This window comes from Palaemon carinicauda, chromosome 41, assembly GCF_036898095.1.
Source record: "Palaemon carinicauda isolate YSFRI2023 chromosome 41, ASM3689809v2, whole genome shotgun sequence".
NCBI classification, from domain to species: domain Eukaryota; kingdom Metazoa; phylum Arthropoda; class Malacostraca; order Decapoda; family Palaemonidae; genus Palaemon; species Palaemon carinicauda.
In genome coordinates this window covers 53,221,655-53,293,743 of record NC_090765.1, presented here as the reverse complement: position 1 = coordinate 53,293,743, position 72,089 = coordinate 53,221,655, and positions in this window count along the sequence as shown.

Sequence of the window (72,089 nt, the reverse complement as noted above, 5' to 3'; positions counted from 1 at the left end):
ATTTTGAAATTTTCAGAGTTTATATATGATAGATTTATTTGATTGTTATTATTCTTAACCTTTTCTTGTAGAATATATCCTTATTTCCCTTCCTCAGTTAGCTATTTTCCCTGTTGGAGCCCTTGGGCTTATAGCATCCTGCTTTTTTAATTAGGGTTGTAGCTTAGCTAGTAGCTTAGCATGGAACAATGCTTTACCAAAATCCTCCCATTCCTGGGAAAAGTCGTGGTGATAGGAGATGCAGGAGTTGAACACTCCTACCTCCTTGCTAGGTCCATAGGAGATCAAACTCAAGCAATGCCCGTCAGCACATTAGCAACTATAGTACCTTCGTCACTCTCCAACTCCAGGACATTTAGACGCTTACTGTAGACGAGTCCAACCCTCCGTTTTCCAACTGAGGACCAATCTGCGAAGACTATCCTAGTGCATGTACACTCACCTCTTACATGGGACAAGAGGTTCATATTGAGAAAGCTTCTTTCCTCAGAAATATTTCAAGTATACTGTATTGGTTGTACTTCTCTTACAGGCAACTGCCCTCGTACGTCTCTTACAGGCAACTATTCTCGTATCTCTCTTACAGGCAACTGCCCTTGTGCCTCTTACAGGTAACTACCCTCGTACCTCCCTTACAGGCAACTACCTTTGTACCTCTTACAGGCAACTACCCTCGCAACTCTCTTATACCAGGGAGACTCCTACGGCAATTTGGTGCTGCCAACGCTTAGAAGAACACCAAGGAAATAAACTTGAGTACTGAGAACATACCCTTCAGGAAGTCAATCTCATTACATTCCTGCTTCATAGAGGTTTTGGATTGGAAGTTTTCCCTTCCTAGAAACATGCTCTGGTTTGTAGGTAGTAGGTTGGCCAGGGCACCAGCCGCCTGTTGAGATACTACCGCTAGAGAGTTATGGGGTCCTTTGACTGGCCAGACAGTACTACATTGGATCCTTCTCTCTGGTTACGGTTCTTTCCCTTTGCCTACACAGACACCGAATAGTCTGGCCTATTCTTTACAAATCCTCCTCTGTCCTCATACGCCTGACAACACTGAGATTACCAAACAATTCTTCTCGCACTGTAATTGTGCAATGGCTTTACTTTTCTCTTGGTAAGGGTAGAAGAGACTCTTTAGCCATGGTAAGCAGCTCTTCTAGGAGAAGGACACTCAAAATCAAACCATTATTCTCTAGTCTTGGGTAGTGCCATAGCCTCTGTACCATGGTCTTGCACTGTCTTGGGTTAGAGCTCTCTTGTTTGAGGGTACACTCGGGCACGCTGTTCTGTCTGGTTTTTCTTCCTCTTGTTTTGATAGAATGTTTATTGTTTGTATAGGAAATATTTATGTTAGTGTTGTTACAGTTCTTAAAATACTTTATAAATCCTTGTTTCCTTTCCTCACTGCTATTTTCCCTGTTGGGGCCCCTGGGCTTACAGCATCCTGCTTTTCCAACTGGGGTTGTAGCTTAGCCTATAGTAATGGTAATGGTAATGTAGTATATGTTCACACAAGTTATCACTGCTCAATCTCTCATGAGACCAACCTTTCACCCTTTTGCAGGTTTATGGGCACTGCCCTTATACATCTCCTCCAAACCCTTATCTCTTTTCCTCTTTGGCGCAATCCAGAGACGACAATGAGACAAAGGAACATGGTTGATCTTATGATCAACGGTATGTACAAACGTTTGATATTGACAGACTAACTGATCTCACTACATGATCACCACGGATACGATCATTATGCACTTGATCTTCATGATTCCGGCTTTCCATATTGTCACTTGGTCTTTCTGTTTCTGGTCATCATTTCTGCTTTACCACCAAGACTAGTCACTATTGGGTTAGTCGTCTACTATTGGTGCCATAGAAGGGGTACTTTTCCTCTCAGAGCCTCTATCCAACTGATAGTAGACTGTGTAGTGTTCTTACGAAGAGAAAAATGCCTTGCAGTTTTAGTGGTAAAAGGCAACTGGTCAGCTTTGAGCCAAGTCTTTAACTGGAAGGAATTGACCTTTCATTTTCTTGGGAATTGTTGATGTTGATTAAAAGTTTTGAACAATCTTGTACACTAACAGAACTGAAAACTCCCTCTTGGACTGAAATGAAGGTTCTCAGGTCTTTGAAAATGGCCCTCCAACAAACTAAATTGATCTTCAAATAGGGACCTGTCCCTCAAAAACTATTTTTCTTCTTGCTTTGGTTTCAACATAACTGGTAAGGGAGCTGCACGAGCTGTCATATCTTGTCAGCCACAAAGAGGGTTAGAAGAAGGTACTGCTTTCCTTTATCCCGTAATTTGTAGCAAAAACGCTGGACTGCCATAAATAAGTTCCAATCTCATCATTTGGATTAGTAACTGACAATCTAGATGCATTGGCTCTATGCCCTGTGAGAGCACTAAAATGCTACCTCAAGAGAACTCCACCTTTCAGACCACAACTGCAGAACCTTTTCATCAATGCTGGAAGGCTAAAAAAGAAAGTAATCAGAAACACCATCTCATTCCGGCTTAGGGAAACAATAAATACGAGTGCTGGACTAAAGGACGAATGCCATGGAAAAACCGACACAGGCACCCTCATCAAGTCAGAAGAGTTGGTGCAATGTTATCCTTTTGGAAGAACCTGAGCCAGTTCCTGTTGCCATGAGTTTGGAAACATCAGATCACTATCTTCATAAATGCACCCACAAGTCACTCGACATTTTCTTCTTAAGATCTGTGGTAGTTGCTCAGTAGGTGGTGTAGCATAGGCCTACCTAGTTCTCTCAAAGGACAAGCAGTATTTCTTCTAAGAGAGATTAGTTCACAAACATTCAACTGGGCTCCACAAGTCACCAGAAGAATTAGAAGACCCAGGCTTGCGTGGCTGAGGACTATGAAGCGTGAAGTAGGAGATGATGAATGGAGAAGAATTTATTTAAAAACTCAAGGTAGAGATGACTGGTGAAATCTATCTATCTATCTATCTATCTATATATATATATATATATATATATATATATATATATATATATATATATATATATATATATATATATAATTTGTCATCAAAATATATAGTCTACTCTCTCTCTCTCTCTCTCTCTCTCTCTCTCTCTCTCTCTCTCTCTCTCTCTCTCTCTCTCTCTCTCTCTCAAATGGATAATCACATACATGTATGGTGCTATGTGTAAGACTATGAAATTAATTAAATCCATGTGTACATACTATTCTTATATATATGAGGGATATATATATATATATATATATATATATATATATATATATATATATATATATATATATATATATATATATATATATATATATAATTGTTTTTTTTCTGTATTTTATCTGAAATTGAAACTTTCCCTACAATGTTGACTGCATTAGCATCCAATTCCAAAACTTTGCCTCGAGTTGTGTTTTCTGCTTCTAATTATTGAAAATTATTGTCACTAGGCACGCATAAACATCAATACATAACTAATGATATAATTCTGTATTTTATTAGATTCATATAAACTTCTATCAATGACATGGTTCCATTTAAGTAAAATACAATTGTGTCATTGTAGTAAATACGGACACGTTCTGTGTATATTTAATCTTGTTATAATGTTTTTCTAAAATGAATATAGCATTAAATTCAAATATATTTTTTATTATAAATAAAAATTACTCATAAATGTGCATAGAATTGAAATAGTATGAATTGAGCAACTGTTAAATGTAGTGACCAGTTCCCCAACAAGACCGTCAACATTGAACATCCTTACTTCACGTCATCCTTGTCACTTCCAGAAGTTCCAGAATCCAGACTTCCAGTTCCAGATGAGGGCCATTTTACCAATGCGTAATTCCAGGTTTGTTTTTAAGCTTTAATTATGTAATACTGTATTGCTATGAATGTTGGTCTAAGGTAGCCAGTAGCCAAATATATGGAGGCCATCTCATATCATCGTAGTTTTAAGACATTTATAGTAGCCGGCGTCATTTATATTCGAAAATAGTAGCTTTTGTGTATCGAAGATGGCAGTCTAAGGTGTTATACATGTTTAAGGATAACCTACTGCTAGTAGGCCATCATAGCAGTACCCTATACGGTGCTATTGTAGTCCTATAATCCACATTATGGGGTGTACGTATTTGTTTTGGACAGGCGTACATTTTCCTATTGTTAAGTCGATTTTCTGGTTTTATTGGTATTAAATACGTTATTATGAAGCAAGTTTTACAATTTACGAAATATGGTATTTATGTGGTCTTAGAGTAAGTTAAGACCAAGCTAATGATATGACAGTCCTAGGAGCGTCTTTGGTGGTTGCCATAGCCCTTCAGCTAGGTAAGGTGATATTACTGTACTTAAGGTCGGGGAAACCTTTCTCAGTAAAACCCAACTTTTCCCCCCATAGAAAAACACCCTTTCCATTCGAAAATGACACATTTTTGTCACAAGTAAATGAATAATGTATTATACATATAAAACTATATCTGCCGATAATGGGGAACCCCCAGTAGGAACTCGGGGTTTTGGGTGGGGAAAACATACGGGGGAAACATTATATACCGTAATGGTAAAACCCACACCTTTTCTTCCTTATACATTATGTTCATGGACATATAATAAATCCATGGAAGGTTGCACAAATTATCTATCATATAATAACGGTATATTTTTCATTTATTTCTTGACGTCCTACGAGTCGGTTGTATTCTCTCCCGTCCGTTTGTATGTACATACCAGTTATAGATCTGCGCGTAAACCCTGCCCTCCTTTATTTTTACCAATGGGATCACTTGTTTCCTTATAACCCCTCCCCATTTTTCCCCACGTCCTATTATGTAATACCCACATGTAACATGTACATATTACGTTTTGTTTAAGAATTACTTATTTTCTTATAAACACTCCACATTTTTACCCACGTCATTCAAGTATTTTTGTTGATCTGACCCTTCTAATAGCGTATGTACCCTTTCATTTATGCAGTACCCTCATGGGTATATTGCGTTTTATCCTAACCATTCTTCTAATACCGTATGTTTATGCTATACCCACATGTAGATATTTTTTACCCTAATTATTCAAGTACACTACGAGTCTTGACCCCTCTAATAGCGTTATTATTTATTCGTTGATATAATACCCACTTTTATATATCAAATTGTTTCCATACCCCTTTCAACTGTTTTCTTCCTTATTACAGCATTTCAATTTATTACCGTTAAATCACATTTATTATTCTCTTCATTTTATTTTTCCTTCATACCAGTTGTTATTACCTTATCACACCCAGTTTTTGCATAAATGCTTCCTCTGAATAAGTTTCCATGCAAGTTCATTCAAGTTTACTTTGTAGACTCCGTTCTGTTTCCGTTAACCAATCATGTGCCCATATGAATGGAAAATTTCCACAGGGGTGTAATATTTCCCCTCCCCCTCTAATTATCTCTTCAAGCTCTCACATCAGTCCCTTCCCAAGCCTCTTTCCCTCTAAAACCTTTGTCCTTGTTAATCCTTTGCTTGTATTCAACTCATTCGTGGTTATTATGGAACTCTATACAAACGGGTAATGGTTGTAGTTATCCGTACCTAGAAGCTGCTGGGAAGTTTACCGCCACCTCCAATATAGCAACAGTTGCTTGAAGACCCCGGCCTTCGACGCCCCGATCTTAAAGTAATTATTTTTACTTAAAGTTTAATACCTGGTTAGTGATTGCAGTTCATTATTAGAATAATATTAATGTTAGCATGTGCAGCTCAACATTACCAGTTGCCAGTACATACGAAGCTCAACGTTTTTTATTTTTTGATGAGTAAAGTGAGCCCACGGCGGTACAAAAACCATCAGATTTAGGGTATAGTATTGCTAATGTTAGCGTGCGCAGCTCAACATTATCACTAGCCATTACCTAAAGAGCTTGATGTTTTTATTTTTCGGCTAGGGAAGCGAGCCCACATCGGACCAAGAACCATTTTATTTAGGGTGAAACATTTTTAACAGAAAATATATGTTTTCCTGTAGTAAATAATGTGAGTTCACCTAATTTAGCTTTATTTCAATCACAAGCAAACAGAAAAACCAGGTTGACTAACGTCTGTGTGGAATGAAGTCAGCCAAACTGGTTGTTCAGTTTGTTTGCGATTGAAATACAGTAAAGGTCAAATTCGGTTAAATCACGTTATGTATTTCAGGAAAACATATATTTTCTGTTTGAAATGATTCCCCGACAGCAAGTATAACTTTACCAGTAAGGATACGGTTCCTTAGGCTAGGTTAGGTGGGGAGATTTTAGTTTACATTTTTCAGTTTATTTATAGGACAATGCAATATTAGGGCTTCGCAAATACACTTTTGAATACCACATACTACTGGTGGAAACCTCTATTAATGAAGCTAAGGATTTAATAATAAAATTCCCTTTTTGCTCCTTTTGTCATTTTAGCTCGCCACAGGAGGCTATCCTTCCACCTGGTACCTCAGAAAATCAATGATGGTGCTTCACTCGTAAGTTAGTAATTCAAATCGTAAAGGGCCCAAGGATTTATTTTCCAAACATCTGTATTTGTTTTGCATGAAAAAATAATTATTGCCCACAGTTTTCCTGTTTTATTGTGTTCTCATGTTATTACCTTCTGTAAAAGTATCTTATTCTGATTACCATCACCCAGTAGTAATGGGGGAACCCCAGGTACGATAATGAAAACTAACAAATTACAGGAGATTAACAGCAGAAACCAACAAAACAAGCAATCTAACAGTAGAAATGGGTTTTCATGTAAAAATAAGATAGAAACAACCCTTAGCAGAAGCTGTAGTTAGTTACATTCTCTCTCAGGTTTGTTTTCTTCCGAGCCGTTTCCTTTCGAACGCAAACCTCTGTAAGTAACAGTACAGTACTGTACAGTATCTACGAGTATGTATGTTAATGAACTAACACCAATTATTCACATACTGGTCTTTGCTCTGTTGTGGCTAACTTTGCTTACAATTGAACATTAGGCCTACATCACTATCACTACTCCTCTGTTCTGGCAAGCATTACATAGTGCTATACTGTATGCGCATTCTCTAAGTGGAAGAGTATTTTTCCGTATCCTTTGTTTTCACTGGGCCTTAATCTATATTGACTTACAGTCTCAGTAAGATCAAGGATTCACACTTTAAGTAAAAAATCCACCAAAATCTAATAGCCAATTGTAATACATTAAGAGAAATTAGTATTTCCATTGGAGCACCAAAATCAGTGGGTGGAGTTACTGTGTATTCGGGTAAAAATTATCACAGTGCGCAAAGAGGTTGAGTTTAATAGAATAGGAACGAACATACAAAATAACAGGAGGTACGCTGTCACTGTGAGGATAAAGAAATGACTTAGAAAAGTTCTGTACTCATTGTAAGTTAACAAATTTTTTTATTCTTATGCATTTGCACTAATAATGTATTGATAAGATATTTTTTTTTCAAGTGATTTACCCGAGAAAAATATAAATTACAACAAAAGTGCTGGGTGGGATTCTATGGTAATATTACTGAAACCTGTTTTTGATGTATTTAGTCTAATACAGGAATGGAAAATTGAAGCAAATTCCATTTGTTCCGTAACTGGAATACAAACCACGCTATTTAAAGTGGGTATTACTTTTGGCGTAGCTGAAAGGACGAGCCATTAAAATTTTAACAAGGGTTTACTACGCCATCGCTAGTTAGCGGGGGGTTGGGAGGGTAGTTAGCTACCCTCCCCCCTCACACACCTGTGTGGTAAGCTCACTTTTACTTTGGCTCGGGTGGTGATCGGACGTGTCTGCTTTCACCCTCGCCTCTTTGACAGCCATTAATGCTTTTTGTCTTTTTGCTTACTTTTTCTTATACTTATATATAAACATTCTTTATGTTTATGTATATATTTGTGTATAGAAATGTAGTAAGTTTTCGTTTCGGTGTTTGTGCTGCGTGTGTAGTGTACGACAACGTCTTCGGCTTAGTGCTAGGCCACCCCGGTTCCACGGTGTGGGGTACGGCCTCTCCCTCTTGGTCCATCGGTTTTTCCTTCGGCTTTTCTGTTAACTCGGCCGCCTTGGGGAATCGTCATCACTGGACTTTCTTCATTCATCTACTATCTTCGCTGTTTCTCCTTTCCTACGGGGAACTTGGTTTCTCAGCGGAGGGAATGTGGGAGTTTAATTTGCCTATTTCTCTCTCTCTACTCGAGGTCGTTCACCCCTTACTACTACTACTACGTACTATTACGGAAGCTCCTTTCCCGTTGCGGGTTGGGTTGTTATTCCATTTATTTGTCTCAATTATTTTTAATGAAATCTAAATGTATTTTTAACTTTTCAGCTTCTCTGTGGAGAACACTTCCCTTCGGCAGTCAGTGGTTCTTACTATTTGTGATCATTCTTAGATGAATTACATAATTAAAATTCTGTTATAATTCTGTTTTTGTTACAGTTCTCCGCCCTCCCCCTTCTCCCATGAATGTCATTGGGGGAGGAGGGCGCATACTTAATTTTTAATTCTTATGTTTTTCTTTTCCCTCGGGGTTACTCTTCGGAGTTCCTCCCGGGGGAATTTCTGTTAAATAATTACTTAACTTTATTTTCCCAGTTAACTATGCAGTTTTTTCTTCGTTTGACTAAAGTGTGCCAACGAGGCAGAGCTGTCCTGTTTGTGCCTGGGGAGTCTGCTGTTGCTGCCGTCTCTCTAGGACATCGTCATGGGCGTTATCCCTTCTCTTAGAAGTCCTCCCGTGACAACTGTCAGCTCTTCAGTTCATCTTAGAATGCTAAGGAGGTTCGCCTCCAGGGTAGGTAACTTCCCTTCCGAGGGAGGGTCCCTTCCTATGTGTGAGAGCTTCCCTCTGCAGAGGGGGAACTTCTCATTCCTTAATATTCCTGGGTGGGTTTTCCTGGTCCTCAGCCGGTTATGCTCTTGGTGCTGAGCGACCGCACTTGTAACCATGCTCAAGGAGCTGTGCGGTTGCAAGGCTGGGCGCATGAAAATTTCAGGTGGCTATGCTCTTGGGGCTGAGCGGTCGCACCTGCAGCTTTGCTTAAGGGGCTGAGCAGCTGCAGGATCAGTCTGGTGATCTCTCTCGTTCGCGAGGGAGGCCACTCCGAAGGACTCCTCTTCGGAGGATTCTCCTTATAGGTCAGCTTGCTGATCCAACGGCCCTAAGGGGCGCCATCACCAGTGTCTTCAAGTCTCTTCTACGAAGTGTTCACCTCTCTTGTTCGCAAGAGAGACCACTCATGTAGACCCCTCTTCGGAGGATTGTCCTTGATTAGACCACCCATCTCCTAGACCTGCTGACCTGCCGTCTCCGTTCCTGGCTGCTGACTCTGTGGGTGCCCTTGCACCCCGTTATCCAACGGGCACAGGTCCCTTCGGGACAAAAGGGGCTTTCTCACATTGTGAGTAAGTCCCTTAAGCGCCAGGTATCCCCTGCGCGCCAATGTTCTCCTGCGCGCTCGCCTGCTGTTCCTGAGACTACCATCCAGAGACATCCTGTTCCAGGGACTGCGCACCAACGTTCACCTGCGCATCAGCGCACATCGTTGAGGAGTTTCCTGAGATAGCCCACAGGCGCTCACCAGTGATTCAACCTGCGATTGTCTTCTAGTCTCTTCTACGAAGGGCACCTCTCCCGTTCTTGGAAAAGGTCTCTCATAGAGACCCTTCCCCGGAGTATCAAGCAGATCTTCCAGTGTTGAGCCAGCTGACCTACCAATCTTCCAGCTCTACCTTGCACTGCAACGAAGGACTTCGGCTCTGGACTCTGAAGCAGGATGACCGCCCCTTTTTAAGGACACATCCCAGTTCCTGATCGTCCTTTCAGCTGACCCTGTACCGATGGTCTTCCGCGCGCGCCAACAAACTCCTACGCGATGCAGCACGCTCTAACATTCTGGTCCACACGGGCTCTTCATTCTGATCCTGCACATCAATATGATTCCTGCGCACTCTATGAAGGCTTGCGTTTTCAGCAGTCTCCCGCGCGCGAGCCCAGAGTATTCCCTCACGCCTGCATCAGCACTTCAACAGTCTCTCGCGTGCGACCCCCGGGTATTCCCCATCGCGCGAGCGCCAGCACGCTCCCTAGCGCAATCACCAATACCCTCCTTAGCGCAATCACCAATACCCTCCTTAGCGCAATCACCAATACCCTCCCTAGCGCAATCACCAATACCCTCCCTAGCTCAATCACCAATACCCTCCCTAGCTCAATCACCAATACCCTCCCCCGCGCGAGGCTGCCGGATATCGCGCAGTAAGGACGCCGTCGCCACATCCCCCCCCAAGCACAGAACAGCGCGCTTGCCGGTGGGGGGGAAGGTTCCAGAAAGGCCCAGGGACATGCCTTCCTTATCTTTTTACAGGTGATTTCCCCTCCAGAGGGAGTGTCTGATAGCTCAGCCGGCAGTCTGGTTTGGGACTCTAATCAGAGTGGTAGCACAGGCTTTTAAGCCGTTCTCTCTGAGTTGAGCCACAAATCCTTGGCTATATCCACTTCCCCGATGAGGAAAAGAGGAGTTTCGGACGAGGTAACTTCTATGAGGTTTAGCTGTCTCCTCGTAAGTCTTCGAGGCAGGCACTCTCCCCCCTCAGACTTTTCTCCCTCATCTTCGGACAAAGTTTTCCCGCCCTCAGAAGAGTCACGGGAGGTGAGACGTTCCCCATCACACCATTAAGGGAAACCCCACCTCGCGCTGTAAAGTCTTCTGGAATAAGGGTGGAGAAGAGCCTGCCTCTGTCGTGGTTGGAGTCCTGCATCCCTCCCGGGAGGGAATCAAAGGACTCCAAGACAGTAACGGGAGTCCCCTAGCACCAAAATCTACAGGCTCAGACATTCTTTCACTATGAGAACGAACCTGTTTGAGCCTAAGGACGTGAAGCAGGTGGCTGAAAGGTGTAGGAAGTCACCAAGACTCCCTCCTATATGGGGCTTTGACATTCAAGCCCTATAAACCTCCAGCACCTCAGCAACCACGTCCCACCAAAACAACGGCAGCTAAGACAGTGCGGTCTAAGCCCTTTCCGGTCAAGGACAAGAAAGGCAATTAGTCCCTCAGGGGAGGGAAGAATCCTAGAAGGAGCAGCCGAGGCCACAAACACTAGGATTGTCAGTTCCCCTGCATGTCCGCCAGTGGCGGGATACCTACAAGGTTGCGCAGACAGGTTGCGGCACCTCTGGGCCGTTTCCTGGACGATTTCCGTAATCAGTCAGGGATATCGCGTCCTGTTCATAACACCTCTACCTCCCCTGAGGACGAATCCGGTGTCATTTAATACCCTTATCATGGGATCAGCAAGGAGGCGAACTCTGTGGGCAGAGGTCCAGATTAAAGCATACTTCGGTCAGCATGGAGACCGCAGACACAGTCAGTCTGGCAGTAAACCGCAAGACGACTTGTGTATTCTGGACCTGAAGACCGTGTACTTCCAGATCCCAGTCCATCCGTCTTCAAGGAAGTACTTAGGATTCAGCATAGACTACAAGGAGTACCAGTTCAAGGTGCCGTGTTTCGGTCTCTCCACAGCACCACAGGGTTTCACCGGACTGTTCACCCTAATTTCATCATGGGCACTCGGGATCGGCTTCCGTCTCCTCCATTATCTGGATGACTGCCTGATCCTAGTAGACTCGGAGTCATTCCCTCTTTGACACCGAGACAAACTTCTACGACTTTGCCAGGATCTAAGGATCATGGTAAGTCTCGAGAAGTCCGCTCTGCTGCCCAAGCAATGACTGGTTCACCTAGGCATGATTATAGACACCAATCTCCATAACACCTTTCCATCAGACGACAGGATAGCAAGGCTGAGAAGAGTCGCAAGCCCTTTCCTCAGACGAGAAGAGCTTCCAACCCAATTGTGGTTACGTCTCCTCGGTCACCTTTCACCCTTGGCTCGTCTAGTTCTCTACGGTCGCCTCAGGTTGAGGTCTCTCCAGGGGCGACTCAGGTCCTGGTGGAATCAAGGCTGCGATTCCCCTGACACTATGATCCCTGTGGATCCTGCGGAACGGACGAATCGCCAGTGGTGGGTGACAAGCGAGAACCTACAAAGGAAAATGGATCTTCTCGTTCCTTCCTCCGGTTTGGATGCTGTTTTCGGACACCTCAAAGGAAGGGGGGGGGGGGGGGGGCACGTTCTGTACCACAGGACCTCAGGCCTGTGGTCAGAATCGGAAAAGTGCCTCCATATAAATCTGCTAGAGATGAAGGCCGCCTTCCTGGCCCTTCAACAGTTCCAAAAAGGACCTGGCGGATCACTCTGTGGTGTGATGAGCTACTTCACCACAGTAGTGGCTTACATAAACAAGCAAGGAGGTACCTTTTCAAGCAGCTATCTCATCTCTCAGTAGAGATACTGAGATGACCGAAGTCCACTCGATTCCTCTATCGGCTCGCTTCATCCCAGACAAAGGGAATGTACTCGCCGACGGTCGAAGCAGAGCTTTTCAGATAATGAGTACTGGGTGGTACTCGGATCATCCAGTAGCCAACAAAGTCCTGACTTAGTGGGGTTACCCGACTTTGGATCGGTTCGCTACAGCGCTGACCTTCAAGCTCCCGCTGTATTGCCCCCCTCCCCCCCCCCCAGTCCCAGATCCCAAGGCACTCTGGCAAGATGCCTCTCAACAACGGTGGGACAGCACCGACGTGTAAGTTTTTCCTTCGTTCTGTCTGATGAGGAGGATGCTCAACAAGACCAGAATATCGGTCAATCTCTCGATGACCCTTTTGTGGCTCATCACGTGGAATGGTTTCCGGACCTTCCGCAATTCCTAACGGAACTTCCGAGAGAACTCCCTCTACGGCACAATCTACTCAAACAGCCACATGCCAACATCTTTCACAAGGCCGTAGCTTTGCTTCGACTTCAAGCCTGGAGACTATCCAGCATCTCCTCGCTAAGAGAGGATTGTCGCAACGAGTTGCGAACGGGATGTCTGGACACTTGCGTAGATCATCCGCAGGGGTCTACCAGGCAAAGTGGCGATTTCCAGTGGTTGGAGTCGTTAGGGGTATCTCTCCACTCGATACCACTATTCCAGCAATAGTGGAGTTCTTCGTATATTTGCGGGAAGAATGCGCCTTGTAGTCTCGGCAATGAAAGGCTATCGCTCAGCCTTAAGTCTAGCCTTCAGGCTCAAAGGAGTGGATATTTCTCCCTCGCTGGAACTTTCCCTACTCAGACGAAGATATGATCTTACCTGCCCTCAGTCGGAAGTGAGACCTCCTCCATGGAATATGGTTCGAGTTCTCAGGCCTCTTAAGAGACCTCCCTACGAACCATTTCGCCAGGCTTCAGATCGCCACCTAACTTGGAAGGCGGTGTTCCTACTAGCATTGGCCTCGGCCAAGCGAGTCAGTGAACTTCATGGTCTCTCGTTGACGTCGCCCATGCAAGGGGATGAGGGGAGGTAACGTTCATATTCATCTCTTGAGTTTGTGGCTAAGACAGAATCCGGGAGTGCCGGATCTTCGATTCGACTCTTTCCGGATTTCGAGTCTTCGTTCTGTAACAGATGACCCAGACCTTCCCCTACTGTGTCCAGTAAGGAGTCGGAGGTTATATCTCAAAGAACGGCTGCATTTGTCCCCAAGTGCAAGCTTTGTTTGTGAGCACTAGGAGAACAAAGAGCAGGGTCACCAAGAATACCATTTCGGCATGGATTCGTAGGGCGATCCATCTGTCTCTGAATCCTGACCCTCCTCCGTCATGTAGCCTTAGAGCGCATGATGTCAGGGGCGTAGCTACGCCCCTTGCCTTCAAGAAGAACTTCTCAGTGACACAGGTTCTACAAGCAGGAGTGTGAAAGCGTCAGACGACCTTCACACCCCACTACCTGCAAGACGTGACCCACAGGATGCTCGATACGTTCTCTCTCGGCTCTGTGGTGGCTGCACAACAGCTGGTTTAAACCTCAGGCTCCTTATTGGACAAGTAGCAGAGGGTTGAGGGCATTGTTACCCGGTTTTAGTCTGCATGAAAGAAAAGTTATGTCTGGCCCATATTCTTTTCTTCATCCTCCCCTCTCTTGGGGAAAGCAGCATCGTGGGTTCTCTGCACAGCTGACCTCAAACCACTGTGGCTAAACCATGCTTCCTTGTGTTCCCAGTATTAAGTTAATACTGTCACGTCCCCATACCCTGACGAGGTGGTATTGGGAAAGTCCTAGCCTAAAGTTTTCCATCTAAAGAACTTCAGGTCAACTTCCTAGGATGAGTCACACATAATTCTTCACACACAGCTTATGTAGGCTGCAGCCCTTGCATAGCGAGGTGCAGGGACTCTTTATTGTTGAGTGCTGACACACTCAGATAATGAGTCCCTGGGCAAAGCCAAAAGCCAGTATGGCTGGGACTTATTCCACCCTTCCTAAGGGTTAAGTCACCCACTTTAAATAGCGTTGTTTGTATTCCAGTTACGGAACAAATGACAAATTTGGAGATAATTTGTATTTTTCCTAACTATACAAACCTTAGCTATTTAATCAAACTTGCCCGCCAGCCCTGTCCCCCATGAAGTCCTACCTCTAAGCAAAGTGAGCTTACCACACAGGTGTGTAAGGGGGGAGGGTAGCTAACTACCCTCCCTACCCCCCGCTAACTAGGGGTGGGGTAGTAAACCCTCGTTAGAATTTTAATGGCTCGTCCTTTCAGCTACGCCGAAAGTAATACCCACTTTATATAGCTAAGGTTTGTAAAGTTAGGAAAAATACAAATTATCTCCGAATTTGTCATGTCCGAACAGATGCTGGAGTGCGAAGCTGCAACTTGCCCCTTTGTTAAGTTTGGATAATTGATAGTTAAGGCCAATAAATTAATCCATGGGGCTAATGTATATACTGAAACATGTTCTGCTTGCCAGAACATTTAGGAGCAATGAGATAATGTGTAATTGCAAACAATGTGACCAATGGCAGAGCAAAAACAAATCATTAGCTCCTTTAAGTAAGGAGGTATTTGTAATATGAGGAATACTGCTACGAAAACAAGGGCCAGTGTTTTGACAGTGATTCATTACTATTACTCAGTTACGTAACTTTTTTTTCCGAAGATGACTAGATTATCACAAAAAGACCAAAGTTTTAAAAACTTGAATATCATACAATTAGACTGATACACGGTATATTTTAAGGTATTTCAAACGTAGTTGGTGGCGATACTTTGCGCTAAATCCTAGCTTTTCACTTTATGCACTCCACAAGTCCATAAATACACATCTACTGTACACTCATTTGTATAAGTTTTGTAATGGTAATAATTGAAAAATTTATGACCCTTCTCAGAAATGAAAAAAAATATTTTACAATGAAAATAGAAATAAAAATAATTGATAAATGATATTCTTGAAGGGCAAGTATATGCCCTACCAGTTTATGAAACTACTCTGACGCAGGCCTTTGTAGCAGGCGTGTAGAAGAGTCAAATGACCTTCACTGCCCACTTCCTGCAAGACGTGACCCACAGGAACTTGGAGACATTCCCTATGGATCCTGTGGTGGCTACACAATAAATGGTTTAAAACCTTGGGCTCTTTGATGGGCAAGTAGCAGATGAGGGAGGGCAGAGTTTAACCATGGTTAAGTCTGGGTTGAATGATAAAGAATGACTCGCTCTTTCTTTCTTTCATCTTCCAACCTGTGGGGTAACAGCACGTACGGTACTCTGCAAAGCTTACCTCAGCTGTCTGCAGGTAGAACCATTTCCCTCGTGTAACCTGGTATAGAAATAATTGTTACATCCCCAATAACTCTTCCGAGGGAGGATTGGGTAAGCTTACCTCAGCTGTCTGCAGGTAGAACCATTTCCCTCGTGTAACCTGGTATAGAAATAATTGTTACATCCCCAATAACTCTTCCGAGGGAGGATTGGGTAAAGTCTATGGTACTCTCAAAAGTTTCCTATGACTCGGGGAATTCATACCTAGACCAGTCACATTACTAGTATGACAGACACACAGCTTCTGGAGGCTGCTAGTCATGCGGAGAACGTTATTTTAGCGAGGTGTAAGGGTTCCTACCAGTTATGATTTAATGTAGTACAGTACGGAGAAACCCTGGGTCAATGCCAAAAGCCAGTTGGTACGAACTTCCATCCTCCTAAGAGGCAAGTCATCCCTATAAATAGCAAGAGTTTGTATAGAGTGACGGAACAAATTACAAATTGGAAGTAATTTATATTTTCCATGATACAAACCCAGAGATATTTATACTGATTGGCCTGCTAGCACCTGTCCCCCGAGAAGTACTGCCTGCAAGCAAAGTGGGTGCTCAGCCCAGGTGTGTGAGTGAACGACGTAGCCGGCTAGCCCCCATCCTTCCTGCTAACTAGTGGTTGGGTGGGTTATCCCTCGCTAAAGGTCTTATGGCTCGTCTTTCAGCTTCGCCAAAAGTATATCCCTATAAATAGCTCTAGGTTTTTATCGACAGGAAAAATGACAAATTACCTCAAATATGTCATACAATATTTACTTTTTTCTCTTAACCCTAAATGTTGGTTTTTGACCTGTGATTCAGAAAGCTATGCATTGCAGAATGTTGGAGCAAATTATCACTTCCCAATTTATATTACAACCATATTTGATGGCTTACAAGACGCATTGGCGTATAAGGCGCACCCTCATTTCAGTAGGTCAAATTCAGAAAAAAAAAAAATTCTTAGTGTATTTACATGACATCTCGATAGCAGGAAATAATGATGATAATAATAATAGTAGTACTGTTGTAGTAATAATAGTAATGATGATGATGATGATAATAAAATCCATTTGACAGGACCCACAAGCATTAAGCATACACAAGTCATCTCAATAGCAGGAAATAAGCAAGCTGTTAGTATAGGCATGCAAAGCAATCACAATAATAACAAAACATTGGATACAACAATAAAGCCAGCTGTAAATAAAGCCAGAAGTAAGGTAAAGTACAGTAGAATCCTTTTTATAAAAGCATTCCACCACTACAATTAAACATACTAGTAAACACAAGGAACGGACAACAATCATGGTTGCCAGATACCTTACTATGTAATCAATTGTTGTACAATAAGGCTTCAAAATGTACAATCATTTGAAAATCAACAATTCATTGAAAATGTTGTACATAATGACTTAAAAGTTGTACAAATTTTCTAATTAAATCAAAATGTCGTAGGTCATACATATGGCAGGCAACGTTTTCAAATATCATACTGTAGTTTTATTCCTCATCAACAGATGTCATTAACGGTCAGAGTGCCGATCAGCCTATTTTTATAAACAAATGCTAGTCACAGCATTTCAGATTAGATTTCTTTAATTTTTACAAATTCATTTTTAAAAGCACCAGCAATAAAAATAAAGTAAGAATGCATGGAGTTTAGGCTAGGTAAAAGTACTGACCGTACTTTTGGATGATAATGGGCTTTATTTTACCTCAGCGTAGTTTTTATTAAAGATTGTGAAGTAAAGGTTCATCAACAAGCATCTCATTCTAAAGTATTTTGTTTTTATTTCAGGTTGTGTGGTTGAAGGGTAGACTCGCTTCAAGGAGCAGGAAGCGTACTTTCAAGTGTTACGTTGTGGATTAATTCTTCTTCATAAGGACTCGTTGGCTCATTCATCTACAGACAGGAAATTATTCTTGAACCAAATACTGTATTTTTCAATATTAAACTTAGCCGGTGATTATATAAGCTGCAACTCTGTTGCTCGACAGAAAACTCTACGTTCAAAATACGCCAGCGATCGCTATGCAGGTAGGGGGTGTACATCAACAGCGCCATCTGTCTAGCAGGTACTCAGTACTCAATGTAAACACAGAATCAATTTTTCTCTCTGTCGGGCTACCGGCAAGACCTACTAATACGCTGTTACTAACTGGATTTGTTTTCACAACTATTTGGTGAAGTACACTATTCTAGTTTTGAGCTTTCGCTATGCAGGTGTTTTATCTTCATCTCAAAACTTGAACTCGTTTTGGATAGATTTAATTAGGGTGACAAAGAGAGTATGGACTCTCTTTCACTTTTAAATGGCCGACCCTTCCCTTAGACGGAAGTGTGTTTAGGTTTTTAGTAATTTTGCTTAATACGTTATAGATCTATATATTTTATATCTCTCCGCCTTTATTAGGCCTCTTCGATTAACTTTCCTTTTATTATAAACATATAAAGATAATTTTTATGTTTTGTTTATATGCAACCTTTCCTGATAGTAGGCGGTCCTAACTTGGAACCGAAGTTAATCAACGTTGAGCCCGTTATATCGTATTTAGCCTTTAAAGAATTTAAAACTTTTTAAATTTAATGTTTTATGAAAGAATTTCTTTGATAGTCTTCGTACTGTTTTCAAAGATGAACTAACGTTTAGTTTTTTAGACTACGCAGTTGTTGACGTTCAGGACGTTCAACATGCGCTCTATCGTTACGATAGAGAGAGAGTGTATCACGGTTTCACTTTGCAGTAAGAGTAAATCGATTCTGACGTTTTGTTCATTCTTTCTTAGCTTTAATGTTTTAAATTCTAAATTAAAGGAACTTTTTATTGGAAAACCTTTCAGTTTTTTTCCTTTAGTCAAATAACATGTTTTTTTGACGATATATAGAGACGGAGGGAGAGAGAGGAGAGAAAACGTTCCGTTCAAGCGGGTAACGTTGTTCTCGTGTTACTCTCGTCCCTAGTCGCTGTACGGGGAAGAAGGTAAAACGTTTCTAGGGTTTTATTCTTGTCCCCAGGCTATGTGCGGTGAGAGATTGTAAACGTAGTTTATTTTAACTAGTGTTTAGTCTCTTTCCCAGCCACTAAATTTTTTATCTTTATATATGTTTTCTGTTTTTTGCTAGTATTAATGAGCTGCATTATACGACTGATTTCGCAATTACTACCTTTTAATGAGGGTAGAATTGCGTGTTTCAGGTAGAAATCAGTAAAAGTTTCGATTTCAATGAAATAAGTGCAAAACAGAAAATCAAAGTGATAAAGTGATATGCGCAAAGTGTTACAGTGTTGCGTCCGAGGGTTCGTCTGTTCGTGCCTGTCGTTCACCTAGTCCGGGACCTCTTGCAAGCTCCCAAGCTCAGGGGAGAAGTAATGTCGAACGACTTATGGGTTCGTCAGGCCTTGATCAACGAACAGACGTTTCCCTCCGTGGTTTCGGGCGTATCTACCCAAGATCGCCCCACCCACACAAAGACGAGAGAGCCCATTTATTTCTCGTCTGCGGAAGAGGTTTCTCGTAAGAAACCATGGACCAAGGTCTCGCAGCTTATTAAGCGCAAGTCGGTCCCTTCCGCGCAAGTCCAACGGCCCAGTTGTAGCCACTGGGTCAGTTCGGACTCGCTGCAGTCTTCCGACGACTGCTCACCTCCTAAGAGAGGCAAAGCGGTACCGCATCAGGCAGTCACACCGTCTGTTGCCGCATCTGCTCCTGTAGACCCTAAGTGGTCTTTGCTGCAGACCATGCAGTCTCAGTTAACGTCATTGATGCGGGACTTTCGTGCGGAGAAGGTTGACACTGCACCAACCTCTAGCCTACAACCAACCACGGTTGTGCGTCCTGTGGACGCTGAGGCGACCTTCTGCCGCACTCCAGCTGAGAGAGTCCCGCCACCCATGCGTTCCAGTGTACCCTGCCAGCCGCATGTTGACGTTCAGTAACGCACGGAACCTTCCGTTGACGTTCGCGAGGTACAACAACAGTCTTAAGTTGTTTTGTTTTGACGCGGTGCGTCAACCTCCGCATTCTAGAGTTGTTTTGACTGCTCAGTATAGACAGTCAAAGCAGTCTCGAGTGAACACTGTATGTCCTCGCGCACCTGTTGTGGTTGACAGTTCACAGACTGTCAAGCGGTTACATGACGTTGCCTTCTGGTCTGCTACTAATGCACCAGTGAGAGACTCACTGAGGTAACCTAGCTTTTATCGGACAAGGTTCCTGTAGATGAGAAAGTGCTGTTCTCCCTCCTACTGATATTCCCTTGAGGACTCTGTCATTTGGAGAGGAGCCTTAAGCTGCTTAGCCTCCTATGGACTTTAATTAAATCATGATGATTTTTTAAGGATCTTCGTCCGGATCTTGTAACTGCTGCTCCTCGTTCGCCTAAACGTCAGAACTTACACTAGGCCTAGCTACTTCGAAGCCGTTGTTTTTAAGCTAGTGCTCTCTCGCTCTCCTAGAGAGCGTTACGTTGGCTAGGCGACTGGTTTTTGCACCAGGAGGAGTTTTAGGGATACAGCCTTTGATTTCCCTTCTTTTAAACTGGCTTATAGAGCGAGAGTCTGATAGGACACGAGAGAAGTTCTCGGCTTGGGAGTTCATGCCTCTGCCCAGATAGACTTCTCAATTCTGGTAGACTCGCCCTGGCGCCTAGCCAGGAGACGCTCCAAGTTGTTTACAGGTCAACTTCTCAACTTTTGTCGACCCTTTGAAGTTTTGCTGTACTATTATGTCACACATAACAAGGCTTTCAGGGATGGTAAATGGTTCCGCCTCAGTCGCTAACCCCGTCTGTTGCCACACCTGCTCCCGTAGACCCTAAATGGGCTTTGCTGCAAGACATGCAGTCCAAGCTTGCGTCCTTGATAGAGGACTTAAATGCGGAGAAGAACCTTCTGGCCAACAACCTTCCAACCGGTTGGTTGTGCGCCCTGTTGACGCTGAGGTAACCTACTCGCGTCTGCCAGTTGAGGTGGTTCCTCCTTCTGGCCAACAACCTTCCAACCGGTCGGTTGTGCGCCCTGTTGACGCTGAGGTAACGTACTCGCGTCTGCCACTTGAGGTGGTTCCTCCACCGATGCGACCCAGTGTGGGTTGCCAGTCGCACGTTGACGTTAAGCGACGCTCGGAGGTGGTTGTTGACGTTCAGGACGTTCAACAACCAGCAGAGGTGACTTTTTGTGACGAAGTGCGTCAACCTCAGCAACCCGGTAGGGTGTTGACTGCACAACCCAGACAGTCTAGACAGTTTCGGGTTGACGCTGTACTTCCTCGCGCACCCATGGTTGTTGACAGTTCACAGACTGTGCAGCAGTTCCATGATATTGCGTCCGGCTCCGTCACACATCCACCAGTGCGACCGGATTCAGCGAGTCAGACGTTGCCCACTCCGTTGCCGTTTCCTCATCAGTTTCGGATGAGGAACCCTCTGATGAGGACGTTGCTGAACAAGACGATCAGCCCCCAGCCCTGCTATCCATCCAGAAGATGCTAAAGAAGGAACGCTGCCCAGTCAGGCTGGGGATGAGTCTGGTAGGGACACTGTCATCCGTGGATCAATTTGTGTCACTAGGAAGACTACACCTCCGTCCTCTTCTATACCATCTAGCTTTTCACTGGAAAAAGGACAAGACGCTAGAAGCGGTCTCGATCCCGGTTTCCGGAAAGATAAAGTCTTGTCTGACTTGGTGAAAGGACTATATCAACCTTAGAGAGGGTCTTCCCCTGACTGTTCAGACTCCCAACCACGTTCTCTTCTCGGACGCATCGGACGTAGGCTGGGGTGCGACATTAGACGGTCGGGAATGTTCGGGATTATGGAACTCGAGTCAAAGGACAATGCATTTCAACTGCAAGGAGCTACTGGCAGTAAGTCTGACCTGGAAAAGCTTCAGTTCTCTCCTTCAAGGCAAAGTGGTGGAGGTGAACTCGGACAACACCACGGCTTTGGCGTACATCTCCAAGCAAGGAGGGACCTACTCTCTGACATTGTACGAGATCGCAAGGGACCTCCTCACCTGGTCAAAAGGTCTAGACATATCACTAGTAACGAGGTTCATCCAAGGCAACTTGAATGTCATGGCAGATTGTCTCAGTCGGAAGGGACAAATAATTCCAACAGAATGGACCCTCCACAAGGATGTATGCAAGAGACTTTGGGCCACCTGGGGCCAGCCAACCATAGATCTCTTCGCAACCTCGATGACCAAGAGGCTCCCAATATTTTGCTCACCAATCCCGGACCCAGCAGCAGTTCATATAGATGCCTTTCTACTAGATTGGTCACATCTAGATCTATATGCATTCCCTCCGTTCAAGATTGTCAACAAGGTACTGCAGAAGTTCGCCTCTCACGAAGGGACAAGGTTGACGCTAGTTGCTTCCCTCTGGCCCGCGAGAGAATGGTTCACCGAGGTACTTCGATGGCTAGTAGACGTTCCCAGAACACTTCCCCTAAGGGTGGACCTTCTACGTCAGCCACGCGTAAAGAAGGTACACCAAGGCCTCCACGCTCTTCGTCTGACTGCCTTCAGACTATCGAAAGACTCTCGAGAGCTAGAGGCTTTTCGAAGGAGGCAACCAGAGCGATTGCTAGAGCAAGGAGAACATCCACCCTTAGAGTCTACCAATCGAAGTGGGAAATCTTCCGAAACTGGTGCAAGTCAGTATCCGTATCCTCGACCAGTACCTCTGTAACTCAAATAGCTGACTTCCTCTTATATCTGAGGAAAGAACGATCTCTTTCAGCTCCCACTATCAAGGGTTACAGAAGCATGTTGGCATCAGTCTTCCGTCACAGAGGCTTAGATCTTTCCAACAATAAAGATCTACAGGACCTCCTTAAGTCTTTTGAGACCACGAAGGAGCGTCGTTTGGTTACACCTGGTTGGAATTTAGACGTGGTACTAAGATTCCTTATGTCAGACAGGTTCGAACCGCTACAATCAACCTCCCTGAAAGATCTCACCTTAAAGACTTTTCCTGGTATGCTTAGCCACAGCTAAAAGAGTCAGTGAGATTCATGCCTTCAGCAAGAACATCGGATTCTCATCCGAAACGGCTACATGTTCTACAACTTGGTTTTCTAGCCAAACACGAGCTGCCTTCTCGGCCTTGGCCAATATCGTTCGATATTCCAACCTTATCGTATGGTTGGAAATGAACTAGAAAGAGTCTTATGTCCTGTAAGAGCTCTTAAGTTCTATTTAAAAACCTTTACGAGGCCAATCTGAAGCTTTATGGTGTTCAGTTAAGAAACCATCTTTGCCTATGTCAAAGAATGCTTTATCCTATTTTATCAGACTGTTAATACGAGAAGCTCATTCCCATCTGAATGAGGAAGACCAAGCTTTGCTGAAGGTAAGGACACACGAAGTTAGAGCTGTCGCAACTTCCGTGGCCTTTAAACAAAATAGATCTCTGCAAAGTATAATCGACGCAACCTATTGGAAAAGCAAGTCAGTGTTCGCGTCTTTTTATCTTAAGAATGTCCAGTCTCTTTACGAGAACTGCTACACTCTGGGACCATTCGTAGCAACGAGTGCAGTAGTGGGTGAGGGCTCAACCACTACAATTCCCTAATTCCATAACCTTTTTAATCTTTCTCTTGAAATGTTTTATTATTGTTTTTGGGTTGTCCGGAAGGCTAAGAAGCCTTTCGCATCCTACTTGATTTGGCGGGTGGTCAAAGTCATTTCTTGAGAAGCGCCTAGATTAGAGGTTTTGATGAGGTCCTGTTGTATGGGTTGCAACCCTTGATACTTCAGATCCTAGGGGTCGCTCAGCATCCTAAGAGGATCGCGAGGCTCCGTAAGGAAGACGTACTTAAAAAGGCAGAGTAATTGTTCAAGTCGACTTCCTTACCAGGTACTTATTTATTTTATGTTTGTTATTTTGAATAACTGCTAAAATGAAATACAAAATACTTAGCTCATAATAATGTAAACAAGTAATGCTGGTCTCTACCCACCCCCCTGGGTGTGAATCAGCTTATATAATCACCGGCTAAGTTTAATATTGAAAAATGTTATTTTTATTAATAAAATAAATTTTTGAATATACTTACCCGGTGATTATATATTAAAGGACCCTCCCTTCCTCCCCAATAGAGACCCAGTGGACCGAGGAGAAAATTGGTTCTGTGTTTACATTGAGTACTGAGTACCTGCTAGACAGATGGCGCTGTTGATGTACACCCCCTACCTGCATAGCGATCGCTGGCGTATTTTGAACGTAGAGTTTTCTGTCGAGCAACAGAGTTGCAGCTTATATAATCACCGGGTAAGTATATTCAAAAATTTATTTTATTAATAAAAATAAAATTTTTATTTAAAGTCAGAGGCTCAACTATTTCCAACCATGAAATGAATTAAGCTTATATATATGCTGTTGACATTTGTTTCTACACACATACAAACCCTCGACCTTTGATAGGTGTATGTTTTCAGCATAGCTAGAATTCTGCTGTTAAAATGTAATGAGGTGTTAATAGCTAATGACGGGTGACAGGGAAGCCACACACCCTTCCCAACACACTGAGTATCCACTTTGTTTTCAGCTGCCAGATAGTACACACATACTTCCATCATTCACATCTGGCTGTTTTAATCTTATACTTTTTATTTTAGAAAAATTGGTTGTCAGATCATGTGTAAGGGATGCAAAGGAAGAAGAGAGATTTTACACTTTTCCTAACAAGTGTAACTAGCATCAGTTATGCAGCCTGCAGATATATACATTCTTCTGTTTGTTGGACAGCATTTCTTTTGCTGTTTATTACCTTGTGACTGTTGACTTAGTTATTGCAACGTAACCGTGTGGAAGTTGGTTCTTAGGATATCGTTGTACCCCATCAGAGGAAGTTTCTACTGCTGTCAAGTGTTAGGGGGAGGGGCACCTCACTTCTTTCATTCCCCAGAAAGGTATCAAGGATGCATCACCTGGTTAAGCAGGCTCTTCATAGAGTTCCTGTGATCTATTTCCTGTTGGAGCATTGTCAGCAATCTAGACGACATCTTAGAAACCAAAACTTGAGTTTCTCCTACTCCTTTACCTTAGCTCGCTTCTAAGAGAACATTGTAGAGGACTTCATCGAAGAAGCCCAGGAAGACCAATCAATAGAAGTTGTATAAAGAGGACTCCTACCGTATCTTTCTCCATGGGAGAGAGAGTGCTGTACCAAGAACGCACTACTGGGTGTGATGGATGGACTCGTCCCTTCTTTTTTTCCCCCTTCCTGGTCTGGTCTGAAGACAGTCCCTATAAGCAACCACATGCATCATTAGTCTATGGTTATGTGCTCTACTCTTACTACCTTTTACAAGCACCTATGATCCATACTGCCTTTCACACACAAGCAAGTATTTTCACGCCTAAGTGCCTGAGAATTCCACAAGCCTGAGCTCCACATTCCTGACTTTATGCACTCAAGCTCTACGTATGGTCTTTTACGTACTGCTTTTTAAGCTTACGAGCAAGGTTTTCATGACACAGACTTCATGAACACAAGCATCCACACCCACAAACCTCACAAACACAATCGTCTAAGGTTTTGCAAGATACAGTGACGGTGCCCTAGAAACTTACCATATATACATATGATCAGTGCCCAAGCCCCCTCTTCACCTAAGCTAAGACCAGGGAGTGCCAGGTAATGGCTGCTGATGACTAAACAGGTAGACCTATAGGCTCCCCCCATCCTTAGCTCATAAGGATGGTGAGGTTGCAGACGCTACAAGAAACTATCAAGCTTGAGCTTGACTCGAACTCCAGTCTGGCAGATCGCCAGTCAAGAAAGTTTCCAGTAGCCCCTGATCCTTTAAACCCACGATTATTCGTGAGCATTACCACCACACTCACGATTTCCAAGCGCTAATGGTACACTTATGTTCCAGATTACCTCCACTATCAACGCTTCAGCACTCTCACTGTGGCCAGTCACTACATGATTGATCTTCTCTACTGGAAAAGTATCTACTTTGCCTGACTGGCCTCGCAAGGGACTGGGTCTTTACTCTATCAGGAATAGGGCATTTGCACTCTTTCTTATTCCTTCATAGTTTTTCTAAAATCCTCCAGATAACTGATGGAAGATTTCTCCCTGTGGGAGAGACAGAGTAGTAGTACAGAGAACATTTCCCTTGGGGAAGGGATCCCAATATGTTTTCGCCTCGTACGCAAGGTGATTTGGTACAAACTGTAAATGTTCTCATCCCCTATTATAATTGTTGGTACAGGTGCACACACACCTGCTTCATGTGCTCTACTTCTTAGGAGAACGAGCACGCTTTTGAATAAAGGGCTCGCCCCTCTTTTCCCTTCCTCGACATACAGTATCTTTTTTCTCGAGAGAGAGAGAGAGAGAGAGCATGCCAAAAGTTGTCCCTGCAAGAACAAAAAGCAATATGCTCTGATTTTGCACCTGGGTTTGTCCTTGTACCAAATGCAGTGCCATCGACCAAGCGCTACAAATTTACCCTAAAAAATAGTCTTTAATATGTCCGATTAACATACAGTAGCTGCATGTCACTAATGATCTCTCCATGTACATAAGTTCAGGTGTTCACATGCTGGTTACCAGCACTTAGTTTCATAGAAGACCAAGCTCTCGGAACCTTGATCAGGGTAAAGGGTGCCAGCCTCTTTCCTGTCCTTATTCCAGAGACAGCGAGATCAGGACGAATTTGAACACTAACTATCGAGACACCACATCGCGTACGTACTATCACCAGCAAGACTTCACCACCAACAGGCCTTCACACAATGTGTTATATACTACTTAGTGCCATGGATTTACGTGTGCTGTTTAGGAACTTAAGCATTTAGTGCTTTTCTGATGAGAGGGATTATCCTGAGGTGACGGGCCTTTGAACACGATACAGTACTAGCCGCTTCTAATAGAAGAAGAAACCACCTTAGAAGAGTGATTGTTCAAAGTCTTATGATAATCTGTCTGACCTTGCTCCATGTATATGAGAAGGCTGATACTGTACATCATCCTACAACCCAACGCTGAGAGGTACAAGGTATAATGCTCACGCTCTTGCTTCGGGTACTCTGTCCGGTGCGGGAACAAGTACCCACATCGTTGGTCAGGATGGAGGCTGCTGCCCTTGCCCTCCACCTTCAGAGCACTTCAGAGACATTTTCAGCTATAAAGATGAATGCCCTGTGAGATAAGGAGGCCTAAGTTTCATGAGACTTTGGCCAGGGCACCAGCCGCCCGTTGAGATACTAATGCTAGAGTGTTAAGGGGGTCCTTTGACTGGATCCTTCTCTCTGGGTACGGTTCTTTCCCTTTGCCTACACAGACACCAAAGGGGTTAACTACTGCAATTGTTCAGTGGCTACTTTCCTCTTGGTAAGGGTAGAGGAGACTCTTTAGCTATGGTAAGCAGCTCTTCTAGGAAAAGGACACTCCAAAATCAAACCATTGTTCTTTAATCTTTGATAGTGCCATAGCCTCTGTACCATGGTCTTCCACTGTCCTGGGTTAGAGTTCTCTTGCTTGAGGGTGCACTTGGGTACACTATTTTATCCTAATTCTCTTCCTCTTGTTTTGTTAAAGTTTTTATAGTTAATATAGGAGATATTTATTTTAATGTTGTTGCTCTTCTTAAAATATTTTTTTTTTGTTTCCTTTCCTAACCGAGCTATTTTCCCTGTTGGAGCCCCTGGGCTTATAGCATCCTGCTTTTCCAACTAGGGTTGTAGCTTAGCATTTAATAATAGTAATAATAAATGATAATATTCCTCAACATAGTTTCACAGGAGAAACAGCACTATACCAAGGCCCTGCCCTTCCTGAGATGTTTCAGTAGGAGTTAAGGGAACATACACTCCTGCTACCAGTGTTAGACCTCATGGAGGACTAAGTCTAATCACTGCTGGTCGAAACATTGGCAGGTACCCTTGTTGTCCCTCTCCTGCTCTGGGACATTCCCGTGACACCTCGGTGACTTCAAGCGAAGAATGTCAAAAGACCTACCGGTATGTATAGTCAAGTTACGTTCTCACCTTGGAAACAAGTCGTGGTTTTGTGTCACGGTGTTTCCCTACCAGAGAATACCTTTTGTTACACGATTTAGAGGTGCAGACGCCTGTCTTCAAAGCTCAGTCTTGCATGGAACAAAACATGTACACCCTGTACAAGAGGTTAAGTGCTACCCTCTTTCCCTTCCCTCTTCCTAAAGTTTAGAAATAACAACTCGGACCCGGCCTTCCACATCGTCACCAGTCTCTGTCACTAAATTGGTTCTTGCACAACCAGTCACTACAAAAACTATCATCTTTGTGCTCCTCGTACACCATGCAATTGGGTCTCTTGTGCTTGTTCCTCATTGACATTTGGATTAAAGAACTTCTGTCATCTGCTTCATTCAAGCTTCTTCAGTCCATGATTCTAGTGAAAGAAAACCTATGATTGTTCACATCGCTGGCACTGACTACAAGATCTTCCCTTCATGAGTGCCGAAGTTCTCTTGTGGTCCTCCCTTCGTGTTTCATCTTCAGAGAAACGGGCTGATTACATTCTCTCCCCTCAAGAAATTTCCTTGTGCTTGTTCCCCACAATTATTTCAAATGGGATCAGCAGCGCGTCGCGATTGGGAATCACGCTATCGGGACTTACGCTCATTCTTCAGATGACTGTGACCTTAGATTCTCTAGGTAACTCCTCAACAGGATGGTTTTCCAATTCAACGTCCTGGGCTTTGAACGGGCCAGTGCCCCCCCCCCCCCCAAGTGTTCACTCTTATGAGCTTGTGCTCATGCCAATGGAATCCATCTCCTTCGATATATAAATGTCTGGCTGATCCCTTCTTCCTCTTGGGGGTCAACTGCTTCAGGCTCCTTTCTTTTCACCAGTGTCTGGGAATCATGGCAAATCAGGAGAAGTCACGTTTCTCATCCAAACAAAGGATAGAGTTTCTGAGAATGCTGATAGATAAAACAGCAGCAAAAACCCTTCCATCAGACGACCGTATCAGCAGACTCGGTAAGATTAATGCAACCTTTTTTCTCTCGGTATAAATACTGGCACAGCCGTGGCAACAGCTGCTCAGGCATTTTGTTGTTAGAGAAGCTTGTTTCTTGCAGGAGTCTTCATCAAACATCCCCCAGTGTCATCCGAAGAGACGTTGGTCTGCCACCAACAATCCTCCGCACCATCTGGTTCTGGTGGAACAAGGATCATGGAACGATCTAGTTTGGTGGTTAAATGATGATAAACTCATCAAGGGCACTCCCCTCAAGTGTCCTCCTCCAGAAATACTTCTCTTTTATATACGTATCAAAGGAGGGATAGGAAGCACACCATGGAAAGCAGACCACCTCGAGGAGTTTTTCTGACAAAAACACTTTTACATCAACCCGGTGGAAATGAAGGCAGCTCTCCTGACACTGGGTTCATTCCAACAGTGTCTGATATGCCACTTGTTAACACGACTAGTGACATACAGCAATGAGCAAGGAGATCTGTGTCACAGCACCACTCAATGCTGGAACACACTTGGGCACTTGACAATGCAGTGGACTGTACACCAAAATCCATTACCCCGTACCCCTGGACCCAATGGCGAACCCCAGACACCGTTGACGACTTCTGCTTGTTTAAATAAGGAAAGCTCTGTTGACAACCTCGGCAATAAAAAGGATTCCTCCAACAATACTTCTGTGACCAGTGTTGTTAAAGACAATTTATCGGCACTGGTGGAAAATGATTCTTGTAATAACAGTAATACTTTACTCTCTGGTTCTGGCTCATTACCAGATCCAACAAAAAATCTGAAAATTCTCCACTTAAAAAACATACCAATTGGTTGTAGCTATGGCATAATTTATGAAGCCTTCTGTAGATTTGGGGCAATCAAAGAAATTTTAATGGATCTTAATGGTAGTAAAGGTTTTTGGGAAGCTTGGGTATCATTTTCAAGTTTTGAGATTGCTTTAGAAGCAAATAAAAATTTAGAGAGCATAAAAATTGACAATTGTTTGATTTCTGGGGCTTTATGTGATAAAGCACCAAGACACCTAGAGGTATATAAACCAGAAGAATGGATGGAAAAAGAAATAGAGCATAGACTTCCGGAAATAAGAACCCCCAAGCCCCCAACATGGATAATTGCATCTGGGAAGATAGATAATTATAACTATTATAAGATTAGTAAATTTATACTAAAAAAAGTTGGTTTAATTAAAAGTAAGGATATTAGCAGATACGGTAAGCATTCGGTTTTGATTAATGCAAAATCAGATACTCAACCTCACCTGCGTTGTGGCATGAAGATTGCAGAAATTGATCCTATTCAGGATATTAAACCACATGTGAGCTTCAGCTATGGTGAATGAGTAGTTTTAAATATTTAACTTAGCCGGTGAATATATAATAGCTGCAACTCTGTTGCTCGACAGACAAAAAACAGTAAAAACTCGCCAGCGATCGCTATACAGGTTGCGGGTGTGCCCACCAGCGCCAACTGTCGGCCAGATACCACTCTCGATGTAAACAAAGACTCAATTTCTTCTCTGTTGACGTGTCGACAAGACGTACTTTACTCGCTGTTGAAACCTGGAGTTTTTCCCATCATATTTGGTGAAGTACTTTAATTTGGTTTGAGCTTTCGCAGTACAGGTGTTTTTCTTCAAATAAATCCTTGAACTCTTTTTTGGATCGGATTAATTGTTGATGACTTAGATCGCTTTTTGGAATTTTCCCTTGACCAATTCAAAATGGCTGACCTTTCACAAGTTCCCAAGTTCAGAAAATGTAATGCTAGGGACTGTCATAGGCGTCTTCCAAAGGCTTCTCTCGACCCTCACACTGTTTGTTCCAATTGTCGGGGTAAAACCTGTCAATTGGAAGATCGGTGTGAGGAATGCGTGGGCCTTTCGGAATTCGATTTTATCGAATTTGAGAAGTATACACGCAGACTAGAGAGACATAGGGTAAGGAGAAGTTCTTCTAGGTCGGTAGATTTTTCCTCTCCACATGCCCCTGAACCTAATCCTTCCCCTGTAGTGGTTGTTCCTAACCCCCCTCCTAGCACTCAGGAACCATCGATGGCAGACATGATGCGTGCTATCCATGCCTTGGGGGAGAGAGTTGAGGCCCTTGCAAGTGACCGCAATCAACTCATGGCGGACGTAAAGGAACTAAAGTGCCAAAGTGCCACGGCGGAAAGTGTTAAAGTGCCTAGTTTTCTCAAAGTGTTGTGAACAGTGTTGCGCTTGAGGGTCCGTCTGTTCGTGCCTGTCGTCCTCCTAGTCCGGGACCTCTTGCAAGCTCCCAAGCCCAGGGAAGAAGCAATGTCGTACGACTCATGGGTTCGAGAGGCCTTGATCAGCGAACAGACGTTCCCTCTATGGTATCAGGCGTATCTCCCCCAGATCGCCCCTTCCAACGTAAGACGAGAGAGCCCATTTTTACCTCGTCGTCCGAAGGTGTTTCTCGTAAAAAACCTTGGACCAAGGTCTCCCGACCTTTGAAGCGTAAGTCGGTCCCTTCAGGACAAGTCCAACGTCCCGGTTGTAGCCACTGGGTCAGTTCGGACTCGTTGCCGTCATCTGATGACTGCTCGCCGCCTAAGAGAGGCAAAGCTGTGCCGCCTCAGTCGCTCACCCCGTCTGTTGCCGCACCTGCTGCTGTAGACCCTAAATGGGTGTTGCTGCAGGACATGCAGTCCAAGCTTGCGTCCTTGATGGAGGACTTCAATGCGGAGAAGGTTGCTGCTGAACCTTCTGGCCAACAACCATCCAAGCGGTCTGTTGTGCGTCCTGTTGACGCTGAGGTAGCTTTCTCGCGTCTACCAGTTGGGGTTGTACCTCCACCGATGCGACCCAGTGTGGGTTGCCAGCCGCACGTTGACGTTAGGCGACGCACGGAGGTGGTTGTTGACGTTCAGGACGTTCATCAACCATCAGAGGTGACTTGTTTTGACGCGGTGCGTCAACCTCCGCAACCCGGTATGGTGTTGACTGCACAACCCAGACGGTCTAAACAGTCTCGGGTGGACGCTGTGCGTCCTCGCGCACCCATGGTCGTTGACAGTTCCCAGACTGTGCAGCAGTTCCATGACGCTGCGTCCGGCTCCGTCACGCATGCACCAGTGCGACCGGACTCGGCGAGTCAAACGTTACCCACTCCTTTGCCGTTTCCTCATCTGTTATCGGATGAGGAACTATCAGATGAGGATGTTGCTGAACCACAAGAGGATCAACCTTCAGAACTTGATGAGCCTAAGGCAACTCAACCATCCTTGGACTTTAGAAAAGTCATGGCTGTATTTAAGGAGTTGTTCCCTGACCACTTTGTTTCTGTGGCTCCTCGTTCGCCGCCGTCAGAGTTTGTATTAGGCGTGCCTGCTACCGTACCTGCCTTTACTAAACTCGTTCTCTCTCGCTCATCCAAGAGAGCTTTGCGGCTGTTGGGAGATTGGTTAGAGACCAAGAAGAGTTTAGGAAAGACAGCATTTGCCTTTCCCCCTTCTAAACTCTCGTCTAGATCGAGCGTCTGGTATGCCACGGGAGAAGTTCTCGGCTTGGGAGTTCCTGCCTCTGCCCAGGGTGACTTCTCAAGTCTTGTAGACTCTCCCCGCCGCCTTGCCATGAGACGCTCGAAGATTTGTTGGTCACCATCGGACCTGGACCACCTTCTTAAAGGTATATTTAGGGCTTTCGAAGTCTTTAACTTCCTAGACTGGTGCTTAGGAGCCCTGAGCAGGAAAATCTCTTCTACAGATAAGGATGTTTCCTTGCTCATTATGTCCTGCATGGACAAGGCCATCCGTGATGGGTCCAACGAGCTTGCCGCCTCATTCACGTCCGGAGTCCTGAAGAAGCGAGAGTCTCTATGTTCTTTTCTGTCTGCTGGAGTGACGCCTTGCCAAAGATCTGAGCTACTCTTTGCTCCCCTTTCCAAGTGCCTGTTTCCTGAAGTCTTGGTTAAGGAAATTGCCTTGTCTTTAGTTCAGAAGGACACCCACGATCTAGTTGCGTCCTCGGCTCGCAAAGCTCCCCCTTTGCCTACATTGTCTGCTAGACCGAGGATAGACACTCCAGCGTCTCGCTTTATTCCGCCCTTTTGTGGCAGAGCCTCCAGCAGGGGAGGTGCTCGTGCCGAAGGGAAGCGAGGGAAGAGGAAAGGATCCAAGTCCTCTAAGGGCAGAGTCTGACTGCCCGCAACTTCAGACAGCAGTAGGAGCCAGACTCAAGAACTTCTGGCAAGCCTGGGAGAAGAGAGGCGCAGATCAACAATCTGTGAGGTTACTCAGAGAGGGGTACAAAATCCCTTTTGTACGCAAACCCCCTCTAGCGACGTCCCCCATCGATCTCTCTCCCAGGTACAGAGAGGAAGAAAAGAGACAAGCCCTGAAACTGGAAGTGTCTCTTTTGCTAGAGAAGGGAGCGGTGGTCAAAGTCTCGGACCTTCAATCACCGGGGTTTTACAACCGTCTCTTCCTAGTACCAAAGAAGACAGGAGGTTGGAGACCGGTGCTAGACGTCAGTGCTCTGAATGTCTTTGTCACAAAGACGAAGTTTTCCATGGAGACCACAAAGTCAGTCTTAGCAGCGGTCAGAAAGGAAGACTGGATGGTCTCGCTAGACCTAAGGGACGCCTACTTCCACATCCCCATTCACTCAGACTCCCAACCTTTTCTGAGATTCGTCTTCGAAGATGTGGTTTACCAGTTTCGGGCCCTGTGCTTTGGCCTAAGCACAGCGCCTCTCGTATTTAAGAGGCTGATGAGGAATGTGGCCAAATTCCTCCACTTATCGGACATCCGAGCCTCCCTTTATTTGGACGACTGGCTTCTCAGAGCCTCTTCCAGTCGTCGCTGTCTGAAGGATCTCAAGTGGACTCTAGATCTGACCAAGGAATTGGGACTCCTAGTCAATTTGGAAAAGTCGCAGCTGGTCCCATCCCAAACTATTCTGTATTTAGGGATGGAGATTCACAGTCAAGCTTTTCGGGCTTTTCCTTCGGCCCCCAGAATAGATCAAGCCCTGCTCTCCACCCAGAAGATGCTGAAGAAAGAACGCTGCTCAGTCAGGCTGTGGATGAGTCTGGTAGGGACGCTGTCATCCCTGGAGCAATTTGTATCACTAGGAAGACTACACCTCCGTCCTCTTCAATTCCATCTGGCTTTTCACTGGAAAAAGGACAAGACGCTAGAGGCGGTCTCGATCCCGATTTCCGGAAAGATAAAGTCTTGTCTGACTTGGTGGAAGGACAATATCAACCTAAGGGAGGGTCTTCCCCTGGCTGTTCAGATACCCAACCACGTTCTCTTCTCGGACGCATCGGACTTGGGCTGGGGCGCGACGCTGGACGGTCGGGAATGCTCAGGTCTGTGGAACTCGAGTCAGAGGAGCATGCATATCAACTGCAAGGAGCTGTTGGCAGTTCATCTGGCCTTGAAAAGCTTCGAGTATCTCCTTCGAGGCAAAGTGGTGGAAGTAAACTCGGACAACACCACGGCCTTGGCGTACATCTCCAAACAAGGAGGTACCCACTCACTGACGTTGTACGAGATCGCAAGGGACCTGCTCATCTGGTCAAAAGGTCGAGGCATCTCCCTAGTAACGAGGTTCATCCAGGGCGACTTGAACGTCCTAGCAGATTGTCTCAGTCGGAAAGGGCAAGTAATTCCAACCGAATGGACCCTCCACAAGGATGTGTGCAAGAGACTTTGGGCCACTTGGGGTCAACCCACCATAGATCTCTTTGCAACCTCGCTGACCAAGAGGCTTCCAATCTATTGCTCTCCAGTCCCGGACCCAGCAGCAATACATATAGATGCCTTCCTCCTAGATTGGTCACATCTGGATCTCTACGCATTCCCACCATTCAAGATTGTCAACAAGGTACTGCAGAAGTTCGCCTCTCACGAAGGGACAAGGTTGACGTTAGTTGCTCCCCTCTGGCCCGCGAGAGAATGGTTCACCGAGGTACTTCGATGGTTAGTAGACGTTCCCAGAAGTCTTCCTCTAAGAGTAGACCTACGTCAGCCACACGTAAAGAAGGTACACCAAAGCCTCCACGCTCTTCGTCTGACTGCCTTCAGACTATCGAAAGACTCTCGAGAGCTAGAGGCTTTTCGAAGGAGGCAGCCAGTGCGATTGCTAGAGCAAGGAGAGCGTCTACCATTAGAGTACCAATCGAAGTGGGAAGTCTTCCGAGACTGGTGCAAGTCAGTTTCTGTATCCTCGACCAGTACCTCTGTAGCCCAAATAGCTGATTTTCTCTTATACCTGAGAAAAGGACGATCCCTTTCAGCTCCCCCTATCAAGGGCTACAGAAGCATGTTGGCATCGGTCTTCCGGCATAGAGGCTTAGATCTTTCCAACAATAAAGATCTGCAAGACCTCCTTAAGTCTTTTGAGACCACTAAGGAGCGTCGTTTGGCTACTCCTGGGTGGAATTTAGACGTGGTACTAAGATTCCTCATGTCAGACAGGTTTGAGCCTTTACAGTCAGCCTCCCTGAAAGATCTCACTCTTAAGACTCTTTTCCTGGTATGCTTAGCTTCGGCTAAAAGAGTCAGTGAGATTCATGCCTTCAGCAAGAACATCGGATTTTCGTCGGAAAAAGCTACTTGTTCGCTGCAACTTGGTTTTCTAGCCAAAAATGAGCTACCTTCTCGGCCTTGGCCTAAATCTTTCGATATTCCCACCTTATCGGAGATCGTAGGCAATGAACTAGAAAGAGTCTTATGCCCTGTTAGAGCTCTTAAGTTCTATTTAGATCGTACCAAACCTTTACGAGGCCAATCTGAAGCTTTATGGTGTTCAGTTAAGAAACCATCCTTGCCTATGTCAAAGAATGCTTTGTCATACTTTATCAGATTGTTAATACGAGAAGCTCATTCACATCTGAGTGAGGAAGACCGATCTTTGCTTAAGGTTAAGACGCACGAAGTTAGAGCTGTAGCAACTTCCGTGGCCTTTAAGCAAAATAGATCTCTGCAAAGTATAATGGACGCAACCTATTGGAGAAGCAAGTCAGTGTTCGCGTCATTTTACTTGAAGGATGTCCAGTCTCTTTACGAGAACTGCTACACACTGGGACCATTCGTAGCAGCGAGTGCAGTAGTGGGTGAGGGCTCAACCACTACAATTCCCTAATTCCATATCCTTTTAATCTGTCTCTTGAAATGTTTTTAATGTTGTTTTTATGGGTTGTCCGGAAGGCTAAGAAGCCTTTCGCATCCTGGTTGATTTGGCGGGTGGTCAAAGTCATTTCTTGAGAGCGCCCAGATTAGGGGTTTGATGAGGTCCTGTTGTATGGGTTGCAGCCCTTGATACTTCAGCTCCTAGGGGTCTGTCAGCATCCTAAGAGGATCGCGAGGCTCCGTAAGGAAGACGTACTTACAAGGCAGAGTAATCGTCTAAGTCGACTTCCTTACCAGGTACCTATTTATTTTGTTTTTGTTATATTGATAACTTCCAAAATGAAATAAAAACTCTTAGCTTGTACGATGTAAACATATTTAACTGGTCTCTACCCACCTCCTTGGGTGTGAATCAGTTATTATATATTCACTGGCTAAGTTAAATATTTAAAAATGATATTTTAATTATAAAATAAATTTTTGAATATACTTACCCGGTGAATATATAAATTAAACGACCCTCCCTTCCTCCCCAATAGAGACGCAGTGGGATGAGAAGAAATTGAGTCTTTGTTTACATCGAGAGTGGTATCTGGCCGACAGTTGGCGCTGGTGGGCACACCCGCAACCTGTATAGCGATCGCTGGCGAGTTTTTACTGTTTTTTGTCTGTCGAGCAACAGAGTTGCAGCTATTATATATTCACCGGGTAAGTATATTAAAAAATTTATTTTATAATTAAAATATCATTTTTTGATAAAAATCTATATGAATTTTCTGAACCAGAAATTCTGGACATGTGCCCTGCTAATGTTTGGAAAGTAAGTAAGATCCCTCAAACAAGCATGGTAGTTTTAACATTTGAAACCCCTGTTATACCAGATCATATAATTATTGAGAATGAAAGAGTACGTGTTCAAGAATATAAACCTAGGCCTTGACAATGCTTTAATTGTTTCAAGTACGGTCACCCTTCCCGGTACTGCAATAATACGAAGATCTGTATTAACTTTTTTTTGTTAGAACATGGCCAATGCAACAGAGATACATTTTTTGTTAGAACATGGCCAATGCAACAGAGATACAACCTGTGCAAACTGTAAAGATCATCATAAATCAAATGATAAAAGATGTAGAGAATACAAGAAAGAAGAAGCTGCAATCTTGAAAGCAAATGCTGAACATATAAGTGTAGGTTATGCAAAGCATTTACTCAATCGGCAACTTAATTTTGGCCCATCAGGTGCATCTCCCTTAGTGGTAGTAGCCCAGCCATCTGGGTCAAGTGCTCAGCCTATAAAAGCCAGAGCACAAACCTCCAAAGAGGTCAATATTGTTTCCAACACATCAAAAGTAATGTCACCGATAGGAGCATCTCCCCTAGAGATAGTAGCCCAGCCTTCTGGGTTAAGTGCTCGAACTGTTGAAGTTCTAGCACAATCCTCCAAGGAAGCCAATGTGGCTTCCACCACCTTAAATGTATTGTCTGAGGCAGAATCTCTACCTGATTTGATGGAGATTGGAAAACAAGATCTTCCTAAGAGGAAAAGGTCCCCATCATCCTCACCCTCATCTAAGTCAGGTAAGTGCCCTACTGCTCATGATCCTAAGGTTGACTTGTATAAAGATCCTAGAAAGAAAAAAAAAGAAGTGGTGGCCTAGTAAAGCCTTCCATCTCCAGGCCTTACATGGCTTCATCTGAAAAGTCCCAAAAGACAAATGAGACAAAGAAAAATAACAAAAGATAATGTCTATCATCCAGTGGAATTGCAGAGGTCTAAGTACTAGCATTGAGCAAATAAAAACTTTAACCGGGGACTCAGACACGAAAGTAATTTGTCTACAGGAAACCAAGATCAGTGACAAACCATTTAATCCTGGACTCAATTATAATTTTTGTAGATCCTCTCCTTTGCAAGCTGCAAGAGCTCAAGGTGGTACAGGTTTTATTATTCACAAATCTGTAAAATTTGAAACAATCCTACTCAATACACCACTACAGGCATGTGCAGTTAGAACTCATATCGGGAAAAAAATTACTTTATGCTCGCTATATATTGAACCATCCTTAGAACTTTTCCTCTTAGATCATGCTGGTAATCCAAGAAGGCTTAGACTTTCTGACCTCCAAGACCTGATCAATCAGCTTCCTGCCCCTTTTATTTTAATGGGTGATTTTTAAATATTTAACTTAGCCGGTGAATATATAATAGCTGCAACTCTGTTGCTCGACAGACACATACAGTAAAAAAAACTCACCAGCGATCGCTATACAGGTTGCGGGTGTGCCCACCAGCGCCAACTGTCGGCCAGATACCACTCTCGATGTAAACAAAGACTCAATTTCTTCTCTGTCGACAAGACGTACTTTTACTCGCTGTAGAACCTGGAGTTTTCTCAACATTTTTGGTGAAGTACTTCATTTTGGTTTGAGCTTTCGCAGTGCAGGTGTTTTATCTTCATCTTAAATCTTGAACTCGTTTTTGCTGTACAATTATGTCATGCATAAACAAGGCTTTCAGGGATGGCTCCAATGATCTGACAGCCACGTTCTCTGCAGGGACAAGTCCCTCAGGGATGGCTCCATGATTTGGCAGCCATGTTCACTGCAGGAGTACGTAAGAGGCAAGTGCGCTCAATGTGTTCATTGTCAAGACAAACTTCACGATGAAGTCTACCAGGCTGTCTTGACAGCATTTATGGAAGGCGACTGGATGGTCTCTCTCGACCTTCAGGAGGCATACTTCCACATTCCTATACACCCGGATTCCCAACCGTTTCTGAGGTTTGTTTACAGGAATGTGGGGTACCAGTTTCGAGCTATCGGAGATCAGAGCCTCCCTGTACTTGGACGACTGGCTTCTCAGAGCCTCTTCCAGTCATCGCTGTCTGAAGGATCTCAATTGGACTCTAGATCTGGCCAAGGAATTGGGACTCCTAGTCAATTAGGAAAAGTCACAGCTGGTCCCATCCTAAACTATTCTGTTTTTAGGGATGGAGATTCACAGTCAAGTTTTTCGGGCTTTTCCGTCGGCCCCCAGAATAGATCAAGCCCTGCTCTCCATCCAGAAGATGCTGAAGAAAGAACGCTGCTCAGTCAGGCTGTGGATGAGTCTGGTAGGGACGCTGTCATCCCTGGAGCAATTTGTCTCGCTAGGAAGGCTACACCTCCGTCCTCTTCAATTCCATCTGGCTTTTCACTGGAAAAAGGACAAGACGCTAGAGGCGGTCTCGATCCCGATTTCCGAAAAGATAAAGTCTTGTCTGACTTGGTGGAAGGACAATATCAGCCTACGAGAGGGTCTTCCCCTGGCAGTTCAGATACCCAACCACGTTCTCTTCTCGGACGCATCGGACTTGGGCTGGGGCGTCGTGCCCCAGCCCAAGTCCGATGCGACGGGAATGCTCAGGTCTGTGGAACTCGAGTCAGAGGAGCATGCATATCAACAGCAAGGAGCTTTTGGCGGTTCATCTGGCCTTGATAAGCTTCGAGAATCTCCTTCGAGGCAAGGTGGTGGAGGTAAACTCGGACAACACCACGGCCTTGGCGTACATTTCCAAACAGGGAGGTACCCACTCACTGACTTTGTACGAGGTCGCAAGGGACCTGCTCATCTGGTCAAAAGATCGAGGCATCTCCCTAGTAACGAGGTTCATCCAGGGCGACTTGAACATCCTAGCAGATTGTCTCAGTCGGAAAGGTCAAGCAATTCCAATCGAATGGACCCTCCACAAGGATGTGTGCAAGAGACTTTGGGCGACTTGGGGTCAACCCACCATAGATCTCTTTGCAACCTCGCTGACCAAGAGGCTTCCAATCTATTGCTCTCCAGTCCCGGACCCAGCAGCAATACATATAGATGCCTTCCTCCTAGATTGGTCACATCTAGATCTTTACGCATTCCCACCATTCAAGATTGTCAACAAGGTACTGCAGAAATTCGCCTCTCACGAAGGGACAAGGTTGACGTTAGTTGCTCCCCTCTGGCCCGCGAGAGAATGGTTCACCGAGGTACTTCAATGGCTAATAGACGTTCCCAGAAGTCTTCCTCTAAGAGTAGACCTTCTACGTCAACCACACGTAAAGAAGGTACACCAAAGCCTCCACGCTCTTCGTCTGACTGCCTTCAGACTATCGAAAGACTCTCGAGAGCTAGAGGCTTTTCGAAGGAGGCAGCCAGTGCGATTGCTAGAGCAAGGAGAGTGTCTACCATTAGAGTCTACCAATCGAAGTGGGAAGTCTTCCGAGACTGGTGCAAGTCAGTTTCCGTATCCTCGACCAGTACCTCTGTAGCCCAAATAGCTGATTTTCTCTTATACCTGAGAAAAGTACGATCCCTTTCAGCTCCTACTATCAAGGGCTACAGAAGCATGTTGGCCTCGGTCTTCCGGCATAGAGGCTTAGATCTTTCCAACAATAAAGATCTGCAAGACCTCCTTAAGTCTTTTGAGACCTCTAAGGAGCGTCGTTTGGCTACTCCTTGGTGGAATTTAGACGTGGTCCTAAGATTCCTCATGTCAGACAGGTTTGAGCCTTTACAGTCAGTCTCCCTGAAAGATCTCACTCTTAGGACTCTTTTCCTGGTATGCTTAGCCTCGGCTAAAAGAGTCAGTGAGCTTCATGCCTTCAGCAAGAACATCGGGTTTTCGTCAGAAAAACCTACTTGTTCTCTGCAACTTGGTTTCTTAGCCAAAAATGAGCTACCTTCTCGTCCTTGTCCTAAATCTTTCGATATTCCTAGATTATCGGAGATCGTAGGCAATGAACTAGAAAGAGTCTTATGCCCGGTTAGAGCTCTTAAGTTCTAGACTTAGCTCGTACTAAACCTTTACGAGGCCAATCTGAAGCGTTATGGTGTTCGGTTAAGAAACCATCCTTGCCTATGTCAAAGAATGCTTTGTCATGTTTTATCAGATTGTTAATACGAGATGCTCATTCACACTTGAGTGAGGAAGACCGATCTTTGCTTAAGGTTAAGACGCACGAGGTTAGAGCTGTAGCAACTTCCGTGGCCTTTAAGCAAAATAGATTTCTGCAAAGTATCATGGACGCAACCTATTGGAGAAGCAAGTCAGTGTTCGCGTCATTTTACTTGAAAGGTGTCCAGTCTCTTTACGAGAACTGCTACACACTGGGACCATTCGTAGCAGCGAGTGCAGTAGTGGGTGAGGGCTCAACCACTACAATTCCCTAATTCCATATCCTTTTAATCTGTCTCTTGAAATGTTTTATGTTTTTATGGGTTGTCCGGAAGGCTAAGAAGCCTTTCGCATCCTGGTTGATTTGGCGGGTGGTCAAAGTCATTTCTTGAGAGCGCCCAGATTAGGGGTTTGATGAGGTCCTGTTGTATGGGTTGCAGCCCTTGATACTTCAGCTCCTGGGGGTCTGTCAGCATCCTAAGAGGATCGCTGGGCTCCGTAAGGAAGACGTACTTACAAGGCAGAGTAATCGTGTAAGTCGACTTCCTTACCAGGTACCTATTTATTTTGTTTTTGTTATATTGATAACTGCCAAAATGAAATAAAAAACTCTTAGCCTATACGATGTAAACATATTTAACTCTGGTCTCTACCCACCTCCTTGGGTGTGAATCAGCTATTATATATTCACCGGCTAAGTTAAATATTTAAAAATGATATTTTAATTATAAAATAAATTTTTGAATATACTTACCCGGTGAATATATAAATTAAACGACCCTCCCTTCCTCCCCAATAGAGACGCAGTGGGATGAGAAGAAATTGAGTCTTTGTTTACATCCGAGAGTGGTATCTGGCCGACAGTTGGCGCTGGTGGGCACACCCGCAACCTGTATAGCGATCGCTGGCGAGTTTTTTTACTGTATGTGTCTGTTGAGCAACAGTTGCAGCTATTATATATTCACCGGGTAAGTATATTCAAAAATTTATTTTATAATTAAAATATCATTTTAATGCAAAGCATACTTTATGGGGTGGAAATGTGTGCGATAGATGGGGTAATCCTGTTGAAGAATTAATCGACAACAATGATGTAATACTAATGAATGATGGTTCTCCAACTAGGTATGATATATTCCACAACTCTACATCAGCCATTGATTTGTCAATCTGTTCCTCATCCATTCGATTGGACTACCTTTGGTCAGTAAATGAACACCTACATGGCAGTGACCATTGGCCAATAATGTTAAATTATGTCCATAATCTTCCTTCTCAGTGTCCACCAAAATGGAAGATAGACGAGGCAGACTGGGCAGCTTATGAAAACTGTTCACACACCGATAAAGAATATGATGAATTTACATCTCCAGTGCATGCCTATCAACATCCTGAAAATATTATTGATGATAATGCTAGCAAGTTTAGACCTAAAACATGCGGTTTACCTCATCGCTCTGTAGTTCCTTGGTGGAGTAAAGAATGTGCCAACGCAAGAAAAGTGACCCGAACTTGCTTCAGAAGATACTTGAGAACAAACTATGTAGCAGATAGAATAGCGTACCTCAGAGCCTGTGCCAAACAAAAAAGAACTTTTAAAAAAGCAAAGAGAGCATCTTGGATGAAATATATATCTAATATTAATACCAAAACTTCTTCAAAGGAAATATGGGACAAGATTAGAAAACTTCAAGGTAAATTCGTCCCTAAGCCTTTACCAATATTAAGGGAAAATAATAGATATATATCTTTTCTAGGTAAATTCGTCCCTAAGCCTTTACCAATATTAAGGGAAAATAATAGATATATATCTGACCCCAAAGATGTAGCAGAGGTTCTTGCTAAGCACTTTGCCCATGTATCAAGTGCTGAAAACTATTCCCCAGCATTTCAACAAATTAGAGCATCAACATCTGTTGTTCCTCCTGCTTCTTCAAATACTGAAGCTTTTAACCTGCCTTTTAGTTTGGAGGAGATGCAAACTGCTATCTCTAGCTCTTCTTTAACTGCCCCAGGTGAGGATGGCATCCGGTATGAAATGATATCACATCTTCCAGTGGATACCAAGGAATTTTTATTAGAAACCTTTAATGGTCTATGGGCTTCCCATATATCTCCTGATTCCTGGCATACTTCAATTGTAATTTTAGGCCACAAGTCTGGTAAAGACCCAGAACTGCCATCTAGTTATAGGCCCATATCCTTGACCAGTTGCATATGCAAACTATTTGAGAGAATGATCAACAACAGACTTGTGTGGTATCTAGAATCAAAAAATCTTTTATCTAACAGGCAGTTTGGTTTTAGGAAGAACCGAAGTACTCTAGACCCTTTGCTGATGTTATCAAGGGAAATTTCAAATGCCTTTTCTAACCAAAACCAGGTGGTGGATGTCTTTTTTGACCTCGAAAAGGCATACGACACCACCTGGAGGAGTGGTATTTTAAAACAATTGACCTCGTGGGGTATAGGAGGACAAATGTTCTCTTTTATTGAAGAATTTTTAAATATTTAACTTAGCCGGTGAATATATAATAGCTGCAACTCTGTTGCTCGACAGACACATACATAAAAAACTCGCGAGCGATCGCTATGCAGGTTGCGGGTGTGCCCACCAGCGCCAACTGTCGGCCAGATACCACTTTCGGATGTAAACAAAACCTTCAATTTCTTCTCTGTCGACGTGTCGACAAGACGTACTTTTACTCGCTGTTGAACCTGGAGTTTTTCCCATCATATTTGGTGAAGTACTTTAATTTGGTTTGAGCTTTCGCAGTACAGGTGTTTTTCTTCAAATAAATCCTTGAACTCGTTTTTGGATAGATTTAATTTTTGATGACAAAGAGAGTATGGACTTTCTTTGACTTTTAAATGGCCGACCCTTCCCTTAGACGGAAGTGTGTTTAGGCTTTTAGCAATTATCTTATCACGTTATAAATTATTTATAGATTTTCCTCTATATATTTTATATCTCACCGCCTTTATTAGGCCTCTTCGATTAACTTTCCATTTATAATAAACATAAAAATAAATTTTATTGATTTGTTTATATGCGACCTTTCCTGAGAGTAGGCGGTCCTAACTTGGAAACCGAAGTTAAACAACGTTGAGCCCTTTCAATCGTAAATAGCTTTTAAAGAGCTAATGATTTAAAACTTTTTAAATGAATATTTTTTAATAGATATTTTATGAAAGATTTTCTTTGAATAGTCTTCGTACTGTTTCAAAGATGAACTAACGTTTAGTTTATTTATGCTACGCAGTTTGCGCTCTATCGTTACGATAGAGAGAGAGAGTATCACGGTTTCACTTTGCAGAAAGAGTACAGTAAATCGATTCTGACGTTTTGTTCATTCTTCTTTCAAAGCTTAAATGTTTTAAATTCTATTTTAAAGGAACTTTTTAATTGAAAAACCTTTCAGTTTTTTTCCTTTGGTCAAATAACATGTTTTTTTGACGAAACGTAAGTGGGCTCTTCTCTTAGGTGCGAAATCAAGAGAGAGAGAGAGAGAGAGAAAGATAGAGACGGAGGGAGAGAGAGGAGAGAAAACGTTCCGTTCAAGCGGGTAACGTTGTTCTCGTGTTACTCTCGTCCCTAGTCTCTGTACAGGGAGAAAGGATAAAACGTTTTTAGTTTTTTATTCTCGTCCCCAGGCAATGTACGGTGAGAGATTGAAAACGTAGTTTTGAATGAACTAGTGTTTAGTCTCTTCCCCAGCCACTGATTTTTTTATCTTAAAATATGTTTACTGTTTTTTGCTGGTATTAATGTGCTTGCATTATACGACTGATTTCGCAATTACTACCTTTTGATGAGGGTAGAATTGCGTGCTTCAGGTAGAAATCAGTAAAAGTTTCGATTTCAGTGAAATAAGTGCAAAACAGAAAATCGTAGTGATAAAATGATATTGCGCAAAGTGTTATCAGTGTTGCGACCGAGGGTTCGTCTGTTCGTGCCTGTCGTTCGCCTAGTCCGGGACCTCTTGCAAGCTCCCAAGCCCAGGGGAGAAGTAATGTCGTACGACTTATGGGTTCGAGAGGCCTTGATCAGCGAACAGACGTTCCCTCTATGGTATCGGGTGTATCTTACCAAGATCACCCCTACCATAAGGCGAGAGAGACGATTTTCTCCTCGTCATCCGAAGGCTTTTCGCATAAGAAACCTGAAACAAGGTTTCGAGGCCCTTAAGCGAAAGTCAGTCCTTTCAGGACAGGTCCAGCGTCCTGGTTGTAGCCATTAGGACAGCTCTGACCCTATGCAGTCATCGTAAGACTGCTCGCCGCCTAACAAAAGCGTAACACAGACTCCGAGAGTCTTTTTGTTGGCAAGGTTTTGCGGTCACAGACGTTACCCTCGTCTCTTACCGCAACCATTTCCGTTGATCCTAAATGGGTTGTACGGCAAGACATGCTGAATAAGCTTGCCTCCCTTATGGAAGACTATTCTGCCGATAAGTCCGTTGAGCCTAGCCGTTTATCTCATCGAGATCCTGGCTTTCAGCCACCCTAACGTTCCTTTGTGCGTCCTGTTGACGTTGGCGTAGCTAAGTCACGTCAGTCAGGTTGTTTAGAACCACACTCGATGCGGTCTCGTGTGGATTTAAAGCCGCATTTGGACGTTAGGCCACTTGCTGATGCTCCTGTTGACGTTCAGGACGTTCGCTAACAATCGGAGTTGACTTGTTTTGACGCTGAGCGTCAACCTCCGCATTCTAGAGTTGTTTTGACTGCTCAGTCTAGGCGGTCAAAGCAGTCTCGAGTGGACGCTGTGCGTCCTCACGCACCTGTTGTTGTTGACAGTTCACAGACTGTCAAGCAGTTACATGACGTTGCGTCCTGGTCTCTCGCACCTGTTGTTGTTGACAGTTCACAGACTGTCAAGCAGTTACATGACGTTGCGTCCTGGTCCGCTACTAATGCACCAGTGCGTGTGGACTCTGCTTGTTAAGCATTGTCACCACGGTAGGTCTCTCCCTTGCTTGAGACTCAGCTATTATCGGACAAGGTTCCTTCAGATGAGGAAGTTGCTGTTCCCCCTCCTACTGATATTCCCTTGAGGACTCTGTCAGACGGAGAGGAGCTTAAAGCTGCTTAGCCCTCTATGGACTTTAAATAAATCATGCTGATTTTTAAGGATCTTTGTCCGGATCTTTTTGTAACTGCTGCTCCTCGTTCGCCTAAACGTCAGAGCTTACACTAGGCCTAGCTACTTCGAAGCCGTTGTTTTATAAGCTAGTGCTCTCTCGCTCTCCTAGAGAGCTTTACGTTTGCTAGGCGACTGGTTTATCACCAGGAGGAGTTTGGGGGATACAGCCTTTGCTTTCCCTTCTTTTAAACTGGCTTATAGAGCGAGAGTCTGATATGACACGAGAGAAGTTCTCGGCTTGGGAGTTCCTGCCTCTGCCCAGATAGACTTCTCAAACCTCATAGACTCTCCCTGGCGCCTGGCCATGAGACGCTCCAAGATTTTACAGGTCAACTTCACAGCTGTTTTCGAGCCTTTGAAGTTTTGCTGTACAATTATGTCATGCATAAACAAGGCTTTCAGGGATGGCTCCAATGATCTGACAGCCATGTTCTCTGCAGGAACAAGTCCCTCAGGGATGGCTCCATGATTTGGCAGCCATGTTCACTGCAGGAGTACGTAAGAGGCAAGTGCGCTCAATGTGTTCATTGTCAAGACAAACTTCACGATGAAGTCTTCCAGGCTGTCTTGACAGCATTTATGGAAGGCGACTGGATGGTCTCTCTCGACCTTCAGGAGGCATACTTCCACATTCCTATACACCCGGATTCCCAACCGTTTCTGAGGTTTGTTTACAGGAATGTGGGGTACCAGTTTCGAGCTATCGGGGATCCGAGCTTCCCTGTACTTGGACGACTGGCTTCTCAGCATTGTCCAGCCTTCACTGTCTGCAGGATCTACATTGGACGTTGAGTCTGGCCAGGGAGTTGGGACTTGTGGTCAACCTAAAAGTCCCAACTGATCCCATCCCAGATTATTCTATTTTTGGGGATGGAGATTCGCAGTCAAGCCCTGCTCGAAGTCCAACTAATGCTGAAAAGAAAACGTTTATTCAGTCAGGAGTTGGAACAGTCTCGTAGGGACTCTCTCATCCCTGGAGCAGTTTGTCTCACTAGGGAGACTACCCCTTCTGCCTCTCCGGTTCCATCTAGCCTCTCACTGGAACTAGGACAAGACATTAGAGACGGTATCATTCCCAGTCTCCGAACCAATAAAGGCATGCCTGAAATGGTGGGACAGCAATATCAGTCTGAGAGAGGGACTATCCCTAGCAGTCAAGAACCCAAACCACGTGTTGTCCTCAGACGCGTCGGGTTTGGGTTGGGTGCGACCCTGGACGGTCGGGAATGCGCTGGTCTGTGGACCTCAAGTCAGAAGAGCATGCACATCAACGGCAAGGAACTATTAGCAGTCCACTTGGCCTTGATGATATTAGGAAGCGTCTTCGAAACTAAGTGGTAGAGGTCAACTCAGACAACACCACAACTTTGGCGTACATCTCCAAGCAAGGAGGCACACACTCCTTCACACTGCTCGAGATCGCAAGGGACCTTCTCTTATGGTCTAGAATTCGAGGCATCTCCCTGTTGACGAGATTCATCCAGGGGGACTTGAACGTCTTGGCAGACTGTCTCAGTCGGAGGGGTCAGGTGATACCCACGGAATGGACCCTCCACAAGGACGTGGGCAAGAGTCTTTGGGCTTCTTGGGGTCAACCAACCATAGACCTCTTTGCCTCCTCGTTGACCAAAAGGTTACCAATCTTTTGCTCTCCAGTCCTAGATACAGAAGCAATCTACATAGACGCGTTTCTACTGGATTGGTCTTTTATGGACTTATATGCATTCCCACCATTCAAGATAGTCAACAAGGTACTGCAGAAGTTCGCCTCTCACGGAGGGACAAGGTTGACGTTGGTTGCTACCCTCTGGCCCGCGAGAGAGTGGTTCACCGAGGTACTTCAATGGCTGGTAGACTTTCCAAGAAGTCTTCCTCTAAGGGTAGATCTGTTACGTCAGCCCCACGTAAAGAATGTCCATCAAAGCTTCCCCGCTCTTCGTCTGACTTCCTTCACACTATCGAAAGACTCTCAAGAGCTAGAGGTTTTTCGAAGGAGGCAGTCAGTGCGATTGCAAGAGCTAGGAGAGCTTCTACCATTAGAGTATACCAGTCGAAGTGGGAAGTCTTTCGAGACTGGTGCAAGTCAGCATCTGTGTCCTCGTCCAGTACCTCTGTAGCCCAAATCGCAGATTTTCTTTTACATCTGAGAAAGGTTCGCTCCCTTTCAGCTCCCACGATTAAGGGCTACAGGAGCATGTTGGCTTCGGTCTTTCGACATAGAGGCTTAGATCTTTCCAACAATAAAGATCTCCAAGATCTCCTTAAGTCTTTCGAGACCTCTAAGGAACGTCGTTTGGCAACTCCTGGATGGAACTTAGACGTGGTCCTAAGGTTCCTCATGTCAGACAGGTTTGAGCCATTACATTCAGCCTCCCTGAAGGATCTCACCCTCAAGACACTTTTCCTAGTGTGCTTGGCTTCGGCTAAAAGGGTCAGTGAACTTCATGCCTTCAGTAAGAACATCGGCTTTTCTACAGAAAAAAGCCACTTGTTCACTTCAACTTGGTTTCCTGGCCAAAAATGAACTGCCTTCTCGTCCTTGGCCTAAATCTTTTGATATTCCTTGCTTATCAGAGATCGTAGGCAACGAACTGGAAAGAGTATTATGTCCTGTTAGAGCTCTTAAGTTCGATTTAGCTCGTACTAAGTCATTACGAGGGAAATCTGAGGCATTATGGTGCTCAGTTAAGAAACCTTCATTGCCTATGTCAAAGAATTCTTTGTCATATTTTATCAGATTTTTTTAATACGAGAAGCTCATTCTCACTTGAATGAGAAAGACCGATGTTTGCTTAAGGTTAAGACGCACGAAGTTAGAGATATAGCAACCTCTGTGGCCTTCAAGCAAAATAAATCTCTGCAAAGTATTATGGACGCGACTTCTTGGAGAAACAAGTCAGTGTTCGCGTCATTTTACTTAAAAGATGTCCAGACTCTTTACGAGGACTGCTACACACTGGGTCCATTCGTTGCAGCGAGTGCAGTAGTGGGTGAGGGTTCTACCACTACACTTCCCTAATTCCAATATCCTTTTAATCTGTCTCTTGAAATGTTTTTAATATTGTTTTATGGGTTGTTCGGAAGGCTAAGAAGCCTTTCGCATCCTGATTGATTTGGCGGGTGGTCAAAGTCATTTCTTGAGAGCGCCCAGATTAGGGGTTTGATGAGGTCCTGTTGTATGGGTTGCAGCCCTTGATACTTCAGCTCCTGGGAGTCTGTCAGCATCCTAAGAGGATCGCTGGGCTCCGTGAGGAAGACAGACTTACAAGGCAGAGTAATCGTCTAAGTCAACTTCCTCACCAGGTACCTATTTATTTTGGTTTTGTTATATTGATAACTGCCAAAATGAAAAAACTCTTAGCTTATACGCTGTAAACATAATTAACTCTGGTCTCTACCCACCTCCTTGGGTGTGAATCAGTTATTATATATTCACCGGTTAAGTTAAATATTTAAAAATGATATTTTAATTATAAAATAAATTTTTGAATATACTTACCCGGTGAATATATAAATTAAATGACCCTCCCTTCCTCCCCAATAGAGACGCAGTGGGATGAGAAGAAATTGAAGGTTTTGTTTACATCCGAGAGTGGTATCTGGCCGACAGTTGGCGCTGGTGGGCACACCCGCAACCTGCATAGCGATCGCTCGCGAGTTTTTTATGTATGTGTCGGTCGAGCAACAGAGTTGCAGCTATTATATATTCACCGGGTAAGTATATTCAAAAATTTATTTTTCAATATTAAACTTACCCGATAATCATGTAGCTGTCAACTCCGTTGCCCGACAGAATTCTACGGGAGGGATACGCCAGCTATCACTATACTAGAAGGGGGTGTACTCACAAGCGCCACCTGTGGCCAGGTACTACAGTACTTGTTGTTGTCGCCACCTCACTTTTTCCTCTGTCGTGCTTCCGGCTAGACGTTCTTGGATACGCTTATGATTTTGGAGTATTGTTCACGGTTTGGTGAAGTATTTCTCTAAATTTGCAGCTATTTGCTATACTGGAATCTTCTATGTTAGCTTAGCTAGCGTTTGGAATTAATTTAATTTTTATGGTGACGAAGAGAGTATAACTCTCTTTCACCTTTAAATGGCCGACCCTTCCCTTAGACGGAAGTGTTGGTGTCTAAGAGAGTATAGACTCTCTTTCTTAGTTTTGTTATAGATTTATTTTATATCTCTCCGCCTTTTATAGGCCTCTTCGATTAACTTACTTTTATTATAAACTTATTAAAATTAATTTTTATATTTGTTTATATTCGACCTTTCCTAATAGTAGGCGGTCTTTTCTTGGTACCGAAGTTAATTAACATTGAGCCCGTCATTTCGGTTTTACCTGTTAACATATTATGCTATTTTAATGTCTTTGAAAGAATTTCTTTGATAGTCTCGTACTGTTTTCAAAGTTGAACTAACGTTTTGTTTTGTCTCTGCAGTTGTTGACGTTCAGAACGTTCAACTTGCGCTCTATCGTTACGATAGAGAAAGAATTTTCACGGTGTCACGTTGCAGTAAGAGTAACCGTGTCTAGCGTTTTGTTCATTCTTTCTTAACTTAATGGTTTTAATTCTAATAAAGGAACTTTTCATTTTGGGAAATATTTCAGTTTTTTCCTTTAACAATAATATGTTTTAACGATATATATGATTGGGCTCTTCTCTCAGGTTCTAAGTCAAGAGAGAGAGAGAGAGAGAGAGAGATAGAGACGGAGGGAGAAAGAGGAGGATAAACGTTTCATTCAAGCGAGTAACGTTGTTATCGTTTTTGCTCTTCTCCCTAGTCTCTTTAGGGGAAGAAGGTAAACGTTTCTAGAGTGATCTAGTGTTTAGTCTCTTTCCAGCCACTGAATTATTTATCTTTCATTAGATTTTTCTGTTACATTGTTATTCTGTTTTCGCAATTACTAACTTTTGAGAAAGGATAGAATTGCGTGTTTCAGGTACAAACCACTTAAAGTTTCGAGTCAGTGAAATAAGTGCAAACAGAAAATCAAAGTGATAAGTGATTAGCGCAAAGTGTGTCAGTGTTGTGCGTGAGGGTACTTCTGTGCGTGTCAGTCGTCCTCCCAGTCCGGGACATCTTGCAAGCTCCCAAGCCCAGGGGAGAAGCAATGTCGAAGGGCAAAAGGGTTCGGCAGGCCTTGATCGGCGCACAGAAGTATCCTCGGTGGTTGCGGGCGTGTCTTACAGAGACCGTCACTCCCACCCGCAGACGATTGAGCCCTTATTTTGCTCGTCTGCAGAAGAAATTTAGGGGAGAAAACGCTGGTCTCAGGTCTCAAGACCTCTTAAACGTAAAGTCCAGACCTATGCCAGACGTACGAAGTTAGAGTTCAACAACCCGGATGCAATCATTGGGTTAGCTCTGACTCGCCGCAGTCATCAGTTGAATGCACTCCGCCTAAGAGGAGTAAGGTTCTGCCGCAACAGATCTCTGCTGTTAAGGCTTTACCTCTGCAGACCTTAGTGTCTGCCGACCCCAAGTTGACTCTACTGCAGTCCATGCAGTCACAACTTTCGGTCTTGATGCGTGAGTGTCGGGCTGAGAAGGTTGCGCCTCCGCCTGCGCTCGCTTCGCCTGCGCTCGCTCCGCCTGCGCTCGCTCCGCCTGCGCTCGCTCCGCCTGCGCTCGCTCCGCCTGACCGCAGTACCGCCTGCCAGGCGTACGATGTTGAGCCACGTTATGAGTTTACTGATCCCAGTGGTGTGCAGCTCCCTCCGCCTTCCTTAAGGCAACCTCAGCAATGGGAACAGGAGGCTTATACCTCTCTTCCTCCGCTTCCACTTGCTGTTCCACCAGTGAGGCAACACTCGCTTGAGGTACAACAACCTCTCCCATCCATGAGTCAGTCTCCTCAGCTCTCGCTGCAGCGAGCTCAACCCTCCTCAAGGCAAGCACCTCAACACCTTAGCCTTGCGCCTCAGGAGCCTCAACTTGCGAGACATTTACTGCGTTCTGCGCAGCCACTACCTCATCGCTCTCAGCTCACACCGCAGGAACCTCAACTCGTTCCTCAGGAACTTGCTACTGCGCATCCGCCAACCACTCAGCAAGCGCAACCCTTGAGTTCAGCCACTCATGCCAGGAGTCAGCCTCCTCCACCCATGCGCCTACCTTCTGCTACTTCTTTTGATCAGCCTTTGCAGACTGAGCCTCAGGTGTTCCCTCAACAGAGTCTTGAAGAGGAAACCACAACTATTGTTGTTCCAGCTCGTTCTGACTCTGCTGTTCAGCATACCTTGCCTCCATTTTCAAACATTATGATAATGGAGGTTATTTGTATTACTTATTTAAAAATATATTTGTATTCCTTGCAATATATTTTTAACAAATCGCAAAATATGGCAAAAATCATGAGTTATGAATGTAAGGTAATATTATGTTGATATTAAACCCCTTGCAAGCATGCATGTAGTAATGCAGTGTTGCCAACAGGGCGAGTTTCCCTTTCCGGAGGTGAAGTAGATTATAGTACATTTAGTGTAGCTTAATTCTACGATTATCATGCCGGCTATCAAATTCATCAACAAAACAGTCTAAATCAATTCCCTCGGCACGTGCACTTTCAATGGACGGTAATGCGATATTACTCACTCTAGCACTGGTCATGGAATTTCTGAGAAATGTTACACGCCATGCAACACGCTCTGCTTACCTTACAGCATGTTCTACATACAGCATGCTCTGCATACAGCATGCTCTGCTTACAGCATGCTCTGCATACAACAGGCTCTGCATACCTTACCGCATGCTTCTCAGTCACACATCTTTGGTTGTTGCCAACTCACTAGACTGTCAAGCAGTTTCTTAACGTTGCCTTCTAGTCTGCTGCGTTTGCACAGTGTAACCCTCACTGAGAGAACTTAGCTTTTCTCGGATATGGTCCCTGTAGATGAGAAAGTGCTTTTCTCCCTCCTTCTGATATTCCCTTGAGGACTCTGTCATTTGGAGAGGAGCCTTTAGCTGCGTAGCCTCATATGGACTTTTATTTAAGCATAACATGCTTCCAGGGAAGGTAATGGTCCCACTTCAGTCGCTAATCCCGTCTGTTACCACACCTGCTCCCATAGTCCTTGAGCTGTGTTGCAAGACATGCAGTCCAAACTTAGTCCTTGTTAGAGGATTTTTTGTTTACGGAGTCAGTGTGTCACTGGGAAGACGTTCAACAACCAGCAGGAGTGACTTGTTGTGACGCAGTACGGCAACCTTAGCAACCCGATAAGGAGTTGTCTGTACGACCCAGACGGTCTAGACAGCTTCGGGTTGTCACTGTACTTCCTCGCTTCCCCATGGTTGACAGTTCACAGACTGTGCAGCAGTACCATGATCTTGTGTCCGGCTCCGTCAGACGACTGGCTTTTAAGAGCTCCCACAAGTCGTCGCTGTCTGGAGATTCTCAAATGGACTATGGATCTGACCAAGGAACTGGGCCTCCTGGTCAATTTTGAGGAGTCTCAGCTCGTCCCATCCCAGACCATTGTCTCCCTGGGTATGGATCTTCAGAGTCGAGCTTTTCGGGCTTTTCCGTCGGCCCCAAGGATCTTCCAAGCCCTAGAATGTATCCAGAGCATGCTGAGAAGGAACCGATGCTCAGTCAGGTAGTGGATGAGTCTAACAGGGACACTTTCATCGCTGGCCCTGTTCATCGTGTTAGGGAGACTCCACCTCCCCCCCTTCAGTATCATCTAGCTGCTCACTGGATAAAGGACATGACGCTAGAGACGGTCTCAGTTCCTGTTTCCGAAGAGAGAAGGTCTTCTCTCGCGTGGTGTAAGAACAGCTTTCTTCTCAAGGAAGTCTACCTTTGGCTGTTCAGAAACCCGACCGCCGTCTCCTCTCGGACGCATCAGACACGGGCTGGGGTGCGACTTTGGACGGATAAGAATGCTCGGGAACATGGAATCAGGAGCAAAGGACACTTCACATCAATTGCAAGGAGTTGTTGGCGGTTATTCTGGCCTTGATAAACTTCAAGTCCCTCCAGCTTAACAAAGTGGTGGAGGTGGACTCTGACAACACCACAGCCCTGGCTTACATCTTCAAGCAGGGAGGGACTCTTTCGTGGAAGTTGTTCTAGATCGCAAGGGACCTCCTCATCTGGTCTAAAGATCGAAAGCTCACGCTGGTAACGAGGTTCATTCAGGGCGGTATGAATGTCATGGCAGATCACCTCAGCCTTAAGGGTCAGATCATCCCCACAGAGTGGACCCTTCACAAGAATGTTTGCAGCAGACTTTGGGCCCTGTGGGGTCAGCCAACCATAGATCTGTTCGCTACCTCGATAACCTAGAGACTCCTGTTGTATTGTTCTCCGATTCCAGACCCAGCAGCAGTTCACGTGGATGCTTTTCTGCTGGATTGGTTCCATCTCGACCTGTATGCATTCCCGCCGTTCAAGATTGTCAACAGGGTACTTCAGAAGTTCTCCTCTCGCAAGGGACACGGCTGACGTTGGTTGGCTCCGCTCTGGCCCGCGAGAGAATGGTTCTTAGAGGTACTGCAATGGCTGGTCAACATTCCCAGGACTCTTCCTCTAGGAGTGAACCTTCTACGTCTACCTCACGTACAGAAGGTACACCCAATCCTCCACGCTCTTCGTCTGACTGCCTTCAGACTTTCGAAAGACTCTCAAGAGCTAGGGACTTTTCGAAGGAGGCAGCCAGAGCGATTGCCAAAGCAAGGAGAACATCCACTCTCGGAATCTATCAGTCTCAAGGGGAAGTCTTCCGTAGCTGGTACAAGACCAATGCAGTTTCCTCAACCAGTACCACTGTAACCCAGATTGCTGACTTCCTGTTATATCTAAGGAAAGTAAGATCCCTTTCAGCTCCTACGATCAAGGGTTACAGAAGTATGTTGGCAGCGGTTTTCCGCCACAGAGGCTTGGATCTTTCCACCAACAAAGATCTACAGGACCTCCCTAGGTCTTTTGAGACCTCAAAGGAACGTCGGTTGTCCACTCCAGGCTGGAATCTAGACGTGGTCCTAAGGTTCCTTATGTCATCAAGATTTGAACCTCTCCAATCAGCCTCTTTTTAGGACCTCACGTTAAAAACTCTTTTCCTCGTGTGCTTGACAACAGCTAAAAGAGTAAGTGAGATCCACGCCTTCAGCAGGATCATTGTTTTCACATCTGAAACGGCTACATGTTCCTTGCAGCTCGGTTTTTGCTAAACGAGCTTCCTTCACGTCCTTGGCCTAAGTCGTTCGAGATCCCAAGCCTGTCCAACTTGGTGGGGAATGAACTGGAGAGAGTACTTTGCCCAGTTAGAGCTCTTAGGTACTTTCTAAAGAGGTCTTAACCTTTACGAGGACTATCAGAAGCCTTATAGTGTGCTATCAAGAAACCTTCTTTTCCAAGTTCTAAGAACTCAGTTTCTTACTATTCAGGCTTCTGATTAGAGAAACACATTCTCATCTGAAGGAAGAAGACCTTGCTTTGCTGAAGGTAAGGACACATGAAGTGGGAGCTGTGGCTACTTCTGTGGCCTTCAAACAGAGCCATTCTCTGCAGAGTGTTATGGATGCAACCTATTGGAGAAGCAAGTCAGTGTTCGCATCATTCTATCTCAAAGATGTCCAGTCTCTTTACGAGTACTGCTACACCCTGGGACCATTCGTAGCAACGAATGCAGTAGTAGGCGAGGGCTCAGCCACTACATTCCCATAATCCCATAACCTTTTAACCTTTCTCTTGAATACTTTTTATGGGTTGTACGGTCGGCTAAGAAGCCTTCCACATCCTTGTTGATTTGGCGGGTGGTCAATTCTTTCTTGAGAAGCGCCGAGGTTAAAGGTTGTGATGAGGTCCTTTAGTATGGGTTGCAGCCCTTGATACTTTAGCACCTTTGAGTTGATTCAGCCTTCCAAGAGGAACGCTGCGCTCAGTAAGGAAGACGATCTTATTAAAGGCAGAGTAACGGTTCAAGTCGACTTCCTTACCAGGTACTTATTATTTCATTGTTATTGTGGATAACTGATTATATGAAATACGGGATACTTAGCTATCCTTTAGTCTTGTACACTGGTTTTTCACCCACCCCCCTGGGTGTGAATCAGCTACATGATTATCGGGTAAGTTTAATATTGAAAAATGTTATTTTCATTAGTAAAATAAATTTTTGAATATACTTACCCGATAATCATGATTTAATTGACCCACCCTTCCTCCCCATAGAGAACCAGTGGACCGAGGAAAAAGTGAGGTGGCGACAACAACAAGTACTGTAGTACCTGGCCACAGGTGGCGCTTGTGAGTACACCCCCTTCTAGTATAGTGATAGCTGGCGTATCCCTCCCGTAGAATTCTGTCGGGCAACGGAGTTGACAGCTACATGATTATCGGGTAAGTATATTCAAAAATTTATTTTACTAATGAAAATAACATTTTATAATTAAAATATCATTTTTATCAAACCGCTCAATTAAAGTGAGAGTAGGGTCAGAACTATCTTCATCCTACATGCAAGAAGGTGGTGTCCCCCAAGGCAGCGTATTGAGTGTGACCTTGTTTGCTGTTGCTATTAATAGTCTCATGAGTCACATACCTCCTGGCATACAAGGATCACTATTTGTCGATGCCTTTGCAATTTATTGTAGTGGATCATCTGCACTACAAGCACGCCAAAATCTTCAAATTGCAATAAATGCTGCTTCCGCATGGGCAAATTCTCGTGGATTCATGTTTTCTCCTCAGAAGACCAAAGCCATTCGCTTACCTCGTACTCGTAAAAGGGAAGACATCCCCACCCTTTTCTTAAATGATTGCATTTTGCCATATGAGGATAATGTCAAGTTTCTTGGAGTCATTTTCGATAAGAAAATGACATTTGGTCGCCATATAAATGACCTATCTATCAGGGTTAAGAAGTCACTGAACATTCTGAAAGTGGTATCGCATTTTGATTGGGGTGCTGATAGAACAACTTTGCTTAGAATTTATACATCTTTGTGTCTGAGTAAGTTAGACTATGCATGCCAAATATATGGGTCAGCTACAAAGACTTTACTTGGAAAACTTGATATTGTTCACAATGCTGGGCTTCGCATCTGCACAGGTGCTTACAGAACATCTCCCATTGACAGTCTCTATGTTGATTCTGGCATACCTCCCCTTTCCATTCGTTGAGAGGAGTTGAGTTTGAGGTTTTTAGCTAGGTCCCTTGCTGTGAGAAACAATCCTAACTGTAAATATGTTAGGGCGCCTTTAGATCGGGCTCTTAACAGATCTAGAGTGCCTAAGCCTTTGGAAGTACAGCTGAAAAATGATGCTAGAGAAGTAGGCTTGTTAACAGCACAGATAGCAGAGGTAGGATATCCTAAGTCTCCTCCTTGGTGTAATCCACCTGTTAAAGTATGTTTTTCAATATTAAACTTGGCCGGTGATCATATAAGCTGCAACTCTGTTGCTCGACAGAAAAACCTACGGTCAAAATACGCCAGCGATCGCTATGCAGGTGGGGGTGTACATCAACAGCGCCATCTGTCGAGCAGGTACTTAGTACTCCAAGTAAACAAAGAACCAATTTTCTCTCTGTCGGGCTACCGGCAAGACCTACTAATACGCTGTTACTAACTGGATTTGTTTTCACAACTATTTGGTGAAGTACACTATTCTAGTTTTGAGCTTTCGCTATGCAGGTGTTTTATCTTCATCTCAAAACTTGAACTCGTTTTGGATAGATTTAATTATGGTGACAAAGAGAGTATGGACTCTCTTTCACTTTTAAATGGCCGACCCTTCCCTTAGACGGAAGTGTGTTTAGGTTTTTAGTAATTTTGCTTAACACGTTATAGATCTATATATTTTATATCTCTCCGCCTTTATTAGGCCTCTTCGATTAACTTTCCATTTATTATAAACATATAAAGATAATTTTTATGTTTTGTTTATATGCGACCTTTCCTGATAGTAGTCGGTCCTAACTTGGAACAAAGTTAATCAACGTTGAGCCCGTTATATCGTATTTAGCCTTTAAAGAATTTAAAACTTTTTAAATTTAATGTTTTATGAAAGAATTTCTTTGATAGTCTTCGTACTGTTTTCAAAGATGAACTAACGTTTAGTTTTTTATGCTACGCAGTTGTTGACGTTCAGGACGTTCAACATGCGCTCTATCGTTACGATAGAGAGAGAGTGTATCACGGTTTCACTTTGCAGTAAGAGTAAATCGATTCTGACGTTTTGTTCATTCTTTCTTAGCTTAAATGTTTTAAATTCTAATTTAAAGGAACTTTTTATTTGGAAAACCTTTCAGTTTTTTCCTTTAGTCAAATAACATGTTTTTTTGACGATATATAATTGGGCTCTTCTCTTAGGTGCGAAATCAATAGAGAAAGAGAGAGAGAGATAGAGACGGAGAGAGAGAGAGGAGAGAAAACGTTCCGTTCAAGCGGGTAACGTTTTTCTCGTGTTACTCTCGTCCCTAGTCGCTGTACGGGGAAGAAGGTAAAACGTTTCTGGGGTTTTATTCTTGTCCCCAGGCTATGTGTGGTGAGAGATTGTAAACGTAGTTTATTTGAACTAGTGTTTAGTCTCTTTCCCAGCCACTGAATTTTTTATCTTTATATATGTTTTCTGTTTTTTGCTAGTATTAATGAGCTGCATTATACGACTGATTTCGCAATTACTACCTTTTAATGAAGGGTAGAATTGCGTGTTTCAGGTAGAAATCAGTAAAAGTTTCGATTTCAGTGAAATAAGTGCAAAACAGAAAATCGAAGTGATAAAGTGATATGCGCAAAGTGTTACAGTGTTGCGTCCGAGGGTTCGTCTGTTCGTGCCTGTCGTTCACCTAGTCCGGGACCTCTTGCAAGCTCCCAAGCCCAGGGGAGAAGTAATGTCGAACGACTTATGGGTTCGTCAGGCCTTGATCAACGAACAGACGTTTCCCTCCGTGATTTCGGGCGTATCTACCCAAGATCGCCCCACCCACACAAAGACGAGAGAGCCCATTTATTTCTCGTCTGCGGAAGAGGTTTCTCGTAAGAAACCATGGACCAAGGTCTCGCAGCTTATTAAGCGCAAGTCGGTCCCTTCCGCGCAAGTCCAACGGCCCAGTTGTAGCCACTGGGTCAGTTCGGACTCGCTGCAGTCTTCCGACGACTGCTCACCTCCTAAGAGAGGCAAAGCGGTACCGCATCAGGCAGTCACACAGTCTTTTGCCGCACCTGCTCCTGTAGACCCTAAGTGGTCTTTGCTGCAGACCATGCAGTCTCAGTTAACGTCATTGATGCGGGACTTTCGTGCGGAGAAGGTTGACACTGCACCAACCTCTAGCCTACAACCAACCACGGTTGTGCGTCCTCTGGACGCTGAGGCGACCTTCTGCCGCACTCCAGCTGAGAGAGTCCCGCCACCCATGCGTTCCAGTGTACCCTGCCAGCCGCATGTTGACGTTCAGTAACGCACGGAACCTTCCGTTGACGTTCGCGAGGTACAACAACAGTCTAAGTTGTTTTGTTTTGACGCGGTGCGTCAACCTCCGCATTCTAGAGTTGTTTTGACTGCTCAGTATAGACAGTCAAAGCAGTCTCGAGTGAACACTGTATGTCCTCACGCACCTGTTGTGGTTGACAGTTCAGTTGTTGACAGTTCACAGACTGTCAAGCAGTTACATGACGTTGCCTTCTGGTCTGCTACTAATGCACCAGTGCTGTATGTCCTCACGCACCTGTTGTGGTTGACAGTTCAGTTGTTGACAGTTCACAGACTGTCAAGCAGTTACATGACGTTGCCTTCTGGTCTGCTACTAATGCACCAGTGAGAGACTCACTGAGATAACCTAGCTTTTATCGGACAAGGTTCCTGTAGATGAGAAGTGCTGTTCTCCCTCCTACTGATATTCCCTTGAGGACTCTGTCATTTGGAGAGGAGCCTTAAGCTGCTTAGCCTCCTATGGACTTTAATTAAATCTTGATGATTTTTTAAGGATCTTCGTCCGGATCTTGTAACTGCTGCTCCTCGTTCGCCTAAACGTCAGAACTTACACTAGGCCTAGCTACTTCGAAGCCGTTGTTTTTAAGCTAGTGCTCTCTCGCTCTCCTAGAGAGCGTTACGTTGGCTAGGCGACTGGTTTTTGCACCAGGAGGAGTTTTAGGGATACAGCCTTTGATTTCCCTTCTTTTAAACTGGCTTATAGAGCGAGAGTCTGATAGGACACGAGAGAAGTTCTCGGCTTGGGAGTTCATGCCTCTGCCCAGATAGACTTCTCAATTCTGGTAGACTCGCCCTGGCGACTAGCCAGGAGACGCTCCAAGTTGTTTACAGGTCAACTTCTGAACTTTTGTCAAGCCTTTGAAGTTTTGCTGTACTATTATGTCACACATAACAAGGCTTTCAGGGATGGTAAATGGTTCCGCCGCAGTCGCTAACCCCGTCTGTTGCCACACCTGCTCCCGTAGACCCTAAATGGGCTTTGCTGCAAGACATGCAGTCCAAGCTTGCGTCCTTGATAGAGGACTTAAACGCGGAGAAGAACCTTCTGACCAACAACCTTCCAACCGGTTGGTTGTGCGCCCTGTTGACGCTGAGGTAACCTACTCGCGTCTGCCAGTTGAGGTGGTTCCTCCTTCTGGCCAACAACCTTCCAACCAGTCGGTTGTGCGCCCTGTTGACGCTGAGGTAACCTACTCGCGTCTGCCAGTTGAGGTGGTTCCTCCACCGATGCGACCCTGTGTGGGTTGCCAGTCGCACGTTGACGTTAAGCGACGCTCGGAGGTGGTTGTTGACGTTCAGGACGTTCAACAACCAGCAGAGGTGACTTGTTGTGACGCAGTGCGTCAACCTCAGCAACCCGGTAGGGTGTTGACTGCACAACCCAGACAGTCTAGACAGTTTCGGGTTGACGCTGTACTTCCTCGCGCACCCATGGTTGTTGACAGTTCACAGACTGTGCAGCAGTGCCATGATATTGCGTCCGGCTCCGTCACGCATCCACCAGTGCGACCGGATTCAGCGAGTCAGACGTTGCCCACTCCGTTGCCGTTTCCTCATCAGTTTCGGATGAGGAACCCTCTGATGAGGACGTTGCTGAACAAGACGATCAGCCCCCAGCCCTGCTATCCATCCAGAAGATGCTGAAGAAGGAACGCTGCCCAGTCAGGCTGTGGATGAGTCTGGTAGGGACACTGTCATCCGTGGATCAATTTGTGTCACTAGGAAGACTACACCTCCGTCCTCTTCTATACCATCTAGCTTTTCACGGGAAAATGGACAAGACGCTAGAAGCGGTCTCGATCCCGGTTTCCGGAAAGATAAAGTCTTGTCTGACTTGGTGAAAGGACTATATCAACCTTAGAGAGGGTCTTCCCTTGACTGTTCAGACTCCCAACCACGTTCTCTTCTCGGACGCATCGGACGTAGGCTGGGGTGCGACATTAGACGGTAGGGAATGCTCGGGATTATGGAACTCGAGTCAAAGGACAATGCATTTCAACTGCAAGGAGCTACTGGCAGTACGTCTGACCTGGAAAGCTTCAGGTCTCTCCTTCAAGGCAAAGTGGTGGAGGTGAACTCGGACAACACCACGGCTTTGGCGTACATCTCCAAGCAAGGAGGGACCTACTCTCTGACATTGTACGAGATCGCAAGGGACCTCCTCACCTGGTCAAAAGGTCTAGACATATCACTAGTAACGAGGTTCACCCAAGGCAACTTGAATGTCATGGCAGATTGTCTCAGTCGGAAGGGACAAATAATTCCAACAGAATGGACCCTCCACAAGGATGTATGCAAGAGACTTTGGGCCACCTGGGGCCAGCCAACCATAGATCTCTTCGCAACCTCGATGACCAAGAGGCTCCCAATATTTTGCTCACCAATCCCGGACCCAGCAGCAGTTCATATAGATGCCTTTCTACTAGATTGGTCACATCTAGATCTATATGCATTCCCTCCGTTCAAGATTGTCAACAAGGTACTGCAGAAGTTCGCCTCTCACGAAGGGACAAGGTTGACTCTAGTTGCTTCCCTCTGGCCCGCGAGAGAATGGCTCACCGAGGTACTTCGATGGCTAGTAGACGTTCCCAGAACACTTCCCCTAAGGGTGGACCTTCTACGTCAGCCACGCGTAAAGAAGGTACACCAAGGCCTCCACGCTCTTCGTCTGACTGCCTTCAGACTATCGAAAGACTCTCGAGAGCTAGAGGCTTTTCGAAGGAGGCAGCCAGAGCGATTGCTAGAGCAAGGAGAACATCCACCCTTAGAGTCTACCAATCGAAGTGGGAAATCTTCCGAAACTGGTGCAAGTCAGTATCCATATCCTCGACCAGTACCTCTGTAACTCAAATAGCTGACTTTCTCTTATATCTGAGGAAAGAACGATCTCTTTCAGCTCCCACTATCAAGGGTTACAGAAGCATGTTGGCATCAGTCTTCCGTCACAGAGGCTTAGATCTTTCCAACAATAAAGATCTACAGGACCTCCTTAAGTCTTTTGAGACCACGAAGGAGCGTCGTTTGGTTACACCTGGTTGGAATTTGACGTGGTACTAAGATTCCTTATGTCAGACAGGTTCGAACCGCTACAATCAGCCTCCCTGAAAGATCTCACCTTAAAGACTCTTTTCCTGATATGCTTAGCCACAGCTAAAAGAGTCAGTGAGATTCATGCCTTCAGCAAGAACATCGGATTCTCATCCGAAACGGCTACATGTTCTACAACTTGGTTTTCTAGCCAAACACGAGCTGCCTTCTCGGCCTTGACCAATATCGTTCGATATTCCAAACTTATCGTATGGTTGGAAATGAACTAGAAAGAGTCTTATGTCCTGTAAGAGCTCTTAAGTTCTATTTAAAAACCTTTACGAGGCCCGTCTGAAGCTTTATGGTGTTCAGTTAAGAATCCATCTTTGCCTATGTCAAAGAATGCTTTATCCTATTTTATCAGACTGTTAATACGAGAAGCTCATTCCCATCTGAATGAGGAAGACCAAGCTTTGCTGAAGGTAAGGACACACGAAGTTAGAGCTGTCGCAACTTCCGTGGCCTTTAAACAAAATAGATCTCTGCAAAGTATAATCGACGCAACCTATTGGAAAAGCAAATCAGTGTTCGCGTTTTTTTATCGTAAGAATGTCCAGTCTCTTTACGAGAACTGCTACACTCTGGGACCATTCGTAGCAACGAGTGCAGTAGTGGGTGAGGGCTCAACCACTACAATTCCCTAATTCCATAACCTTTTTAATCTTTCTCTTGAAATGTTTTATTATTGTTTTTGGGTTGTCCGGAAGGCTAAGAAGCCTTTCGCATCCTACTTGATTTGGCGGGTGGTCAAAGTCATTTCTTGAGAAGCGCCTAGATTAGAGGTTTTGATGAGGTCCTGTTGTATGGGTTGCAACCCTTGATACTTCAGATCCTAGGGGTCGCTCAGCATCCTAAGAGGATCGCGAGGCTCCGTAAGGAAGACATACTTAAAAAGGCAGAGTAATTGTTCAAGTCGACTTCCTTACCAGGTACTTATGTTTGTTATTTTGAATAACTGCTAAAATGAAATACAAAATACTTAGCTCATAATAATGTAAACATGTAATGCTGGTCTCTACCCACCCCCCTGGGTGTGAATCAGCTTATATGATCACCGGCTAAGTTTAATATTGAAAAATGTTATTTTTATTAATAAAATAAATTTTTGAATATACTTACCCGGTGATCATATATTAAAGGACCCTCCCTTCCTCCCCAATAGAGACCCAGTGGACCGAGGAGAAAATTGGTTCTTTGTTTACTTGGAGTACTAAGTACCTGCTCGACAGATGGCGCTGTTGATGTACACCCCCACCTGCATAGCGATCGCTGGCGTATTTTGACCGTAGATTTTTCTGTCGAGCAACAGAGTTGCAGCTTATATGATCACCGGGTAAGTATATTCAAAAATTTATTTTATTAATAAAAATAACATTTTACGGCAGGAGGGAAAAATACCTTACCTAGTAGGGTAATGAAAAGTGAGTTTTTAAATCATGCTGCTCAACATCATGGGAAACATGTTTTTACAGATGGCTCCAAATCGGCTGCAGGAGTTGGAAGTGCAGCTGTGGTGGGGGATATTGTTATTAGAAGGAAACTCCCATCCTCTTGTTCAATATTTACTGCTGAGCTGTACGCAATAATTCTCGCAGTCCAACATATTTTTAAAAATGGCAACCAAAATAGTTTTTATACAATTTTTACGGATTCTAATAGTGTTTTACTCTCATTAAAACAAATTATGCCAGGCCATCATCTAGTACAAGAGGTGCAGGACTGGTTAGTACTTCTGCAGTCTAGGAAGAGTATCAGTGTTCACTTCTGTTGGGTCCCTGCCCATGTTGGAGTGGATGGAAATGAACAAGTTGATAAAGCAGCAAAGGAAGCTTCAGGGCTAAGTAATCCATCCCCCTTGAGTATTCCTTACAAAGATCTTAAAAGTGAGATTCATCTTTACTGTAAAAATAAGTGGCAAGCTCGATGGTCTGAACTGACCACCAATACAAAATTGAAACAAATCCACCCATTGGTGGATAAATGGTCATCTTGTAATTCTACAAGTAGGAGGGATACCATTATTTCAACTAGGCTGCGTATTGGCCATACACATGCAACACACAATTATTTAATGAAGAGTGGGGAAGGGAGACAGGCCCCTCTTTGTAATACCTGTCAAGTGACAATGGATGTTAAACATATTTTAGTCGATTGTCCTGTTTTTAATCTTCAGAGGAGGACACATTTACTCCAGGACAAACCTTTAAGAGATATACTGGGGGAAAACTGTAATACCCTGAACTTGAGAAAATTTATACAAAGTATTGGGTTATATTACGAGCTATAATTGATTTTATTAATTTATTTATTTATTTTACCCTTTTAATCCCTATTTATTTCACATCTAGATTTTATTGTATGAAAGTGTTGCGATTTGTATTAAAGGTTAAAATGATACTAAATGGTGTGAGTATACAGATATGATTGAATGATTTTCGTCATATAGCGCTGAATGGCCTTTGATGCCCCAGTGCTTGGCTTAATGCCTAAATCCTATATTCAATTCAATTCAATTCGGTGGGGCTCCCTCTGTGGACCGGTTCGCTACAGCACTGAGCTGCAAGCTCCCGCTGTACTGCTCCCCAGTCACAGATCCCAAGGCCCTCTGGTAGGATGCCTTCCAGCAACGGTGGGACACCATCGATGTGTTGCCTCCGTAGCTTGCTCCAACTTCCCGCCGGGAGTCTATCCAGTATCTCCTCAAAGAGAGAGATTTTTCGCAACAAGTGGCGAAAAGGAGGCCTGGACACCTGCACAAGTCTTCCGCAGTAGTCTCCCAGGCGAAAGAGCGAGTTCTGTGGCTGGTGTCAGGGAGAGGGCATCCCTCCACACGATGCCGCTTCCAGCAATAGCGGAGCCCCTAGTGGGATTGCGGGATAAATGTGCCTTTCAGTTTCGGCTGTGAAAGGCTATCCCTCAGCCTTAAGTCTTGCCTCCAGGCTCTAGGGACAAACATTTCTCCCCCGCTGGAACTCTTCCTTCGCATGCGAAGCCTTGTCCTCTCCTGCCCTCAGTCGAAGGTGAGACCTCATCCTTGGGACGTGGTTCGAGTCCTCGAGTCTCTAAAGAGACCCCCTGACGAACCACTGCGTAAGTCCCCAGATCACCTCCTTTCTGGGTGGACAGTGTTCCTGCTAGCCTATCTTCAGCCAAGCGAGTCACATGGTCTCTCTTACGACTTCGCCCATTCAGGGGGTTAGGGGGAGGCAACATTCAGGTTCATCCTGAGGTTTGTTGCCGAGACTCAGAATTCGGGAGTGCCGGACCCGCTGTTCGACTCCTTCCAGGGTTCGAGTCTCCGTCCTGTAGCAGATGACTCAGACCATCACCTACCTTGCTGGTAGGGAGTCTGAGCTGGCATCTTCAGAGAACAGCTGCTGTTCGTCTCCAGGCTCAAGTCTGGTTTGTGCATCCTGGGTAACGATGAGAAGGGTCTCCAGGAGTACCATCTCGGCCCGGATTTGCAGGGTGCTACACCCTGCCTTAAATCCTGACCCTTCTCCGTCGCATCGCCCTAGAGCCCATGATGTCAGGGGCTTAGATACGTCCCTGCCCTTCATGGAGCATCATTCAGTGACGCAGTGCCTACAAGCGGGGATGTTGAAGCATCAGACCTTCTTCTCAGCCCCTTACCTGTAAGACATGACCCACAGGAGGCTCGATACGTTTCTATCGGCCCTGCGGTGGCTTCACAACAGCTGGTCTAAACCTCAGGCTCCTTGATGGACAAGTAACAGAAGGTTGAGGGCATTGTTACCTGGTGTTAGTCTGCATGAATGAAAAGATCTGTCTGGCCCCTATTCTTTTCTTCATCCTCTCCTCCCACGGAGAAAGCCGCATCCTGGGTTCTCTGCACAGCTGACCTCAAACTACTGCAGGTAGACCATGCTTCCTTGTGTTCCTAGTATTATGTGTAATACTGTCATGTCCCCATACCCTGACGAGGTGGTATTGGGAGAGTCCTAGCCTGGATTTCCTTCTGAGGGACTCCAGGGCAACTGCCTGGGACAAGTCACTTTTCACCTTCGCGCACACCTTACGTAGGCCGCGGCAGTTTCACAACCGCCAGCGAGGAGCAGGGATTCCCTAATGTCCGAGTACTTGATCGCTCGAATATGGAATCCCCGGGCAAGCCAAAGCCAGTATGGCTGGGATTTACCACCCTTCCTAAGGGTTAAGTCACCCCATGTAAATAGCGTGGTTTGTATTTCAGTTACGGAACAAATGACAAATTCGTAGATAATTTGTATTTTTCCTAACTATACAAACCTTAGCTATTTACAGTTATGTGCCCGCCAGCCTTGTCCCCCAAGATAAGTCCTACCTCTAAGTAAAGTGGAGTATTCTCCGGTGTGTGTGAGGGGGAGGGGTAGCTAGCTACCCCTCCCTACCCCCCCGCTAACTAGCGGCGGGGTAGGAAACCCTCGTTAGAACTTTTATGGCTCGTCGTTCAGCTACGCCGAAGTAATTACCCCATGTAAATAGCTAAGGTTTGTATAGTTAGGAAAAATACAAATTATCTACGAATTTGTCATATTGTGGATAGAATATTTGCTTATTGATGCTGTCATTGAAACTCAAGTACAGTACTGTACACTCATTTCCTTTTTTATCTTAGACTCTCATTTTGAGGAATTTTGCATATAAACCCATGAGGCTAAAGAAGGTAGTTAGTTAGTATTGATGGATATAGGAAACATCTAATGATTATTTTTTCTTTTTTACAATGAATGTTGGTTTTATTTGACTGGCTTTGTATGAAAAAATTCTGTTTTGTATATAGAAAAGTTTAAAAGGTTTGCTTGTATCATGTCACATATGTTGGAGTTAAGGTAGAATATATTTCGACACACTGTATTCAAATATAAACACCAAAATGACGATCTTCCTACTAAACTAAGTATCTATTTTCAGCAGTTGGCCAGTTCCTGTTAGCAACAAGCAGTGATGCAAGAAAGACAAGAATAGAAATGAACATCTGTGGCATAACAGGACCCAAGTCTACAACGGAAAGTACCAATTGAAACAGGCCTATAAAGCTGTAGCAGACATGAGAATCAACTCTTCAATTAGTAAAAAGGAGTTGGGACATCTTTAATGTTATCATTATATGAAATCTCAATTCCAGTATATCTACAATAATCGTTATGCCAATTATCTTCACAGTTATTCTGGAGTGTTCTTTTTTCACTTTATCCTGCTATTTTCAAGCTTGAAGGCTTCCAATCTGTCTCTACTTATTTTTTTTAACAAAACTTTAATATTGTTCATGAAAGGCTTAAAGGAGTAGTTCCTCCTGATGAAAGGTTAAGGTCCTTATTTTGTAAAGAGAAGTTTTCATACACATCTGGTTGTTATAAGGTAAACTTAAAGGGACTTAAGGAGGGAGGAATTGCATTTAAGGTACTGCTTCAGAGGTAGGAAATCTCGGTCGGGATCAATTATTTAGAAGAATATGAGGAATGATTAATTATAGGGAAGCTATGTTAAAAGAGTAAGTAGATTAGTTTAAAATAGTATCTATTGGACAAGAAAAGTGTGGCTCTCCAATTAGCCATATCTTGCCAGTACTGTCTAGTCACTTTTTAGGGGGATAGGGTAAGGAAAACTATCATATTTTAGCAGTCAACTGGTGTATAAGTATTGAAATCATAAATATCCTAGAGAACACACACAAACGAAAAAGTAATTATAGAGTATTTTGGCTTTTATGTATAAAAAATTACCACCCTATTTCCTTCCTTTATTGTAACAATGACAAATATTCGGCTCGACTGAAAATTTCATATACTGTAAAGCCCCAGTACGAGGATTATGTCTCAAATATTTTAGTTAGACAAATTGAGAACCATTTATGCAAAGTTTTTGTTTTTTATTTATTAGATAGGCTTACTTATTGAGCCAGAAACTAATCCGTATACCAAGAAACATGGTGGAGCAGATCACTGTAGCAGTCTTCTATTTCCGTACACTAGCACCAAAATTGCCGCAAATACTTCTGAGGGATTCCTCTTTAAAAAGAAAAAAAAAAGTCACCTGAGAGTTCTAAATGGATGTCATTGAAGTAGAAATATATGAACCACACTTAGCCCAATCATTAATTCAATATCATTTAAGTCTTAAGGGATCTGCACACCATCCAGGTAACTACAAGTAGAGTAATGTAAAGCCCCATTACCTTTGGCTAGTCTCTCATGCTGTGACATATGTCAGTTGAAGTGTGGCTGTCTTAACATCACTGTTGAGATACATATGATATACGATAGATAACGGATGCAGGGCCTATTAGATAGCATTTGAGAAACTAAACTGACAATTTAAATACACTAGATAGTTATTCAGTTGATACTGGTCACAATTTTAAGCTTCACGCCAGCGGTACCATCCAGTGTGTCCTAGTTGTGTGTTGACATAAGTTCTGTTTGTACAAGGAGGCAAGTAAATCTAGTCCCAAATCAGGTAAAAAAAATGTATAATTTGGCACAAGTACCATTCAACTAGAACAAGTCTCTGTGATTTTATTGCAAAATACAATATTTCTGTATATCCAATGATATCTATATTGAAAAATAGCTGCCATCTTCAATTTTTAGACAGCTAACGGTTGTATTAGAACAAACCCAAAGGAGTATTTTTGGCAATTTTGGCGATTGCTTCCAGAAAAGAAACATCATTCAGTACATTTATTGTTGAAGTGGAGGGGATGTCCAAGGGAAGGGAGTCGCTGTCTTAAACGTCTTCGAGTTGTTAGGCATCAAAAGGCTAATAAATAATCTCTCTCTCTCTCTCTCTCTCTCTCTCTCTCTCTCTCTCTCTCTCTCTCTCTCTCTCTCTCTCTCTCTCTCTCTCTCTCTCATATATCCATCCATCCAGCTTTGAATCAAGGTTATATTCACAATAAGAAAATTATAAGTTTTATATGTTTCTAAAAAAAAGTTCTGATTTTTGGGGAGCTTTCTTTCCCATTGTGTAATTAAGTCAGTTTTCAAATCTGTATTAAATATGTCTTAGTAATTATTAACTATATGGATTCTTTGTAATTTAAAAATTAAATTAAGCTGCTGGTCACATATAATATTCCAAATACTTGTAGCAGATTCTTATCGTTCTCTTCAATCTTGTGAAATGACCTTTATGTCTCGAAACATTAAAATGGCATAATTTGTACTAAAAAGATAAAATATGTTGTCTGCTGGTTTTAAGCTTTGCATATTCTGTATGAAAATTGTGTAATTAGCTGCCGTGTACTCTAGAATAGCGCCTCTATGGTTAAAAATAGTTGTAGCTAGAAACTTTTTTACTACTTGATTTTATATCAAAAAGTCCTGTGAAAGGAATAGCAATTTGATAGTTCCTAGGAAGGATTAGTTTTCCAATGATAGTTTTAAGAGAAGGATCCCGTCAGTAAAGTAGTTTTAAATCTATGTTCAAGGAATGTTTCGAAAAGGTTCTAATGTAAAACTTCAATATTGTTCTTGAAAGCTTAGGGGAGTAGTTAGCCTATTGAAAGGTAGATTAATATTTTGCTGAGAGGAAGCTCTTGATACATTTGGTTCTTGATAAGCAAACATAATGGGACTTTGGGAGGGAGGAATTGCACCTGAGGCTCTGCTTCAGGGGTAAGAAATTTATCATTTCGTGATCAATTATTTATTAAAAGAGTAGGAATATCTAATTATATGGAAGCTCAAAGGAAAATGTTATTTCTTTAAATACTGTGACGAATGACTGTGAGAACACTTTTAAAGGTGTAGTTTCAAGATTAGCCCTTGTGAAATAACATTGATAGATTAGCGTGTAGCGTTTTCAGTGAAATTTTCAATTGTAAAAGAAATGTATGTATCTTTCAAACAGATCAAAAGTGGTTATATAGGTAAAATTACTTAGCAAATATAATTGAAATAACTTAATATGATGTATGAAATAAAAAAAATTGTTATGATTTTTTTTTACATTAAGGTAGCAAACCAGATATCAAATGCTTAAAACCAGCATCTTTTTATAAATGAGTATTTCATGTTTTATTATTTACGATTTTATTATAGACATATATCAATTACTAAGACTTGAGACAGAAGTAGTTTGTATGATTTATAACTGTACATTTGTTGGAATGATCATTTCAGATATCTTGTTATAAATAATTGGCCCTACTTGGCATGATCTATTGCAAAAGAAATATTGGTATGGACGAAAATCTTGGATATAAGAGCAGGGATCCTGAATGATATCTTCAAGTTATAGCAAGAAAAAAAAAAATGGTATAATTGCGTATATCAAATAAGGGCCATCTATATTTACTTATATAATGATACAATTAGCCCTTGGATGTCCGTTTCTTGCTATAAATTATCATTCAGGACCTTTGCTCTTTCATCTTCCAAGTATTTTCCTCCATACCAATATTTCTTATGTAATAGATATTACCAAGTAGCGCCAATGATTCAACATTATATCTGAAATAATCGTTCTATAATCTTGAAATATTTTGTATTCATTTATGCTGTTTGATTTAGCACATCATTTCTTAGTCAAACATTGTATAATCTTAAAAATTCGGGAATAAAATGCCATATAAAAGTTTCATTGTTTATTTTAGTCATCCATCATATAATCAAAGAAAACCTGAAATGAAAAAGAAACAGACACCAACAGAAAATGGAACTCAATTGGGTATTCTCCCTATATTAAACCTCATATGACAGAGTATTCTCCCTAAGCGGCCCCCTGCCCCTTCAAACATCAGAAATACCTTACTCCCCCATAAAAATGGGGCAAAAGGCTCATGAAATAATCCTCTCTCTTAACTAGCCACTTGTCCATTTTGGACCGTTATTGGTCTCCCAAATACAGAGTTCGTTCACCTCCACTGACGGAATGAGAGCAGTAGTACCAGTGATTTATGAATATAAAGTAAAAAGCCAAGATGGCCGAACTATCTCGGTAATTCATTTTAGACCGAAGTCCACTTCCTGATCCAGCTGTTTTTTTAAGTAGGTTTTTTATTGACAGCTAAAGTCATGATAATAATTTTATTAGTTGCATTGAAGTCCTCAAAACCTCTTTGTCATGGAATTTAAAGCTATTAAGGTACTAAATTGTACCTAAATATGGACTTAAAGCTTTCAATTAACAGAATATGGCCAAATAAAAACTTAGAAATTCGTTAAAAGACTTTTATTGCTGAAGATTGAATGTCAAACATAAGACAGGTTTCGGTATAATCACTTTAGTTATACAATTAAAATACATACACTCAAGTCAATGACATATCGATATCAAATTCATGAAACCCCATTTTCAGGAAGCTTTAAACGCTTTATATTCAAAGAAAACTTAACGTTTGTCATGCAATAAGCTCATGATTCGACCAAGAATGGCTCTTAGGTGAGTCACTCTTTATCCAACATGGCACAGAGAATGATAAGCTATCCCGTTTTCTTTGTTTATCTGGACAGTCCGTTTTTTATGAACAACTGCATGTGCGTTTGAAGCTCAGCATTTGAGGTTACATATTTCATGATTGTGTAATTAAGTAGTGATTTCTCTAATCGAAAGATAAAATTATTAATAAAAAATAGGAAAAGGAAAGCCCACCAAGGCCATCCCCTGTCCCACCTAGTAACCAGAAACTGAATGCAAAGATTTCTTCTGAGGAAGCAATGTTACTAGGCCC